The sequence below is a fragment of the Myodes glareolus genome, chromosome 16, assembly GCF_982192425.1.
Source record: "Myodes glareolus chromosome 16, mMyoGla1.1, whole genome shotgun sequence".
Taxonomy (NCBI): Eukaryota; Metazoa; Chordata; class Mammalia; order Rodentia; family Cricetidae; genus Myodes; species Myodes glareolus.
The window spans coordinates 69,438,644-69,510,732 of record NC_142041.1 but is presented as its reverse complement, the minus strand read 5'-3'; the positions used below and the strand labels follow the sequence as shown (position 1 = coordinate 69,510,732).

The window sequence follows — 72,089 nt, the reverse complement described above, 5'->3', positions numbered from 1 at the left end:
ACATCTAATAATTAAAAGAACATATATTTTTAATTTTTGTAAAGATTTTGTCCTAAATGCAACCATCTGTTTCTATTTGGAAAATAAAAGAGGAAAAATGAGTTCGCTTTTGAAATGGACAGTTTATTTTTTTCTTATAAGTAAAAAGATCAAGAGGTCTTTGTTGGGGTCCAGGTGTGGTGGAGACCTGTAGGCCCAACAGAGGAGGCAGGGGCAGGTAAACTACCACTTCCATGGCCTCCTGAGTGACTGACTTACAGGACCTTAGAAAGCTGTGGTTTCAATCTCCTCTGGACTTCATTTTCTTCATACACAGTGTGTCAAATAACAATAAAGTTCCTCTATAGTTACAGTGCAGAACTGTCTGAGACCCCAAAGCTCTCAGTAAGTCTTAGTAACACTTCCTTTCAGTCCATGACACTCTTTCCATGTGTCATGAGTTATGCTCTTTCCATTTAATTAATAAATCAAAAATTTTGAGACACAATATCTCCCTGTAGCCCAGGATACATCCTTCTATCTTGCCTCTCAAGTACTGGGATGTAGGCTTTACCACACACAGGAACACAGCTTGGCTAGGATGTAACATGAAAGGCCTTTAGCTTGAGTCCCAATAGAATTGTTGTTCTCCTTTGAATTGTGACCACAGCCTAGACTGTGCATGTCCACACTTCTATCGGTACTCTGGTCTTCTCCATGCCAATCAAAGCACCATTAAGCCCTGCTCATAGAATTCCAGAGGTTTTGTTGTTGTTTGCTTTGCCTATTGCTCTAAACTCTTAGCACCAAGTCAACAGCTACAACATATATGCAGAGGACCTGGCACAAACTACTAAACTCTTTGGAATTTGCAAACTGATTCCAAAGGCCTGCAGACATTTCCAGGTTCATCACAGCCATGAACATCTCACTGAGTTATTTTTGCACTTGCTTTGGTTGGGATTTGTCAGGATTATTACTGCTGTGATGAAACCCCATAGCCAAAAGCAAACTGCGGAAGGGTTTATTTGGCTAACCGTTCCAGATCACTGTTTATCAGCGGAGGAAGTCAGGACAAGAACACAACTAGGGAGGCGGGAGCTGATGCAGAGTCCATGGAGGAGTGCTGCTTTACTGGCTTGCTCCTCAGGACTTGCCAGGACTCAGGTGTCATCATCCACAATTATTAATTAAGAAAATGCCCTACAGATTTATGTACAGTCTGATATTATGGAGACATTTATGCATATTGAATATATTGGAAATAGATTCTTCTCTCATATAATACGTCCTGACCACAATTTCCCCTCCCTCCACTCCTCCCAGCTTTTCTCTGCTTTCCCTCTTTCCAGGATCCTCCCCCTTCATCTCCCATCAGAAAAGAGCAGGCTTCCGAGAGACAACTCCAAATACAATTACAAAATACAATTTTTAAATCAAGGCAAGGGCCGTCACACCAAAGCTGAACAAGACAACCCCCAGGAGGAAGAGTACCAAGAGCAGGCAAAAGAGTTAAAAACAAGCTTGCTCCCATTTTAGGACCTCCACAAAAGCACCACGTCAGCAGCTACAACATATATGCAGAGGACCCGGCACAGACTCACGCAGGCTCCGTGCTGGCTGCTCCAGTCTCTGTGAGGCCATATAAGCCCCGCTTAGCTGATTCAGTGGGTCATGTTCTCCTGGTGTCCTCCATCCCTCTGACTCCTAGAATCATTTCCTCCCCTCATCTGCGGGATTTCGCAGTCTCCAAGGGGAGGGACCCAATGGAAACCTCCCATTTAGACTCTCTCTTTGCATAGTGTCTGGCTATAGGTCTCTGGCTGTGTTCCCGTCTGCTTCCAGAGGACGTCTCTCTGATGACAATGTCATTAATCAATGAGTATATCACAATATCATTAGGAATAATTTTATTCATTTTTTTTATTTGGTTGTATTTGGTTCTACTCTAGGTTTCTCAGCTGCCCAGTCTCTCGTTCTTGGCCATTCAAGCAGTGTTAGGAGTGGGCTCCCTCTTGTGAAGTGGGCCTCAAGTTAAACAAGATATTGGTTGGAACACCCTTGTCCGACAAAATGAATGTAACCCGGTCCTGACACTGGAAGCCTTGCATGGTTACAAGAAACCGCCAGTCGATACTTTATACACCCCACTACTAGAAGCTCTCACTAGGGTCACACTCACAGATTCCAAGAATTATCATTTCACTAAACTTCTACATAATCCCCCAAATGCCCCCCCCAATTCGAGACTCCCCTCCCCCATAATTTCTCTCTCTCATCCCCATGTGATCCTGGCCCACCTACAGAATCTTTTCTCTTTCCCCTTTCCAGGGTGATCCGTATCTTCAATGCCTGAAATTCTTTCTTCATCTCTTGTATTCGGTTGGTGAATGTTGCCTCTTAGTTCTTGTTTGAATTCCTAAATTTTTCATTTCCGGAATTCATTTATTTATGTTTCCTTTATTGTTTCTATTTTCAGATCCTGAACAGTTTTATTTGTTTCCTTCAAATGTATGGGTTTTTTGTTGTTGTTTGGTTGGTTTTCTAATTCATTTTTTAAAACAATCTTTTCTCATTTTACATACAAATCTCCCTGTCCTCCTCCTGCTCCCTCTACCTTCCACCCACCCATCCATTCCTCACAGAGGGTAAGGCTTCCCATGGGGAGTCAAAAAAGTTTGGCACATCACTTTGAGGCAGGACCAAGGCGCTCTCTATATCTAAGCTGGGTAAGGTATTACTCCAAAAAGAATAGGCTCCAAAAAGGAAGTTCGTGCACTAGGGATAAATCCTGGTCCCTCTGCCAGTGACCCCACAGACTTCCCCCGTCACACAACTGTCACCCACATAGAGAGGGCCTAGTTTGGGCCTATGCAGGCTCCCCTACTGTCAATCCAGAGTCAGTGAGCTCCCACTAGCTCAGGTCAGCTGTTTCTGTGAGTATCCCCATCATGATCTTGACCTCTTTGCTCATCAAATGTCTGTTTTTATTGGCTTTCTTTAAGGGATTTATCCATTTCCTCCAATTGTCTGTGTTTTCCCGGATTTCTTTAAGGGGTTTATTCCTTTCCTCTCTAAGAATCTTTGTCATGTTCACATGGTTGGTTTTCAGGTCTTTATCTTGTGCTTCAGCTCTGTTGGAATGTTCAGGGTCTGCTGTGGCTCTAGTGCAGACACATTGTCCTGGTTGTTGATGTGTTCTTAGGCTGGTGTGGATGCATCTGGGTTGGGGATGGTTAAGTGACTAGGTGCTGGTTTCTGAGTTTGTCTTTGTTGGATGGATGTTTTGTTTCCTCTGAGGACTCCAGAGTGTGATGACGACTAGTGTGTTGCACTGGTGTGTTCCCAGAGGACGCCTGCTGATGTGAGAGACTGCGGTGCAGATACAGCAGGGAAAGGTTCGGAGCAGGTGGTCAGTGGGATCCACAGAGACCAAGGTGTGGGCTGGGGGTCGGGGTGACAGCTGAAGGTGGTGATCTGTTGTGGCACTAGTGAGAAGACGGAAGGATTGGTTCTAGGGGAGCAGAGAGTGGAGAAGGTCTGCAAGCAGGCGACCTGGCGAGGGCTACGGTTGTGCAGGTGTCTGCCTGAGTTGTTGGCTAGGCAGAGCCATGAGTGGCGGGAGGAGGCCAGGAGGGAATGGTTTGTGGAATCACCCCTCCCCCAGACATGGACAGAGAGGCAAGCGAGACTGCAGTGTGTGTTCTGCTGCCCTGTTGTGCGGGAGCCTGAGGAATTGCAGAGGCGGTTTCTTTATTGAGGTTCCTGCCTCTCAGAAGACTTTAGTTTGTGTGAAATTGTCAGAAAACTGCCCAACACAGCACCGATGATTATTTTTATCACTGAGACAGAATATCTGACAGAAATGACTTAAGGAAAGAAAGGTTTATTCTGCCCCATGGCTTAGGGGCTACATCCTGTCCTGGAGGAAAAGGCACGCCTGTGTGCATGGTTTGTGGTGCATAGCTCTGGCAGAGGGCGTGTGAAGTGGTAGGTTATGTTGGACTGACAGTAAGCAGAGGGCTTGGGCCAAGCCCTGAATCTATGGCTGTATGTCTGTCACAATGGTCTCCTCCACACACGAGCCCGTGCAGACACCACACTGACACGGTAACAGCTGCAGAGCGCCTGTGGCTACAAAGCCAGCTTGGTGCCAGTGTTACAGCTTGGTGGCAGAGCAGTTTCCTAGCATGTCTCCAGAACCTACAGAAAAAGGCACAGTTTTGCTTGGCCCGATGGTTCCCAATCTAATTTACTCAGAGAATCATATTTTAGAATAACATAAATACATTTTTGTTGGGCTATTGACAAATTTAATAAAATAAATAATGAGAGAGAAGGGCATCTCTGATATCAGCTCTCGGTTGCGACATCCAGGACTGTGATTCTGATTTGACATATTTTAAAAAGTAATTTTAAGTGGACTGAAAACTAAAACCAAAATGTGGTGGCCACTCCTACTTCCTGCTCCACCTCAGAGGACGCATCAGCCTTATCTACAATTTCTCAGAGAAGTGTGTGAATACTAAAGTGTCTAATGGTTAAGAACACACACGGCTGCAAATCAAAGCTACACAACATTACTACTTGAGATTCTGTCTCAAAAAAACCAAACCAAACCAGACCACATTAGATTAGGTGTGATGACACACACCTGCAATCCTAGCAGAGACTCCTTGGGAGAAAGAAACAAGGATCACTGGTTGATGGCCAGCCCGGGAGACATAGGAGCCCTTTACTCAATCCTAACAATTCAAAACTGGGCAAATCACGTGGAGTTTTTTTTTTTTCCCCAAATCATAGCAGTGAGCAGATTTTTGAAAATATGTTATGACAGAGTTGGGAATTGTTGGGAGAGAACAGGAAGTAAATTTTCAAGTTGGAATCCTTCTAGAAAGCCCAGAACAAGTTACCCTGTCTGCCTTGGGTTTGCTGTTTTGCTGCATACAAAGCAATGACTTGAAGTGACCTCAGGCATTTGCTGATATTTGCAAGGGCTGAAGCCTAGAAAAATAACATTTGGAAGAACAAAGTTTGGTGTCAAGTTTAGCTTTGCACATTTCTAGCTGTGTGGCTTTTTTGAAACTGAAAGACCTGGATAAATCCAGATCCCCCTAGCAGGAAAACAGAGCCAAAAATCTAGCAGGAAGAGAAGAATCAGAAATCTAGGATTAACCAATTTCAGGGTTTCAGGAACTAGCTGAAGATAAAGGTAGATTGTAATCTTGAGAGTAATCTTGAGAAACAGAGAGATTCCCCCGAGTAATTATCACCCCCTAGTAATTATTGGTATAGGAACTAGCTGATTACGACCTTGAGAATGATCTTGAGAGGCAGGGAGTTGCCCCCTTGTAATCATCACTGGAATTTTCAGAGTTTTCTGTGACACCCTCCCTGCCCCCCTTTCGGATTACTGGGCTATGTGGTTTCTTCCTATAAAAACTACTTCTCCCGGTCACTCGAGGTCGAACTCTTCCCCTGTGTGGGTTATGAGTCTCGGCCCCAGTGCACTGGTCCCCGTCTTGTCGTCTTGTCGTCTTGTCATTAAACCTCGTGTGATTGCAGCAAGGACGGTCTCTCGTGAGTTACTGGGGGGGTTCGCGTCATCCCGAGGCTCGAGTGAGAGTCTCCCCTAATCGGGGGTCTTTCAAAACTAAGTCTCTTCATTCCTCAAAAAATTAGATAGGCTCTCTGAAGACAGTTTGTAACAGGAAATTAAAGAGCATCTTTATACAGAGTATCTTTCTGAGACTAACTCTGGGCTGTGATTTGTTTTAAAATCAAGGGTTAAAAGAACCCATTTAATTTTCAGAACTCATTGAAATAAGTACCACCACAAGTACCAGTACTTGGAAGGTGGAGGGAGGAGGATCAGAAGTTCAAGCTTATACTTGGCTACATAGAGAGTTCAGAGAGTTCTTAGCCAGCCTGGGATACAGGAGAAACTGTCTCTAAACACCAGATCCCCCAAGTAAACACAAGCGGAAGTGAAAGCAGCCCTCTGAGTGAGCAGGAAGTCTAGACCTGCTTGTCCAGGAAGCCGAAGAGCTGCTCTGTTCCCCCAGCCTTGCTCTGCTGGGAGTCAGACAGAAGGCAACAGGGCTTTAGTCTTCTCTTTCACAGCAACGACGCGAAGGGAGTTTGTAGCCAAAGGCGCTCGGCAGCTGTTCCGGTGTCAGTGTGGTGTGCGCACAGGCTCACGTGTGAGGAGACCATTCTGACAGACATACAGCCACAGATTCAGGGTTTGCCCCAAAGCCTATGATTACTGACTGTCAGCCCAATGTAACCAGCCACTTCACAGGCCGTCTGCAGGAGCTAGGTACCACAAAGAATCGCCCAGTCACGTGCTTTCTCCAGAACATGGATGAGCCGCGACAGCTCCTCCTGTGGGTGCCAGCTCCTGTGCCTGCAGGCTTAAAGCTGGCCCTCCCTCCACCTCACTGCTCTGACTGCGTGAGACAGAGCCTCACTGTAAAAGACAAAGTTCCACTCAGAGCCTCTCGCGGTGAAATCAGGATTTTAAATAGCAGCACACTTTAGAATCTTGTCTCCTGTAAGTGCCAGCAGAGGGAAGGGGAAAGCTTAGCTTCCTCAGCCTCCTGTTTTTGTCAGCAGCTCTATCCAAACCTAGGCCTCTGCTCCTGCGAGCGCGGGTCCTTTCCCAGCTGTGAGCTCCTTCGCAGACAGAGCCCATTGCCTCGCATTTTCTCGGGAAATGAAGTAATTGCTCTACTTTAGGGCTCAAGAATTCAGAACAATTATGATTTGCCAAAGCCGAATGATGAGAACAGATTGGGACTGCCCGGGGGTGCGGGATGGGGTGGGGGTGGGGGGTGGGGAGAGCGGGGGATCTGTCAAATTCCTACTCCATTCACTCCATTCATGGTTTGCAGAGTTTGGAGAAAGATAATAAAGAATTCTTAGAAAAGACACAAAGCCCTAATGTGAGGTAGGGTGAGCAGCCCCTTGTGATGCGAAGTGTGGCCCTCTAGGCCCAGTGACACTCCAAAGGAACTTGCTTCCACTAGGTCATGGAGAGACCCTGGAGGCTTCAGCTGCAGAGAACAAGGGCTTGAATGTCACAGTGTCCTGCTGGGCACCCGGACCCCTTCCTCAGCTGGGTGCTCTTGTGGAAACTGCCCTAATCTGTGTCTGGGTTTCTGTGAGATAGAGCTAATCATTCTTTTGTTCCATTCTTGAGGTTAACAGAGATAATGACTTTGAAACCTGGGACAGGGCCTCCCGAGAAGCTCTGGAGGAACCAGGAAGAGAGGGGAAGTGGGAGGCAGGGATGGTTTGGACTTGGAAAACTGGCTGAAGAATACTGCCCCCACACAGATGTGTTTTCTTTGGCTGACAGAAGGACAACCCAGCTCTAGGATGAAAATAACTGAATGCCTCGGGTAGGATGTAAGGGCGGAGGTTCTCAGCTGTTTTCTTAGAATTTCTACGGTTGGGGCTATGCACCAGCGTCTTCTTGTGGATGTAGACATGGAGTGGGTCTTCCACAACCCTGTCTCCTAAACCTCAGTAAGGCACAAGAGAGACAGAGAACTGCCAAGGGACAGGGCAGCGGGGCACATTCAAACACTTTATTTAACTGTGCTAGCAGACTGTCGTTTCAGCCACATATAAACACAGCTGAGATGTGGTGAGCGATGATTTTGCTGGGAAAATAGCTCCCACAATTCTTTTTTCTCAAAATGACATGGCCGGGAACGAGGGTGGAGGGAGGAAACCTTGGACGAGAGTATCATTTTCCCATGTAGTGATGTCTGTGCTCGGCATCCCCACAGAGAACGGTTTGAACTCTGCGGGATTCCTTTTTGCTTTTCACGTATTGCTGGGTCATTTAGAGATGAGGGGCTTCCTTATGGGGGGGGGCTTTTGGAGTCCCCTCTCTTTTACCAGTCTAGGGAGCAGTAATAGTTGCATCCTGCGTGTCTAGAACTTCTAGCAACAAGGCAGCGGACACAATACAGTCTGTAGGAGGACAATCTGTAAGCAGGGAGGACTTCTCCGCCAGCTCAGAAAAGGGTTGTCAAGGGTCCTTCAACCCACACCCACGGGAGTTACAGAAATCAAGTTTCCTGGCTGCAGGAGAGAAGCTTCATGGGAGGCAAAATTCCATCCAATCATGGTCCCTTGGTCTCTGTTCAACCAGACACCACGTTATCTTGGCCAAGGAAGGGATGTCGGGCCTAGATCCATAAGGAAAACAAACTTCCTTGGTCAGGAAACCCTCTCCAGGGGCACAAAACATCAAATACACTAGCAAACTGCCTTTCTAGGGAAGAATTACTAAGTGTTCAAAGAGATATTTAATAAGGTTAAGTTTTTTCTAGTTTCAATTTTTTCAGTATTTTCCCCCCTATGGTTGACACGTGTATTGCAGTAGCAGAAATCTTTGCATTTCCAAAGAATCTAACCCGTGCTATTCCTGAGGCTTGCCTTTTAATTCCACTGACCATTAGCATAATAGAAACCAGATGTGGCAAGTAGACTCACTTAGGAAAAATGTTTTTACAATTCTGGGTGAAGGGCGTTTGTATCTGAAAAACACCCACTTTCCTTCTGTCTAATACTATATCAAATCACTCTATCATAGTATTATTGGTTATATAAATTGTATTGCTATATATAAAATAAAGTACGGTTTAAAATTAAAAAAGATCAGCTGGGTGGTGGTGGCGCACCCCCTTAATCCCAGCCCTTGGGAGGCAGAGGCAAATGGATCTCTGTGAGTTTGAGGCCAGCCTGGTCTACAAGAGCTAGTTCCAGGACAGGCTCCAAAGCAACACAGAGAAACCCTATCTCAAAAAACAAAAACAAAAAAAACCCACAAAAATTAAAAATATATCTTGAACTTGCAAAGGATAGTATTTATGGGTAAGAATCCAAAACAGAATGTTTAAACAAGATATAGTTGCTCACTTGCCTTCTAAAGTAGAAGAGTCTTCTCAAGTTAATAGGTGTTTTGTTGAGTGAATGTTGCAGGTTTGGGGTCAATAAAATTGTTAGGACAGCAGAAACATGTCCTCCTGCTACCCAGGCTCTGCCATTTGGGGTACTTTCTAATACCTGCATCAGTACCTTGGCCATGTGATCAAGGCCGTTGCTGACTTCATTCGGAGCAGGTTCATGGCACAGGTTAACTACATGGGGGAGAGAGAAGGCAGGCCCAACTCAGAATGGCACGTACATGTCCCGCGCTACCGTCTCGCCAGCAAGAACCACGCGGTACACATAGGATACTTCTGCAGTAAAGCTTTAATGCCCCTTGGGAGAGCGGGCATCAGCCAACATGGCGGAGACCCAGATAAGATGGAATCCAACCCTTATAAAGGAAACAGTCCTCGCTTCTGACGTGTCACTCTTGGATGGGTCCACTGCCCATTATCCCAGATGATGCCTCGGGAGTAGGCAGGGACGCAGCGGTAGAGAGTTACCAAGCACGTGCGCTGGGATTAAAGGCGTGTGCTACATTACCTTGAACTCACAGAGATCTGCTTGTCTCTGCCTCCCAGGCATTGGGACCAAAGGCGTATACTACCACGCCTTGAGGTCACAGAGGTCAATCTGCCTCTGCCGCCCAGGCATCAGGACTAAAGGCGTGTACCGCCACACCTTGGGGTCACAGAGGTCAATCTCTACCTTTGTTCCTAGAAGCAATGGAGAATGTGGTCCGGCCCTCCACACGTACACACTCACACACACACACCAGCAAACAAAAACTTGTGGGCGAGAGGTGTATCTTACAGTGGAGTTTCTCACCTTCCCAGAATGGCCAACAACACAGACCCCCAAGTTACCACAGGGTGACTTGACTCCAATCTCTCTGTGGTGTCTTAGGTATGTCCAAGACTCCCTCTGCTTGTGCTCCTCCCGGATTGTGAGGGAGCTTGGAGAGATGTGCCCTCCTGTAACTTTGTGGCTTAGGGTCCCCTCTTTCCCCCTTTCCTGGGGAACATTTCCCCTCCTTTCAGCACCCACGGCAGCATAAAAAGGGGCCTATCATAGAAGCCAGTTCTCTATTAGCCAAGGACAACGTTGGTGCAATTCTCTTGTCCATTCGGCCCAGAGGGAAGCTTGGGCAACCTCATCCTACTGTGCCAGTGGCTCCTGACCTAACTGGCTTCTCGGACTCCTCTTGCCAGTGTGCTGACCCCGGCCTCCACGAGTCTCCTGCCCAGGGAGGCCCAAGGCCATGAGTGCCAGGGTATATCCGTCCGTTCCAGTCTAATAAGGGCTTTAAGATCAAGTTGAAAAATACGACTGTCTTCTTATAATAAATGCTTCATTTTCTCTTTCTGCAGATTAAAAAAGAGACTTCCTAGCGAAAACAAAATGAAAAAATATAATCTTATTTTTTAAATTAACATACTTAACACAAAAGAGACCTTGTCTGTAAAACAAGGTGACAATGCCTGAAGAATAACACCCACGATCGTCCTATGGCCTCCAAGTACTGGTATATGTCTATTTCCATACAATTAAACACACTGTGCTGGCTAACCTTAGGTCACCTTGACACATGAACTAGAGTTATCTGAAAGGAGGGAACTCCAGTTAGTAAAATGCCTCCACTAAATCTGGCTGTAAGGCATTTTCTTAATTAGTGACTGATGGGGAGGGTCCAGATCATTGTGGGTGGTTCCATCCCTGAGCTGATGGTCCTAGGTTCTATAAGAAATCAGGCTGAACAAGTCATGGGGATCAAGTCAGCAAACAGCACCCCTCCGTGGCCTCTGCTTCAGTTTCTACCTCCAGTATCCTGTCCTGTTTGAGTTCCTGGCCTGCCTTCCTTCAGAGATGAGCAACAATGTGGATGCCAAATAAACCTTTCCCCCATCCCTGCTTGCTTTTTTTGTCATGGTACCTCAGCACAGCACTGGAAACCCTACTGAAACACACTTGTGAGCACACACAAAATACTGTTTAAAATCTGTCTTAAGGTCAAGAGTAACAGAATAGTCGTATGTTAACCATAGACTATGATGTTGTTTTAGTTAAATCAAGTTGATTCTAAAACATATTGACAGTGTCAGACGTGATGGCATACATGTGTAATCCAAGCCCTTTGGAGGCAGAGGCCCAAGGATTATGCATATGAAGTCAGACTGAGTGACATGGTGATTTTTGAGTGAGACACACACACACACACACACACACACACACACACACAGAAAGAGAGAGAGAGAGAGAGAGAGAGAGAGAGAGAGAGAGAGAGAGAGATGGGGGGGGCACTTTAGGATCTGCAGGTACATCCCAGCCCCTTCCATTGACATGCTGCTGGCCTTATGTGATCCCAATCATGATTATACTGAACATTACATGGGTCACGTGAAAATTATGCTAAATTCGCACAGAACCCTAAGCCAGAAATTGCTGATGAGGCGTTCTCGCCAACAACCTCACATTTCCAATGAGCAATGAAGTACGTGAAATGTAGCAGTTAGGGCCTTGCTCTCTCTTGTTCCCTATCTCAGGAAACAGCACCATCAGCATCTGAGTTTCCTGAGCTTCAATCTGGCTCATGTGTACAGCACATACCCTGGGTCCCACATCTGCAGATTCAATAAGTCATGAGTTAAAAACATTTGGGGGAAATGTGTTTCTAAATCAGGAATGGTGGTGGAGGCAGGAAGGCCAAGAGTTCAAGGCCGTCTTCAGCTATAAAGTGAGTTTGAGAGCAGCCTGGGCTATCTAATACTCTACCACAATAAGCCCCCCCCCCATCTACCCATTCCCTAAGATGGATATCTAAAAACAAGTGGGTATCTATCTAATTCATGTTTATTGGTCTTGTATATGCGCCAGGCAATACACAGGGCATTTAGGACACATCAGTGAACAACATGCAGTGGGAAGCTCTACTGTGCTTTGTGGAGTCTGAAGGAGGCACTAGAAGCCACCTTGTTCATTATTCCTCACTGCGTGACCCTGCTTCCCACAGTACTGTCTAACTCCTGCAACAAGCTGACAAGTGTCTTCCTGCTCATCCCCCTGTATCTGCACACAGTAGCCCCAGGAAAAGTGCTGCAGGCAGGCAAGTCTGACCAAAGCCAGTCTCGTCCTCAGCTCCCGTGCCTGAGGAGATCATGATCTCTCTAAAGCACACCATACACTGGTCATCTCCTCCTTCTGAAGACCTCGTACAACGCTGCCTTGCAGACTGAACTTCTTCAACTGCCTTAAAGGACCTGGCTCCCTCTCTCACACCCGGAGCTGTGATGGTCACTTTCCGACTGAAAGTGCTTGCCTCGTTCTCTGGGTGGCTATTGAAATGCCGTTTTCTCACGGAAGCCTTCCTTAAGCCCCAGAGATTGGCGGGAGCTGCTGTGCGGACCTTCCTTGGCATCACAAGCCACACTTGGTCTTGCCTTTGTCACACATTACTGTGATGGTGTGTTTCTTTGTCTGGGCTCCAAACTGGATTACAAAAGTGATGTCATGGGGCACTTGTTGCCTTATTTCTGCAGTGTTGAGGACGGAGCACAGTGCAGGGCATGGAGCGCCCTGTGAATGAAGGCATGCGAACATGAATACCTGGGTGAAATGGATGTTTGCAATGGCAGTACCCAGATGTCACAGTGCAAGTAGCAACTTTAAAGATGGTGAGAGGAAATACTCTTCTCCCTCCTTCTTACAAATTAATAATAACCGTGGAACCAAAAAAAAAAAATAAGGTTATTTAGTTGTATAATGCGTTTTTAACTATGCAGTTACTGGGACTGTCCATGATAAATTAGTTCTCTTTCCTTTTTTTTGGAAGAAATTTTCTTTAACTTAGAAACCTCCTTTCAATAGCATTTAAATATTTAAATTGCATTTATTTTCTTAGCCTGCATGTGGGTATGTTTGTCCATGTGTGTGTACACACATGCATGCAGAGAGGTCAGAGGGCAACTTGAAGGAGTAGCTTTTCCCCTTTCAGCACAAAAGTTCCTAGAATTGAGCTTTCGTCAGTCATGCTCCGTGGCATACGCCTTTATAGGCTGAGCCATCTTGCTAGGCCTCTTAGCAATGTTTTAACTTAACTTTCTGGTTCCCAAATATTTGTTATCTCCAAGAGAACAATTAGAGGTCATAGTGACTGTTATGAAGTGAATCATGCTTCCCCAACCCTCACAGGTTAAATTCCCATGCTCTGGGCCTCAGAGTATGACGACACTTGGAGACAGGGCCATTAAAGTTGTAAATATGCCCATTCCATGGGTCCTGATCCAGTGTGACAGCGTCATTATAAGTGGAGGAAGGACGCTAGGGAGAGGAGGGGAGGACACTACGGATGTACCACCTGATGAATCAAGGACTCAGTGAGAAAATGTTACGTGCAGGCCAAGGACATGAGTCTCTGGGAAAACCAAAATTGACTCTGGACGTCTGGCCTCCAGAACAGTGAGAAGGAAATGTCTTGCGGTGTTTAAGCTACCTGCTGTGTGTTTTAGAGCTTTAGCAAACTAATATGTAAAATCATAGCAGGTCAGTCTATGCCTTGTAATTCTCCAGACTTGGTATTCTCCACAATGAACTATGGTACGGAGTATCAGTGCGTTTTGTCATAGGTTTCTTTTGTGGGAAAGTACTGGTCCTACCAGTTCTAAGCATGTGTAGCAAAACTCCCTCTGATGCAGGTGAGTGCACAGATGACTGCATCTAGATCCTTCCATGCAGACAACTGCTAGAACTGCTATTTATTATGTTCATGCTGCAACATGGACCCCAAGACCCGAGCATCTCCCACAACGTTTTTCCCCCAGGCTTAACTCAGGATTAATTTTGACTCATCTTTTTCTTCTTTGCCACCTACATAGTAGACAAATTCCTGCAGATCCTTATTTCAAAATGCTGCTTTCACAAATATAGCTCATCAGTGCCCTTTGCACAGTCATCAGACATTGGGCTTCTCCAAAGCGTCAAGTAAACTGTTGTGAAACTCTACCCACCCCCGAGCGTCCATCTTTCCCTAACTCTGCCCAGCCCCCGAGCGTCCATCTTTCCCTAACTCTACCCACCCCCGAGCGTCCATCTTTCCCTAACTCTACCCACCCCCGAGCGTCCATCTTTCCCTAACTCTACCCACCCCCGAGCGTCCATCTTTCCCTAACTCTACCCACCCCCGAGCGTCCATCTTTCCCTAACTCTACCCAGCCCCCAAGCGTCCATCTTTCCCTAACTCTACCCAACCCCCGTGCCTCCACCTCTCCCCTCCATCTTGCGTCTTCCACAGAGTAGCGCTTCATACGGTTCCTCTGCTTGACTCAGGAACTCAATGTCTTCCCACTTCTAGGAATGAAAACACACCTCCTCACCTGCAGTGAGAAGATAGTGTATTGTCTTGTGGGAGTGGATAGCTGATACCCTAGCTCATCAGGATGACGGCTGGAGCCCACTGTCTCAACCCAGCAAGCTTTCCCAGGGCACCAGCTCCAGCTGGCCAGCGTCCTCGCTGTTTCCTAAACTCTCCTGCTCACTGCCAACTCCACACCAATTTCTTCACGCTCTTTCTCCACCTTCCCTCTCTTTGATACTCCCTCTCTTCCTGTGTTCTTCTCTCTAAGGCACTGAATTCTGCATGCTTGCCTCAGCCTAGCCTGACCCCTGTCCCACACAGCTTTTCAGACCATCACATTCATGTCTCTCTCAGATCAACTCTGTGGTTTATATAATTAGAAATGCTATTTTTTTTCTGTGTGTATGTGTTTCTAAGGTAGTGGGCTTTTCTTCATGAAAAGCCCATTTTCTTCATGAAATGAAGTTTTGATCACCCCACTGAGGATCATGGGTCACAGATGCATCTTATCTAGGTTGAATTTGGATAGAATCTTAAGATTTCAACATTACAGTCCCAAATTTCACCTTTGTTTTGTTCTCTCTCTGTTGAGCTTCTCATGCTTCTTCTACAACTCCCCAAAACTGAGCTTTAGGCTGTCGGTTGACTCCAAACCCAGTATTTGTTTATACATTCCAGCATCTTGCCCTCAGCACATTTCTAAAAGTTTTAATCCTTGAAATACTCTTGGCCAGTCATGATAAATAACATACACTTGGTGTAGATGGTTACTCAGAGAAAGCTAGGACAACTCTCCACAAAATCCAAGTTGCAAAGTGTACAACCTTTAAAAAAAAACAAAAAAGAGGCAATGCAGCTCCACACATCAAAAGCTGTGGGGCAGAGTCAGGTGAGAAAGCAGAGCAATCTTTCCCTGATCACTCTTGCCTTAGGTCCTCAGAGGTGATGTTCTCATGTCTTAGGTCCTCAGAGGTGCCATGAACATCACCCGAGCGTCCCAAACCTCAAGCGGACCAGATTCTCTGGAGTGGGACTTGGGATGAGTATTCATGGTCTCTACTGAGCCCAGGAGCCTCCTCTGCAGCCGTCAAGACAAATTCAGGGCATAGCCTGAATGGCTGCGTAGAAGAATCATTTGATCCTTTTACAGCACCTCTGTGGCCTATCCTGCAGAAAGGGAAGGCCACTTCATAACCACTAAGTCATCAGACCACAGAGGTCAGAAAACCAGCCGCTCTCAGGGAAGAGATCAGCAGACTACATTTGATGAAGTGTCTTGGGGAGAGTCACACTATTTCTAATACTGGCTGAGACTGATTGAACAACTGCTTAGTTTCCTGGAAATAGAGAGAAGGTCCTTGTGTTTGGTGCCTCCCTGGGATCTGCAGACTGAATGCCCCTCATCCTTTCTGTGTGTGTCTTACCTTTGTTGGGCTGGCTGAAGTTGGAGATGTTATGGATTTGTGTGGTTCTTACCCCTTTACTGTACAGTCGGTTGGAGGAGCGCATGCACTCTGACTTCACTCATATCCTGCCCGTGAGCGCGTGTGGAATTCAAATGTACTTGTTAAGTGGAAAAGAGGAGAAAGCAAGGAGCGAGGAAGGAGTAGAGCGCTGAACTAGCTCACATTGCGGCTCCTCTGTGGAAATATTCTGTCATGGCTCAGTCACAAGTGGGGCACCTGTGCCATACCTTCGGACGCGTCCGAAGAAGGGGTGGGAAGACTGTAAGACCTGACGTGAGGAAGGGCTGGAGGGAAACAGCGTTTTCTGGACGTGACAGGACGGCTGCCCTCAGGAGCTCAGAACAGCTGTGGCTGTCTCTGTAAGACCTGCACAAGATGCAGCCCATCCGCATTTCAGCATGAAGTAGAAAGGAGTTCACGAGCCCCCACCCCAACTGAAGAGCTGTCAACAGTCTGTGGCTCCTGAGTTTGCGGATGTGGTTCCTAGTAAGTGGACCGTGTGGCAGTGGATGGCCCCACACCCACACCAGAGTACCCGGGCAGCACATTTGGAGGTGATGGGCTATAAAAACAAGGACATTAGGTTGGGGAGGTGTGAAGGTCGGGCGGATCTGGGAGGAGTTAAGAAAAAAGTGAGGGGTATACATGATCAAGATAAATTGCATGAAATTCTCAAGAATGAATAAGAGTATTTTAAGAAATTTAGACTCATGAAAGGGCTACCTCCCTAAGGTTTCTAGAAATCTGCAGCAACACAAAAGGTTTGCGCGGTGTTGGCCAGGCCAGTGCAGTCCCATCAGAAGCTCGGTCAGTGGTTTCTAGAATATCTCTCTTATTCGCCCCATTCACTGTTGGAGTACTTCGGGCATCATCAGATAACGAGAACAAGATTAGGTTGCATCTCCAACACCCACCACAGTGCGGTGCTTAGGAGGGGACTGAACACGTACCTACTGAATGAATGCGGGGCACGTGGTAGAAGTGGAGCCCCAGCCTGAGAAGGGAGAGTGTGGGGAGGACCCACAGAAGGGCAGACGACAGAGTTAGGGAGGGAAGCGGGACACCTCTGAACCAGGGACAGTTCGCACAAATGGGAGCGCTACAGAAGCCGTAATAAACATGCGCCATTGCAAAGCCACTTCCGAAACAAACCCATCTTTTCTGCCCTCTGGCGACATCTGAACAATTGCTCTGCCAGTCTCAGTCAGTCCCAGCTGTATGAGCAGAGTCTGAAAACCAACTTAAGACTGTAGGTTATAACTGTAGCCCCTCCTCCTCCCTCCGCTTTAAAATCTTTTTAGAAATAGACTAGTATACAATCTTCCTGCCTTGGCCTCGTGTGCTAGGCTTGGAGGGATATGTCATCATGTTCAGTGTCTCGGTGTTTTTTTTTTAAATTTTAATCTTTTATTATTATTATTTTACTTATATAGATTTTATTTTACTGACCTTTTGGATTACCTTACAAAGTAATGGGTTTCATTACAGTATTTTCATATACACTCATCATCACATTTTATTTTCATGTTTTCTCTTTCTCACTGGTTTCTCCCACTCTGTAGCCCCTTCCCTTGAGTCCCCCAGATAGTCTCTCCTCTGCTTCCATATCCTAAGTATCCTATCACCCTTTCTCCGCCCTCCATCAGCTTTAAAGAATTAGTCATTCATTTCTTTAGCATGTGGATCTGCATGAATAAGTGTCTGTGTGAGTCAGTGTGTGCCACACGTATGCAGGAGTCCCTGGGGAGTGAACTGGAGTTACAGGCAGTTGTGAGCCACCATGTGGATGCTGGGAACCAAACCCTGGTCCTCTCGGCCACTGAACCATCGCTCCATTCTTCTGTTTTCATCCTTAAGTCTAACTTGTGTTATCTTTGAAACCCTGGGCATTTTTTTCCATGGTTATTACACCAAAAGAAGATGGATCCAAAATCTAGTAAAATTTGAGAACACGAGGATGCCCTTGTGGATCCGGATCTGCAGCTTCATTTCTCAGAGCGTTGTTTCATCTTTTCTTGTCTTCATTCCAGGATAATTGGTGGTTCTTGTTATAACAATGAGGTCACCATACTTGGGCATATTTCCAGTTACAAATAGACACTTGTTCCTCAATAGCTGATTCTGGGTCACCAGATGAAAGAGAATTGGACAATAGGAGGAGCTCTCACCATATGCTGCTGCTGCTTCTGGGAACCAAGGGATGGAGTGTGGGTCCAAGGGTAAGCCTGTGTTCTGAAGTGAGGCCCCTGGTTTATCTGGAAGCTTCCACAGTCCCATTTAGGTGAAGACTAGGTTCTTCAGTTGTACCATCAGGTCTTTCTTCAGTGTATTTGGTCATCTTTCTAACTTTTCTGCCTGTTATTTAGAGTTCTCTGTATCAAACAGACCAGTAGCGTGGTATGTGTGTAGAAGCCGGGAAGCTGAAGAGGATTTCATTCCCAAACTATGAATATAAAAGATTAAACTCTGCAGGGTAGGTCATCAAGCTGGAAACTCAAACAAAATAGAAACAAACAAGCAAACAAAACCCAAAATCAATACAAGACAAAAGATCCCAACAACAACAAATCAACAACAAATGTCTCTTGAGGTCAGAAGGTCATCTGTTGACCAGAATTTTTCCTTGTTGGGAGGCGGTGTGTCTGTGTGTGTGTGTGTCTGTAAGGGGGGTGCAGAGGGTATATTTATCCCCTTACTCCATCAGCTGATTAGATGAGGACCAGGAGAATGTATCTGACTTATGCAGAATCCACCCATTTCATTGTTAATGCCATCCAAGAACACTTCCATTTTTTCTAACAGTCACCCTGTGAAGGCGAGCACTTGACTCTGGTGTAGTTTAGTGAGGGGGAGTTTTCCTGGATGCATGCTCTAGAGAATCCCGTGGACCTTCTAGGAAAGTTCTCGTGCTCAGACTGCTTGCTGAGTCTGACTCAATAGCCATGGTGGGTAACAGTCACTCATGGCTTTGAAAAGCTCTTAGGTGATTCTTGCATGTTTGCTGCCAGGGCTAGAATTGTCTTCACAGAGAAAGAAACGAGACATCTCTGCCTCTCTGTACCGAGGTGTATCCCAGGTGCCGAGTGAGTGTGGATGACCCACAGATACATGAATGCATCAAATACTTCACTACTTTTTCCTGTATGTCTTCTTGGAAGGTTCATTTCCTTCACTAATCTCAGTTTCCCTATTAATAAAAAGGGGAAACAATAAACCTATCAGTGGGGGTAGAGTTTTGAATAATATATGAAATGGGAAATCAGTAGATACGCATAAAAGGAAAAGCCTGCTCTTCCCAATCCTTGTTTTCTCAGTCTCCCTCTGATGCTAGGGAGAATGTCAGGTGCACAAAGCTCTAGCATTTCTGAAAAGTGTGGCAAGTGAGTCTGGGGCTTGTGGGAAATGAATGAGTGGGCACCATAGTGAGTAAACACAGTGGGCAAAGCCCGACGAGGAGTCTACCAGCCCATTCTGGGCACAGATAAGACAGTAAATGTTAATTGCAGGATGTGTTGCAATCAGTTTTTTTTTTCTTTTAAAATATTTCTGCCAGAACCTGCTGGATTAAACAAGAACAGTAACCTCTCCTATTAAAACGAATTCATAGTAATTAAGAAGCCATAATGGATCAGATGAACTGGTTTGTTTTAAGCCTTGCTTGCAAGAGCATGTTTGATTTTCATTGACATCCAGGGACATTAAGGTCAGTGTGTAAGGCGGGGACTACATGGGAGGAGAGAGAAAGGTACACACAAAGAGTCCCTTCATATGAGTGGAACACCCATATTTGTCTAAGGAGTGTGTGTGACACTTTGGTAACATGCTCTGTCACACTTGTGGTGTTAAAGAAAACCTGATCCACATGCTCAGATTTTTAGCAAGTGAAAGGCTGCTTCTATTTCTAGATTATTGCTTTTGTTCAATTTTAGCTTTCTTCTGTCTTGCTAAGGAACATGGGAAACCCTGGGTGTAGTAGTCAGAAAAGAAACACCAAAGGAACAAGTGAACCCTTGCAATGAACGTTTATACATTTGTTTGAACAAGTAATAACCCCAGAGGGGAAACGCTGAACTCTGTGGTCTGGCTTCAAAAGAAACCTGGGTGTTCTGTGCCTCAAGGAGGGCATGTGGAGACAGGCGGCTGTCCATACTGGCGGAATTCATTCAATAGCTAAGAAATGGGAACATAAATCAATTATTCGAGGCTCTGTGGTTGTGGTTTTCTCAGAGGTGTCTACTTGAGTGAAAAATGATGTCAGGAAATCTATGGCAAAGCTGTTCCATGCTGGAGCAGCTGCCTCACGATGGGCATTGTCTAGACAGGCTCACGTGAGCCGCGAGCTGTCTGAGAACTGGTGAATGTGTGCTAGCATTGCCTTGCTGCACGTACTCCATAAATACTGTTCCCGTTCACTGAATAGCCTCTCCTACACCTGTGCTGGGCTCCCACAGGGGTCCCTTTAAGTCTCATCTCAAACGCAGTTTCAAACTGAGTTTATTCCAGGCCCAAATGATTTCTCAGAAAAACCTGATTTTACAGTTTTTTTTTTCATGCCTGAGAAGGGAAATTTAATGCATATGCCATGTGTTGTAGTAGTACCTGGGTTTAGTCTTATTTAAAATTTTAAAGTTGCATTTTATTTTAGAGACAGAGTCTTACTATATAGAGACAAGGTCGTTGCATAAGACACGCTGACCTATACCTGTTGTTCCCTCCCACCTCTGAGGACTACACCAACAGGCATGAAACATCTTGTAGTGAACCTGTTTCCTCAGAAAAAGTGTGAGGCTTGGATTTGTGTTTGCAGTGTGATGTGTTCAGAGATGTTCATATCTGAAATAACAGTTGGGGATGGAGACGTTGTCTTTCTCCTTTAGGCCACTATCTCTGGGTATCTCTCCTGACTCATTCTCCCTGCTGGCAGTGAGGGGACATCTTTGCTTCTTTCCCCTCCTAGAACCCTGGTGTATGTCCCCGAAATTGTCTGTATCCAAACCCTCCCTGCCCCACCTACTCCCACCCTCAAGGCTTTCCCTGCTCTAAGTGGACACCTCCTCCCCCCTCAACACACACACCTACAATGATCTCAGTTTGAAAGTTGCATTTGAGGCAATCAGGATGAAAAGGAACTAAATGTGCCCAGAGCAAAGACGTTGGAACTAGAGCCACATCTGCACAATGCCATAGCCCCTCTCCTTAGAAAGCCTCTATTTGCGGTGGGTCAGTCTCAGCCCCCAGAGCGTTAAGAGAGTTCTGAAACTTGCCAGTGCTGAACCACAGTGCTCGTTTTCCAACAGTTCTCTCTGAGTCGTTAGCAGGCGAGCAGTTCAGCTTTCCCTTCATGGTTTCTGGCAGCTGAGCTGATGTCTCTCCATCAGCAGCCCACCTGAAAGCGAGCTCATCTTTCCACAGGGAAAGCAACTCCCACCGATACCTGTCCTCCCTAGATACAGGCATGGTAATCTTCTATTGCACCCCACAAAGCAATTAAGACACGTGCCATATAGCTTAGCATTAACTGTTCCGTTGCTCAATGTAATTTCAAAGCTTTTCTTACAGTCGTCCTTGGGGATAGCGCCGGAGCCTGCTCCAACAAAGTCAGCAGGGGTACCTGGAGGTGGGGCACCAAAGCTGAGGAAATGTCGGATGAAAGAAACTGAGACAGAAAACACAGGATAGATTCGGGAGGTCTGTTGTTCAATCCAAACAGCCCAGAGTTTATCTCAGACCTTGCTTCTATACAGATTAAAGGCAGAAGGCAGAACAAAGAGCAGTACTTTCAGCTCAGCGCCTCCTGCACTGTCCTTGGGAGGAAGCGCAAGCAGGCGCACGTCGCTCCCGTGACTTCTGCTGCAGCCAGCAGTTTCTCGTTCTATCCGTTCTATCTCCTGTGACTTAATAGATGATGTGTTCTCTTGTGGGCAAAATGCTCTTTCCCACGGGTTTAATCAGAACTTTGTCACAGCCCTCAAGGAGTCTGAAACAAGCAACCTTGAACTCGAATGACTTCTAAGTCAAAATGGACTCCAGATGAAGCTGAGTCACTTGTGAGCCACCACAGCACAGGATCCTTTTCTGAACCTTTTTGCTTCCAAAATCTGTACAGTAAATGATCAAAGTTCAATGAGCTTAATTGATTTCACTTTAAATATGAAATAATTAATATATTTATTGTTAGGAATTTTTTCTAACACAAGCTCTCTGCTAAAGCAAAAATCCCAGTAAAGCCGAATCACAACAGGTCAAATTAAAAATATCAGGTTTAATGAGATTCCTGTGCTCTCAGGTGGCCCCGAGGGGGAACTGGGAGGCAGCAAATGCGACCACCAGGAGGAAAGAAAAGAGATCATGTGATCCTCTTTTGGAGTTCAATTAAATACCCTGTGAGAGTGGTCCTGACCCCCCAGGGACAGGTCAAGACCTGGCATGCTGGGATTTGGAGTCCAGATCAATACAACTTTCAGGCCTGGGGGCTGGGAGCTACACTCCCAATTTAACATTCTAGACTCTTTGGATATAAGGATGATAGGAAATTGAAGTGACAATTGTGACCAACAATTTGGGCTCTCTAGGAAAAAAGGACATTGACTCAAGTCTGGCTACTTCCTGCGGGTATAAGGCTACATGGGGAAGCAGAGAGTTAGGTGTTGTTGGGTCCACGCTCAGTGAGAGGTGTGTCTGGAGAGGCATCCCATGTACTGTCATCCCAGAGATGTCAGGCATCTGTTCCTTGAGGGAGGAGAGAAGGCAGGAGTCTAGGAAGGAAATATTGTTATTACCAAAGATGAGTGTTCCAGGATGATTGTAGGACCTTCACTGTGGCATCCTGGAAAACCGGTGGGTGGAAGGTCCTGTCTGCTGGACAGACCAAGTGTCCTGAGTAGGTGCCTGCTTGAGCCTGGAGAGATGGTACCAGCATGGGTGTCCCAAGAGCTTGGCAGTCGACGGGGTGGTGAGGATTACTGTGTGAGGTCCTGTCCGTTGAGGTTTGAGAGACCTAGGAGTTAACTGTTTGAGGAGTACACTGTCCCCTGGGGAGAGTAGGGCAGGTTTAGGGTCCACTGGTAGACACTGGTAGCAGGGAGACAACTATCAGTGTGTGAATGGAGAAGGGACCTTAAAAGGGAGAGGTAGGGTAGGTACTCCGCCAGTGGAGGAGTTTGGACTAGGAGGTGATGGTTAAGGAGAAAGGGCCTGCCATAAAGCAGCTCAAAAAGCCTCAGGCCCATAGGGGAACTTGGGGTGGCTCTGAGACAAGGAAGGGCAATGGGGAGAAGGGAGGGCTGAGATAACCTGAGTTCAATGGAGAGTTTGGTTAGTTGTTGTTTCTTGAGTCCATCGGCCCTCTCCACCTTTCCCGAGGACTGTGGATGGTAGGGGGTGTGGAATTTCCAGACGATGTTGAGAGCTTCTGACACAAACTCCTTGACCCTGGAAGAGAAGGCTGGCCCATTGTCCATCTGGATGGTTCGTGAGACACCAAACCGAGGAATGAGGTGGTCCAGGAGTACCTGAGCTACCACATCTGCTGTTTCCCTGGAGACCAGAAACACTTCTATCCATCCAGTAAAAGTGCCCACAAGTGTTAAGAGATAACAGAGCTTTTTATGAATAGGCATAAGAGTGAAATCAACCTGACAATCTTTGCCCGGTTGGTGTCTGCGAAGCTGGTGTAGAGACTGACGTATGTGGAGAGCCCCTTGTGGGTTGGCCTGGGCACATGTTTGGTAGGAGGAGTGAACTTATAGAATCTCAAAGATGGGTGGGGTCAAAAAGGGGATCCAAGAAGCAGAACAAAGCTTTGGGGAAATGGCTAAAGATTTCTCCACCCAGTAAAGGTGCTGAGCAAGCAGGTATCACTAAGAAAGAATGAGAGAAAAATTGTCCTGCAAGAATGCAGGGCAGGAACAAAGTTTCAAGTGGGGAGGAATGGGTCCCATCTACCGCCATAACCGAAATTGGCGAGGGGAACATAAGGCCTGAGTGAGAAGTCAGAACAGAATAGGTAGCTCCCGTGTCCAATAGAAAAGTAATGAACCTATCTGCTACCTGTAGCATTACCCTAGACTCGGATAGGGTTACAGGATAAACCAAGTCTGGGCAACGTCAATCCTCTGCAAGGCTAAGACATTCTAATGCTGGCACAGTTTCACTTGCTGATGTTGGTGAAGCTGGACTTCCATGGCATGGCATAGAAGACAAGTCCGCATGGGGGCATTGTGATTTCCAGTGTCCAGGTTGCTGGCAGATAGGGCATAACCTCAGAGTAGGCATAGTGCAATATTGTGCCATGTGACCATTTAGGCCACACTTGAAACAGCTTGTCTGTGAGGTTGACTTAGGCTGGGCTCTGTCAGGGTAGAGCCCTGTGGTTGGCTACCCTTGTCCCCCTTTCTGCCACCACCTTAGGGTGGCTGCTAAGGTGTGGACCTCTATGTTAGCTGCCTGTTGTAGCCATGTAAAGGCCAGTTTTACTAATTTCCATATAGGGGTTTGGGGATCCCCCTCAACCTTTCTTAACTTTAAGCAGAAGGATTAGTAGAAAAGGAACCCAGCCACTTTTCTATCTGAGAGAGATCTGGAAGAGAAAAGGGAACATGAACTTTTATAATGCTATAGGCTCCTGCCACCTCCCATAGAGGACAGAGAAGGGCGGAGCTATGGTGGGATCTGGTATGGGAGGAGACTGAGAAGGATTGGGAGGGGCTAGCCCAGTGCAAAGAGAGGGCCAAGCTGAGGAGATGAGGTAGGAGGGAGAGGGGAAGGTGGGTAAGGTGGAAGTTGACCTTGAACCTCCAGATTGGACGTGTGGGGGGGGGGGGGGGGAGTAGGTGGGGAAGGAAAGGAATGTGGAGATGTGGAGAATGTTGCTCCACAGGAGGGGATGGGTAGTGTGGGCTTGAGGGAGTGGGGGAGGGGCCACGGCCTCTGGCTACTAAGGGAGGGGCGAGAGTGTAAAGCCAAAAAAAAAAAAAAAAAAACAAAAAAATAAAAAACCAAAAAAACAAACAATGGACTCAATAAGCTCTGTCCATTTGTCTTTATGGTGGCAACAATTTTCTAGGTCCCGGAGGGTGGTTGAGGCCAAATCTTAGTGCATAGGGGAATTAGTCATTTGGGACAGATTGGATGGGACAGGCTCAATTTATAAAGATTTTTGTAAGAGGCATCCCAGGGGAGACAGTGGATCTGGCTTTGAACTGCACGTGCCCATTTTAAAGTCTGTGCCCAACCAAGTGGCCTAAGTCTATTACAGCGCATCTGCTAAAATAGCTCTCAGTCCCAATGGGGTTGTGGAAATTGAATGCTTGGTGTCCCAAAGCAAACAAATCCCACCTCAGCCAAGCTCGGTACAAATGGGTCCCCCCAAAACCCTATAGCATAGACAAGAAAAAGGGACTCACCAAGACACAGCCACTGTAGCCCAGGAGCCAGTTATAGCACGGTATAGAGAGCTCAGAGTGTAGACTAGGGGGCTTTTGATGAGTGGTCTAGGGCCTGGAGGCTACAGGTTGGGACCTCCAGATGTTAGTGATTTTTCCTAACGTGAGCTCTCTGCCGACAAAAAAATGTCAATCAAGTCAATCACAAGAAGCCAGAATAAAAATACCCAGGTTTAATGAAATTCCTGCTCTCTAGGGTGGCCCTGAGGGGGAACTGGGAGGCCAAGAATGCGACCACCAGGAGGAAGGAAAAGGGACCACGTGATCCTCTTTTGGGAGTTCACTTAAATACCCTGTGGGAGTGATCCTGATCCCTCCCTGGGTCCTGGCCTGCTGGGATTTGGAGTCCAGACCAACACAACTCTCAGACCTGGGTGTTGGGGGCCACACTCCCAACTTAACATTTATTTCTTATGATAGTCGCTCACATAATTTTTCAAAGTGCAGCAGTAACCAAACAAGTTTTTCCACTGTGGGGACTGAATCATGCTTATATGTTTCCCACACCCGGTTCAGGACTGGTACGCGATATGTTCAAAGATACCCAGTAAATTTCCTCAGACTAAGTACGGTGTGGTCCTAAATGTATGTGAACTGTCTTCAGACATTTCAAAGGGCTGGGCACGGTGGCTTATACTGCAGTCTGCATACTGGCAAGTGGAACAGGAAGACTGCAGGTTTGTGGTTAACCTGGACTAACCTAGTGCTTTCCAGGCTAGCTCTAGCTACATAGAAAACCCTGACCCTTTCACCTCAAAGGTAAATGAAAGGAACATCAAGTAAAATGATTGATTAGACTTTTAATTTTGCATTTTATAATACTGCAGACAAAAGCTAAAGAGGAGAAATTTCAGGAAGATAAATATGGATTTTTATAAGATTTATTCAGATATCATTACTTGACCAGAGTGCATATGGCTGTGGAAACTGAGAAGTCAAAACTAGATTTTGATGACATATGAAAAATTTGTTCAATATTTTATTTTTAGGTGGGGTCTTCCCTAAGAAGCCCAAGCTGTCTTAGAATTTCTTATATAGCCCAGGATGGGCTAGAATTTCCTATGTAGTCCAGGCTAGCCTAGAACTCATGATTTTTCTGCTTTAGTTTCTTGAACAGTGTGACTGAAGGTGTGTGTCACTATGCCTTGGTGACAAATGTTTTGTGAGCATCTTGATTTCTGTAATGCTCCAAAAAAGTCACTTATTTCATAGAGTCTATGCGCTTGTACAGTACAGGGAGGTGTCAGCAAACTTACAAAAAAGTCATTGTGTGTCAAGAGCATGAAATCATGTGATGCTTTAGAGAGTTAACTAGTGGAAGGTGTAGGGACAATTTACATGTAGCTTGTGAGCTGTTACCTAACATACTGAGGGGAAAGAGTTCTAGGTAGGCTGGCTGGCACTTCCAACCTCCTTGAAACTTCACACAGGAAGTTGTAGTAAAGACAAGGCAGAAAATCAGTGCAGACCTTCCCAGCAAGACTATGAAACTTCCAAATGGTTTTCTTGAGATGTTTTAAGTTCTCTGCAATATTAGTTGAATATGCCTGCAAGGTTAAATAGCATATTTTAAGCTCATATCATAATAATCAACATTCCAATAACATCAGGGTAGAAGTTAAATTAATACTGCATTTGATGTAATAATTTTACAAGTAAACAAATCATTTTTAAGAGAACCAATTTTGTTTACTTTCCATCTTGGCTACTTTTTCGCTGACAATTTCATAAAAACACATATAATGCATTTTGCTCATAACACCCCATGACCTTCTCTTTTTTATTGTTTTTTATTGAGCTATATATTCGTTTCCTCTCTCCTCCCTTTCAACTCTCCTATGGTCCCCATGCTCCCAATTTACTCAGGAGATCTTGTCTATTTCTATTTCCCATGTAGTTTAGATCCATGCCTGTCTCTCTTAGGGTTCTCACTGTTGTCTAGGCTCTTTGGTTTTGGAGTTGTAAACTGGTCTTTGTGTGTGTCTGAAAGCCACGTATGAGTGAGTACATATGATATTTGTCTTTCTGGGTCTGGGTTACCTTACTCATTATGATGTTTTCTAGATCCATCTATTTACATGCAAATTTTAAGATATCATTATTTTTCTCTGCTGGGTAGTACTCCACTGTGTAAATGTAACACATTTTCTTTATCCACTTTTCGGTCGATGGGCATTTAGGTTGTTTCCAGATTCTGGCTATGACAAACAATCCTGCTATGAACATAGTTGAGTACATGTCCTTGTGGTACAACTGAGCATTCTTTGGGTATATACCCAAAAGTGGTATTACTGGGTCTTGAGGAAGATTGTTTCCTAATTTTCTGAGAAATCACCACACTGACATCCAAACGGGTTGTACCAGCTTGCATTCCCACCAGCAATGCAGAAGTGTTCCCTTTTCCCCACAACCTCTCCAGCATAAGTTGTCAACAGTGTTTTTGATCTTTGTCATTCTTACAGGTATAAGATGGAATCACAGAGTTGTTTTGATTTGCATTTCTCTGGTAACTAAAGATGTTGAACATTTCCTTAAGTGTCTTTCAGCCATTTTAGATTCCTCTGTTGAGAGTTCTCTGTTTAGGTCTGTACTCCATTTTTAAAATCTAATTATTTGTTCTTTTTAATGCCCAATTTTTTGAGTTCTTTGTGTATTTTGGAGATCAGTCCTCTGTCCGATGTGGGGTTGGTGAAGATCTTTTCCCATTCTGTAGGCTGCCATTTTGTCTTGTTGGAAATGTCCTTTGCTTTACAGAAGCCTTTCAGTTTCAGGAGGTCCCATTTATTAATTGTTTCTCTCAGTGTCTGTGATACTGGGGTTATACTTAGGAAGTAGTCTCCTGTGCCAATGCGTTCAAGTGTACTTCCCACTTTTTCTTCTATGAGGTTCAGTGTGGTTGACTATATGTTGAGGTCCATTTGGACTTGAGTTTTATACATGGTAATAGATATGGGTCTATTTTCATTCTTCTACGTTTTGACAACACCACTTGCTAAATATGCTTTCTTTTTTCCATTTTATACTTTTTGCTTTTTGTCAAAAATCAGGTGTTTTCAGGTGCATGGATTGATATCTAGGTCTTCTATTTGGTTCCATTGGTCCTCCTATCTATTCTTATGCCAATACCAGGCTGTTTTCCGTACTGTTGCTCTGTAGTAGAGTTTGAAGTCTGGGATTGTGATGCCTCCAGAAGTTCCTTTATTGTACAGGATTGTTTTGGGTATCCTGGGTTTTTTGCTTTTCCATATGAGGTTGAGTATTGTTCTTTTGAGGTCTGTGAAGAATTTTGCTGGGATTTGATGGGCATTGCACAGAATCTGTAGATTGTTTTTGTTGAGTTTTCCATTTTTACTATGTTAATTCTATTTATCTAAGAACATGGAAAATATTTCCATTTTCTGGTATCTTCTTCAATTTGTTTCTTCTTATGTTCTTATCATATAGCTCTTCCAGTTTTTGGTGAGAGTTTCTCCAAGATATGTTATGCTATTTGTGGCTATTATGAAGTATGATGTTTCTCTGATTTCTTTCTCAGCAGTCTATTTATCATCTGTGTACAGGAGGGCTACTGACTTTTTGAGTTAATCTTGTATCCTGCTACATTACTGAAGGTGTTTATGAGTTGTAGAAGTTTTTGGTAGAATTTTTAGGGTTGCTTATATAAATTATCATATCACCAGCAAATAGTGAGAGTTTGATTTTTTTATTCTCTGATTTGTATCCCTTTGATCTTCTTTTGTAGTCTTATTGCTCTAGCAGAACCTCAAGAACTATATTGAATAGGTATGCAAAGGGTAGACAACCTTGTCTTATTTCTGATTTCAAAAGGATCATTTTGAGTTTCTGTAGGAGCTGAAATATACAGGCCCATATTTCTATACTGTCTGGCTGTCAGAGAATGTTGAGTGACCTACAAGGTACAATTTGCACCTGCCACACAGAAGTTGGTCACTTAGCCTTTTCATAATGAAACAACCTGACACCATCCTAAACAAATGGTCAGGATATGCTAATGTTGTTCTGCTTTATTTATTTATTAATTTATTATGTATACAGTATTCTGCCTGCGTGTATTCCTACAGGCCAGAAGAGGACACCAAATATCACTGCATATGGTTGTGAGCTACCATGTGGTTGCTGGGAATTGAACTCATGACCTTTGGAAGAGCAGACAAAGCTCTTATCCACTGAGCCATCTCTCTAGCCCCTTGCTCCTTCTATTGTAATTTAGGAGGTCACCAGTGGAAGAGGTGTTTTTTAGTCTACCAGACAAAATAGGCACAGATAGGCGAGAAGTGGCCTAAGTCATTCCCCTGCTACCTAGGAAACAGAATGTTAATGAATTCCCCCCTCAGTTTACATTTTAATATAAAAGCTATTCGGAAAATAAATGCAGGTTATTTTTCAGGATATGAATTCAGGATATTATGAAGGATCCCTGAAATTCCCTCCTGATGCTGTCATATGAACAGTGCTTCATTTATTCCCACACCTCCACTCTGGTATGAGAAGTAATTTATGTCAGGGCTAGTCGCTGACAAGTTTCTCTCCATTTAGTTTTATGTTGGCTGATGGCTTGCTGTATATTGCCTTTATTTTGTTTAGGTATGTTCTTTGGTTCCCTGCTCTCTCCAAGACCTTTACCATGAAGGGATGTTGTATTTTGTTGAAGGCTTTTTCAGCATCTAATGATATGATCACGTGGGTTTTTTTTTTCAGTTTGTTTATATGTCAGATTACATTGACAGATATTTTTATGTTGAAACATCCTTGCATCTGGGATGAAGCCAACTTGATCATAGTGAATGATTTTTCTGATGTATTCTTGGATTCAGTTTGCCAGTATTTTATTAAGTATTTCTGCATCAATGTTCATGAGTGAGATTGGTCTCTAATTGTTTTTGTTAGCAATATCTTTGTGTGGTTTGGGTATCAGGGTAATTGTAGCCTCATAAAAAGGCATTGTTCCTTCTGTTTCTATTGTGTGGAATAATTTGAGGAGTATTGGTATTAGTTCTTCTTTGAAAATCTTGTAGAATTCTGAACTGAAACCATCTGGTCCTGGGCTTTGTTTAGTTGGGAGACTTTTGATGACTATTTTTATTTCTTTAGCAGTTATGGGTCTGTTTAATTTGATTATTTGGTCTTGATTTAATTTTGGTACATGATATTTATCCAGAAAGTTTTCCATTTCCTTTAAGTTTTCCAATTTTGTGGAGTACAGGTTTTTGAAATATGGCCTAATAATTCTCTGGATCCTCCATGTCTGTTTTTATATCCTCCTTTTTGTTTCTGATTTTGTTAGTTTGGATTTTCTCTTTGCCTTTTGGTTAGTTGGGTAAAGGTTTGTCTATTTTGTTGATTTTCTCAAAGAACCAGCTCTTTGTCTCATTGATTCTTTGTCTTGTTTACTTTGTTTCTATTTTGTTGATTTCAGCTCTCAATTTGATTATTTTCTGCTGTCTAGTCCTCCTGAATGAGTTTGTTTCTTTTTGTTCGGAGTTTCCAAATGTTCTTTTAACTCACTAGTGTGGGATTTTTTAGCTTCTTTATGTAGATATTTAGTGCTATGAACTTTTCTCTTAACAATGTTTCATTGTGTCCCATAAATTTGGGTATGTTGTGTGGTCATTTTCATTGAATTTTAGGAAGTCTTTAATTTCTTCTTTGACCCATTGATGATTCAGGTGAGCATTGTTCAATTTCATGTGTTTGTGGGCTTTCTGGATTTAGTGCTGCTGTTGAATTCTAATTTTGAATCATATGATCTGACAAGATATAGTAGATTATTTCAATCATTGTGTATGTGTTGAGGTTTGCTTTGTTACTGAGAATGTGGTCAGTTTTAGAGAAGTTTCCCCGAGTTGCTGAGAAGAAGGTATATTCTTTTGTGTTTGGTGAAATGTTCTGTAGATGTCTGCTAAGTCCCTTTGAGTCATAATATCTGTTAGTTCCCTTATTTCTCTGTTAACGTCCTGTCTGGCTGACCTCTCCATTTTGGAGAGCAGAGTGTTGAAGTCTCCTACTATTACTGTGTGTAGTTTGATGTGCAATTTAAGCTGTAGCAATGTTTCTCTTACATATGAGGGTGCCCTTGTATTTGGGGCCTAGATGTTCAGTATTGAGATTTCCTCTTGATGGATTTTTCCTGTGACGAATATGAAATGTCCTTCTTTGTGTCTTTGGATTGATTTTAGTTTGAAACCTATTTTTTTTTTTAGATGTTAGGATAATTACACCAACCTGTTTCTTAGGTCCATTTGATCAGGAAATTTTTTCCCAACCCTTTACTCTGAGGTGATATCTGTCTTTGAGGGTGAAGTGTGCTTCTTGTGTTCACCAGAAGGATGGATTCTGAATTTGTATCCAATTTGTAAGTCCGTGTCTTTTTATAGGTGAATTAAGTCCATTTATATTAAAAGATATTAATGACTAGAAATTGCTAGCTCCTGTTATTTTTGTTTTCGTTATTGGTGTTGTTGTTGTGTGTGTTTTTCCCTTCTTTGGGATTTGCTGCTGTGAGATCATCTATTATCTGTATTTTTGAGGTTGTAGCCAACTTCCTTGGGTTGGAGTTTTCCTTCTAGTACTTTGTGTAGGGCTGGGTTTGTGGCTAGGTATTGATTAAGTCTGGTGCTGTTATGGAACATCTTGTTTTGTCCTTCTATGATGATTGAAAGTTTTGCTGGGTATAGTAGTTTTGGCTGGCACTCGTGGTCTCTTAATATTTGTATAATGCTTGACCAGGACCTTCTGGCTTTCATTGTTTCTATTGAGAAGTCAGGTGTGATTCTGATAGGTCTGCCTTTATATGTAACTTGGCCTTTTTTCCTTTGCAGCTCTTAATAGTCTTTCTTTATTCTGTGTGTTTAGTGTTTTGATTATTATGTGGTTTGGGGACCTATTTTTTTTTATCAAGTCTATTTGGTGTTCTGTAAGCTTTCTGTATCTTCATAGGCCTATCATTTTTTAGGTTGGAAAAGTTTACTTTTATGATTTTGTTGAATATATGTTCTGGGCTTTTGAGTTAGACTTCTTCTCTTTCTTCTATCCCTATTATTCTTAGGTATTATTCTTAGGTTTGGCCTTTTAATGGTATCCCCTATTTCCTGAATATTTTGTGTTAATCTTTTGTTAGATTTAATATTTTCTTTGACTGATGAGTCTATTTCCTCTATTGTATCTTAAGTGCTTGAGATTCTCTCTTCCATTTCTTGTATTCTGCTGTTTTATGCTTGCTGTGGTTCCTGATGATTTTTTTATAATTTTAGTTTCTATAATTTCCTCGGTTTGTATTTTCTTTATTTTCTTTATTTCTGTTTTCAAGTCTTGAATAGTTTCTTTAATCTGTTTGGTTGCTTTTTCTTGGTTTTCTTTAAGAATTTGTTTTTATTTCTTCCAGTTTTTTGTTTGTCGTTTTCTCCATTTCTTTGAGGGAATTTTTCATTTCCTCTTTAAGGGTCTCAAACATTCTTTTAAAGTTACCTTTTAGGTTGTTTTCTCCTTTTTCATCTATATTTAGTTGTTCAAGTCTTGCTGTTTTAGAGACACTATTTTTTGTTGGTGTCCTGTTGCTTTTTGTGGTGTTGAGTATGTTCTTACCATGTCTACTCATCTCTTTCTCTGATTGGTGTAGCTTGGGCTGTGTTTCTGGTGATAAATCTCCTGGTGCCAGTGGATCCAAGACTCAGATGGTTTCTCTTCCTGGTGCCATCAGGACCACAGTTCCAGTCATCCCAGAGGTCACTCGGGGTCATTTGGGCTTGCTTCTATGGAGGTTGCTTGCTTGGGGGCTGCTCATGCTGAGGTTGCTGCCTTGAGCCTACTCCAGCAGAGGTCGCTGGTTCAGGCCTGTTCCCCTAGATGTGCCTGGCTTGGGCCTGCTCCCGTGGAGGTACCTGGCTTGGGCCCAGTCCTGCAGAGGTCTCTGGCTCAGGCTTGTTCCCTCAGTGGTGGCTCCCCTGTGCCTGCTCCTGTGGAGGTTGCTGCCTCAGGCCTGCTCTGACCAACTCATAAAGAAATACCCTACACCTGGAATGGGGATTTGGGCTTTATAACCCATGGCTTCCGGGCACAACCATCACCAACCAGTGCAGTGTTCAATACCTCAGTTCAATCTCCTTTATAAAAATAAAAATTAACTTGCAAAATACTGAGTTTACCCATGCTTTTATGTACATCATTAGTTTTGGGTTTTTTTACCCCCACATCTAGAGCCCCCATTTTCCTCTAAGTCCCCCATCCCTACTCAAACCCCTCCTTCGTTTTTACCTTACCACCCCCTATCCTCATCCAGAGGCTCCCAAACTCCTCTAATCCTTGTATTCCCGCCCAGACACCCTCGCCCCCACCTAACCTTCCCGCTCTCTGTATTTCCCCTTCTGCTTCCACACCACATGTGTTCTAACATCCACTCATCTCCTCTTAAGGCTTCTCATTTCCATACCATGAGCTTTTTTTTAGCCTCCTAGTCTCTCTGAGACACTCCAAATTAAACACACAAATGTAAAAGTTTGATGTTAGGATCCACCATGAGATAGAACATATGTTTGGCTTTCGGTGCCTGGATGACTTCACTTAGAATATTTTTTAGTTTCATCCGTTTTCCTGCAAATTTCAATTTTTTGCTTGGTTTTTCTAGACAAGGTTCTTTTTAGTTTTGCAGTCTGTCCTGGAACTAGCTCTTAAAAACCAGGCTGGCCTCAAATTCCCAAAGATCTGCCTGCCTCTGCTCCTGAGTGCTGGGATTAAAGGCATGTGCCACCACTACCTGGCTGCAAATTTCAAATTTTTATAGCTAATAAAATTTCAACAGATTCAACATAATGCCCATCAAAATCCCAGCAAAATTCTTCAAAGACCTCGAAAGAATGGTACTCAACTTCATGTGGAAAAGTAAAAAACCCAGGATACCCAAAACAATCCCGTGCAATAAAAGAACTTCTGGAGGCATCACAATCCCTGATTTCAAACTCTACTACAGAGTTACAGTACTGAAAACAGCATAAGAACAGACAGGAGGTCCAATGGAACTGAATAGAAGACCCAGATATCAATTCACACATCTTCAAACACCTGATTTTTGACAAAGAAGCAAAAAAAATATCAAATGGAAAAAAGAAAGCATATTTAACAAGTGGTGCTGGCGTAACTGGATATCAACATGTAGAAGAATGAAAATAGACTCATATCTATCACCATGCACAAAACTCAAGTCCAAATGGATCAAAAACCTCAACATAAAGCCAGTCACACTGAATCTTAAAGAAGAGAAAGTGGGAAGTACACTTGAATGCATTGGCACAGGAGACCACTTCCTAAATATAACCCTAGCAGCACAGACACTGAGAGAAACGGAAAAGCTTCTGTAAAGCAAAGGATACAGCAAGACAAAACAACAGCCTATATAATGGGAAAAGATCTTCACTAGCCCCACATCAGACAGAGGTCTGATCTCTAAAATATACAAGGAACTCAAGAAAATGGTCACCAAAAGAACAAATAATCCAATAAAAAAATATAGCGTACAGACCTAAACAGAGAACTCTCAACAGAGGACTCTAAAATGGCTGAAAGACACTTAAGGAAATGTTCAACATCCTTAGTCATCAGAGAAATGCAAATCAAAACAACTCTGAGATTCCATCTTATACCTGTAAGAATGGCCAAGATCAAAAAACACTGATGACAGCTTATGCTGGAGAGGTTGTGGTGTAAAGGGAACACTTCTGCACTGCTGGTGGGAATGCAAGCTAGTACAACCCCTTTGGATATCAGCATGGCAATTTCTCAGAAAATAATGAAACAACCTTCATCAAGATCCAGTAATACCACTTTTGGGTATATATCCAAAGGATGCTCAATCATGCCACAAAGACATGTGCTCAACTATGTTCATAGCAGCTTTGTTGTCATAGCCAGAAACCGGAAACAACCTAAATGCCCTTCTACCAAAGAATGGTTAAGAAAAATGTGGTACATTTGCACAATGAAATACTATGCAGCAGAAAAAAATAACGACATCTTGAATTTTGCAGGAAAATGAATGGAGAAAACATTATTTTGAGTGAGGTAACCCAGACACAGGAAGACAATTATCACATGTACTCACTCATAGGTGGTTTTTAAACACAAAGCAAAGAAAGTCAGCCTACAAACCACAATCCCAGAGATCTTAGATAACAATGAGGACCCTAAGAGAGACTTACATAGATCTAATCTACATGGGAAGTAGAAAGTAGAAAAACACAAGATTTCCTGAGTAAATTGGGAGCATGGGGATCTTGGGGGAGGGTTAAAGTGGGGAGGGGAGAGGCAGGGAGGAGAGCAGAGAAAAATGTAGAGCTCAATAAAAAATGTTAAAAAAAACTTACATGCATAAAACATGGAAGTGAGTTCCCTTATAGAACAGAATAAATAAAAGTCTAAATAATGTATATGTATAGCCAAAATAAAAAAATCCATTATGTATATGAACCACGTTTTCATTATCCATTAGTTGATGGGTATCTCTACTGATTGTGTTCCATCATTACTGTGAATAAATCTGGATGTACAGATATCTTTGTAGTAGGGTATAGAATATTTTGCGTATATTCCCTTACATTGTACAGCTGGGTCTTATAGCAATTCTATTTTAATAAAAGCATTGGATTTGGTTATTATGTGAGAACATTACACAGTGTACATTTATCATATTCTTTCCCTTCCTCCCAGGTCTCCCTTACCTCTTTTTCACTCAACTTCATGTTCTTTCTTTCTTAAAAAAAGGCATTAAAAATCATGGAGTCTGCTTTGTGTTAGGTCTGCCCTAGAGTGTAGTTGACATACTCAGTGTCACATTGTTGAAGATAACTGATGTTATCTTCAATGATAACTGATATCTCCTATCAGGTATCATTTGTGATTAGTTCCCTGTCGAAGGGTTGTATGTCAGCTAATTTTATCGTGACTGACAAACTTGATCACGTGTAAGCGTCTCCGCCATGGTGCTGGTTTTGAAGCCATGAAGGGATCACGGAGAGCAGCAGCCAGGTATCTCCTCAGTATCAGCAGAAGGCCCAGGACTCCTGCAGAGAAGTTGAGGCGTGACACCATGAAGAGAGCCCAGGAAAGGCCATTGGTGACAACACAGCCCACTTGCAACAGAGCACTCTGGCCGCTGGGGACACCAGGACCATGGGATGACCAGTAAGGACAGCAGCGGCCATGATGTGGGGCCAGCTGAGTTTAGAATGCAAACTTCGTGCACTATGGGTGGTCATCTAAGCTCTTTTCAGGAGCCCAGGAGATCATTAGTGGATCCCAGACATTGAGCACTGAGTGATTTACAGAGTTTGGTTTTGATTTGTTCATACTGTGACTGTATCCCAGTTCTTCTTTCTTGAAGTAAGAAGGTATTAATTTTTTATTTTACAGGACCCTACAGTTGAGAGACTTTGAACTTTTAAGGGATTTAGGAGTTTTAGGAGACTTTGATTTTTAGAGACTAAATATTTTAAAAAGAGCAAATATCCAATGTGTTTGTATTCGTAAAGACCGTGGGACATTTTAGTTTTAATGTATTTCATATTGTGATGTTGATATTAATGTGAGATCTTGAGGAATGAATAAGGAAGGGAAGTTTGTGGTTTAAGAGTGATGTGTGTCTGTGTCAAGTTGACAAAAAGTCAGTTGTGATGGCTAGATTTATGTCAACTTGACACAAGCTAAAGTCATCCAAGAGAAGGGAGGCTCAGTTGACAAAATGTCTTCATGAAATGAATTGTAGGCAAACATGTAGGACATTTTCTTAATTAGTGACTGATGTTGAAGGGCCCAGGCCATTGTGGGTGGGGTCCTAAGTTCTCTAAGAAAGCAGGCTGAACAGGCCAATAAGTAGTACTCCTCCATTGCTTCTGAATTAGTTCCTGCCTCCAGGTTCCTGCCCTGCTTGAGTTCCCATTGTAATTTCCTTCAGTGGTGAGCAGTGATGTGGAAGGCAAATAAACCCTCTCCTCCGCAGGCTGCCCTTGGTCATGATGTCTCATCACAGCAATGATAACCACACTAAGGCAGAGCAGGACTTTGTCCAACCTCCTTTCTTTGTCCTGGGATTTTGTCTGGCTGACTTTGTGCATGCTGTAACAGGTTCTACTTGCTCTTGCTTGCATCTGCCCTGTTGTCTCTGGAAAATGATAAATGTAAGAGCTACTTTTGGCTCTTACATTCTCTCTACCTCTTCTTCTGCACAGATCCCTGAGATGAACACTTCAAAGTTTCTAACTATCTGCACATTGTTCAGCTGTGGAAGTCTGTGTATATTGCTATCTACTATAAAAGAGGTTTCTCTGATGAGGGTTGAGTGATCCACTGCTCTATGAGTACAGCAATATTTTATTAGGAGTCATTCTATCAACAATCATTCACTATAATATTAGCAGTAGCTTTTCCCTGAGGGATCATTACCTATCTAGTCTCATGTTCTTCACTGTATTAACAGTATCAGGTCCAGATTTAATCTTAAGAGTGGACCTTAAATTAAAAAAAAATGGATTGGTTATTTCCATAACATTTGGGCCACTATTGTACCAGTGGGCATGCCTTTGAGCAGGTCATTGTTATACCTAGTAGGATGCATAGCTGGGTGAGATTTATCATTGCTGTTTTCCTCCAATAGCGTGTACATCCCCTTCTATCACCACGGAGGCAGTCAGTAGAGATGTAGAGTAAAGTATTACTTTTAAAAGGTCAGACTTGATGGCACAACACTGTAATCCTAGCATTCAGAGCTGAAACGTCAGAACCTAGAGTTGAGGCCAGCCTGTCCTATATGGCACAACCTTGTTGCAAATCAAACAAGACAAGACAGCAAACAACAACAAAAAAACTCATGAGCTGGCTATTGTGCTTGACTGTTATCTCAGCATAATGGTCATGAAGATTGAGGCAGAAAGATCAGAATCTCAAGGTCATCCTCAGCTAAATAGAGAGTTCATCTCTAGCTCATCTGGCTCCATACACCTTCCTCTCTGGACTCCAGCAGCGTGGGGGTTCCTTTCTATCCATCCAGCTATGCTGGAAAAGAGAGTGCCAAGAACATCCAGAAAAAGGTGCAGTACACAGAGTTCAATAGGTCTTCTTCCACTTAAACATCACAGTGGACTTCCCATGGCCTGATGCAGACAATGGGGCCCTGTCTGTTCCTGACAGTCCTCACAAGTTCCTGACTACCTTGTCCCCAAAATGGGATGGATGGATACACCCCCACACCCCACCAAATATGTGTCTATGGGAATGCTGTTATTTGGAATAAAGGTTCTTTGCAGATAGAGTTAAGAATCTTGATATGATATGCTCTTGTATTTTCCAGATGGGCCCCAAATACAATGACAAATTTTCTTTCTTTTTTTTTTTTTTTTTGTAAATTTTCTTTTAAAAGTTGTTTAATTATGTGTGTCTGTCTGTCTGTCTGTCTGTCTGTCTGTCTGTATGTGTCTGTGCACACATTGTCAGAGGACAGCTTATGAAAGACCTGGAGAGGACTCAGTTATTAGGTTAACTGCAGATACTTTTATCCACTGAGCCACCTTGCTTCCTTCTTAAGTTTTCTTATAAAAAGAAGGCACCCACAAAGAAAAGGCCATGTGAAGGTGGGAAGATCTGGGAGGGAAATAGCACCAGTCAGGGCAGACCAGAATCTGAAAGAGAAACGAAGGCATTTTAGTGTTCTCTTGTTGTGAAGACACACCAAGACCACAGCAACTCTTATAGAGGAAAACATTAAATTAGGGCTTGCTTACAGTTTCTGAGCATTCAGGTAGAAATGGTGCTGGAGAGGTAGCTGAGAGTTCTACATCTGAACCCAAAGGCAGCAAAAAAAGAGAGAGCCACTGGGCCTGGCTTGGGGCTGTTGAAACCTCAAGCCCCCACTCCCACTTCCTCCAACAAGGCCACATCTACTCTACCAAAGCCACACCTCCTAATCCCCGCCCCCCTCCCTCCCATTCCCCACCCCACCCCACCCCACGTAGCCCTACTCCCTGGTGACCAAGCATTCAAGCATATGAGTCTCTGGGAGCCATTCTTATTGAAACCATCCCAGAAGGAATCTCTCCTAAGGCCTCAGAAATGTCCCTGCTGACACCTGTTTCAGATGCCTAGACTTCAAAACTGTGAGGCTATCTGATGTGAGCAGCCACTGTGCTTGTGTGGACTTGTCACGCCAGCCCCAGGAAGTTCAAAGAAATTCCAACTCGGGTGTCCTTTCTAGGCGTTCTGCCTCACTGTGTGCTGATAGGTTTTCCAGAGGTCTGCACCTGTTTCTTTTTTACAATGAGTCTTGTTTATTTTTATTCATGAACCATTTTTTAAGAATTACAAACTATTACATTATTTCCACCCCTCCTTTCCCCATCTCATTCCATGTTCCCCTTTCCCTGCTACCCCACCTCAGATTCATGATTCATGTCCTCTTCTATGCTGTATATCACAGTAACACACACACACACACACATGTATATGTCTATGGGTTCGGTAATGACCCATTCTTGCTTCATGCCCTACCCCTATACTAGTCTCATTTATTCCAGATCACTATATCTTTCTTTTCTTTTCTTAAACCTGGATATTTGTTTCTTATATTCCAGATTTATTTTTTCAGTTTTTACTAGATACTTATTGTGTGTAGCTCAGGCTGGCCATGAACTCCTGACCGCTTCCCTGCCCCCTGGGGTTGCAAACATATGCCACCACACTTTGTTTCTACTATACACTTTAAGTTAAGTCTCCCTCATCTATTCAAACTGTAGTCAAGTTTCCTTTTGTTTTGCAATCCTTTTTCAAAGGATTTTCAGTACTTGGGGTTGTATCCAAGGCCTCATTCATGTTGGGTAAGCACTCTACCATGAACCATACACTCAACTTTAAATTACTTTCCCATGTTCTATTTTCCTGGGAAGGCACTTAACAACAACTTCTGTCTCAAACTCTCACTTCCTATCAGGCCTATCCAAACCTTGTTGAATATACTTTATTTCAAAGACAGAATTTATTTTTGTAACTACAAAGTACTTTCAGACACACTGAAATAATTAAAAAGTAGAAAGAAAGGAAGAAAGGAAGGAACAGAAAAGAAAGAAAGAGAACGACTTACCCCAAGCCCCATCATCTAAAACAATTCCCATCAACAATTTAATGTACTCTCCCCACAACTATTACATATAATTATAATCAGAGTGTGCATAATTTTACATATTCATAAGTAAATAATGAGGACTAGGTGTAAAGTTCAGTGGTAGAAACTTTTCTCTCGTAGGTGTGAGGCCCTGGGTTTGATTTCTCACACTACACATAAAAACACAAAGATGAATGAATGAGCCCATCCTTTTTCTTGTCAAGGTTGTTAATATTTAGTCTGAGTCATCCTCCAAAGACAACTCTTGATCAATCACTTGCAACCTCCTAAATTAATTTCAAAACAGTAACTCATCGCCTTCAATCTGATCTGAACTGCAGCCAAGAGTAAACCAGTTTCAGCCTTGCGACTTGCCAGAGGAAGGACCTCCAACAATAGCGTGTGAGACTACGTATTCTGACAGCACTCCGCATGGCCCAAACCTGCCAAATAAGTATCATAGCCAATTGTTCCTGGAATGTCATCATCCATTTCAGATTTCTTACTTGATGGCGATATGGGAGGGGCACGGTTTTTCCAGTGTCTTGCCTGAAGCTTATTTGTCTCATAAAGTCACTGATGTTCACAAAGCTAGGCAGAAATGCCCCCCTTCTGATGACAGCATCTTCTAATGCTGGGTACTTCATCCCAGTTTCGACTTTGTAAAGTGGTGAAACTATTAACTCACTGTCTGAAGTGTGAGACAAGGCCCAAGTATCCACAAGCCTATGAATACAGTTAAAGGTTTTCCCACTAAACCGGGTAATAGAGTCAATCCTATACATCATTGCCCTTCTAGCAGCCAAGGTCGGCTTCTTATTGGACCCCAAGTTTGACTGCTTTTTCTTTTCTTTTCTTTTTAATTCTTTTAGATTTATGTATTTTACTTTACATTAATGAGTGTTATGTCTGTATGTATGTTTATATCATGTGTGTGCACATTGACTGAGAAGGTCAGAAGAGGAGGTTGGATTCACCTGGAACTGGAGTTACAGTTGTGAGCCATCACTTGAGTGCTGGGAACTGAACCTGGGTTCTCTGAAAGAGCAGCAAATGCTCTTAACTGCTGAAGCAAATCTTCAGCCCTTCTTTGTTGGGAGAGGTTGCTAGTTCATTACCTGATTGCACTGACTTGAAATAATCACACAGAAATCTGTATTTATTGCAATACTGTTTGGCCAATAGCTTAAGTGTATTTCTGGCTAACTCTTACATCTTAAATTAACCCATTTCTATTAATCTGTGTATCACCACGTGGTTGTGGCTTACCTAGTAAAGTTCCATCCTGCATCTGTCTCCAGCGGGGCTACATGGCTTCTCTCTGATGCTGCCTACTCTTTCTCTATTTATCTCTTCCAGACTGGCTATACTCTGTTAAGCCATTGGCTGAAAGCAGCTTCTTTATTAGCCAATATCAATATAACATTCATAGCATACAGACGGAAATCCCACATCACCTCTACTTTTCTGTCTAAATAAAAAGAAAAGGTTTTAACTTTAACAAAGTAAAATTACATAAACAAAACAGTTATCAAGCACAAATTATAGTTACAATATTTATATCTACTTTATCTTTTATCATAACTAAGGAAAACTATGACTATCTATTCTTCAACTCCATCAAAGACCCCCCAAAAGATATATTACCTAAGTAAACAGGAAGTGCATTGTAAGCAACTTTCAAAACTCTAGAGTTGACAGACATCTTGCTACCTAGACAGACACCCAAAATTCTTCTGTACCATTGAAGCATCCAATTTTTATCCTACAGGCCCATAGTATCTGGCAGACTTTTCCATGAAGCAGGAAATTTCAAAGACAGCTCCTCCTATATTGGCAGTTTTTCAGTCATTTTCTTCTGTGTCCTGCAGAATGCTTGGTAGACTCTTTGATGAAGCAGGAACCCCAAAGGACAGTCTCACCTCCTTTAGGCAACTTCAGCAGTCATTTTTTTGTGGGTCCTGCTTGTCCAGTTTATACAGCATACCATTAAGCAGTCCAGGCAAGAGCAGTTTCTTGTCCAAATGGTTAACAAACTCCATAAAGATACTCTTTGATGCCTATCATCCTCTTAAAGTAGATTGGTGCTGCTGGGAACAAATGTGTCTCATTATCATACAAAGTCCTAAGTTATTAAAACATTTAAATGCCATATTTCATAGGTCTTTGAAAGGTTTGAAGACTATCTAACTGAAATACATCTCTATTTAGAAAACTTAACTAACATGACTACAAACTTGACTATTATAGACAACTATCTGTTAACTTGTATTTCTTAATTATACATTACATTTTAAAATGAGCTGCATAAACACAGTATCTTAATAAAGAGCAGATATATATATATATATATATATATACACACACACATAACAAATTGACCTAAAAATTGTAACAATAGACCAAGATTCATACCAATGCAAAATATTTATATCTATAGCATATCCCTCTTTAATTGTAAACAAACATTTATAGACAATCATTTAGGGAATTTGGGCGTTGTTGTCTAAACTACTTCCTGTGGATTGGAGACTCTATTAATCAGGTTTGTCATGGGGTATTCTTTGTGGTAGGCCCATCTCAGTCAGAAGTTCTGAAGTCATCATGGATGTTGGATCATTGTTCCAGGGGGTCTTATTTGTTCAAACCACATTAGTCTGGGTGGAATCCACAGGTTCTCATCCTCTGTGGAAACAAAAGTAGAACTTCTTTTCCAAAGTAACATATCCTTAGACTCAAATTTTGAAGTTAAGATAGCTTTAAAATATATATATGTTGGGTTATCTTAGCAGTCCATATTTCATTCCAATGAAATGTCTCTCTGTAATTAACTCATTCACAGTCAAAAAATTCAAAGAAAATATAGTAATATAAATAATCCAGACTCTCTGTGTACATTCCATCTTTATGAGGCTTATTTTTCTTACTCTATTACATTTTCTACAAGCTTAATATCTCATTATCTTTCTGAAGCCTACATACATTTATCTAACACTGTTACCCATTTAAAGGTCTTTTTCACCTGTATCTGTCTTTAATTCTTTTCTAACCAGGACCACTTCTTAAAATGCTAAGCTGTATGGCTAGGGCTAAGGCTGCTTTGTCTTTTGCCTCCACCCAGTCCAACATGGTGGAGGTTCATTCATTGCTTCTTTAAACCATGCTTACAGTCCCATATTGGGTCTATGTTGTCATTAAACAAGTTGTATCACTCTGCTCACAAACCCCATTTAAATGCTCTTTAGTTGGACCTCCCAATAGAGTCAGAGTCATTTGTGCTAGTAAACCAGGAAGCTGTTAGTTTTTTTTTAAGAAGCCACGCAGCTTTTACTGCGTCTCTCTCAAAGGAGTTGCACAACCCTGCTTCCTGTGAGCCCAACTGGGAAAAAAAAAATTGTGCCTACCAAGAAACTGTGATAAATTCTGTGGGTTTTTGTGTGTGTGTGTGTGTGTGTGTGTGTGTGTGTGTGTCTAGAATTCCTTTTCAAGCTCTCTCAGGTTTATGTGGGCTTATCTGTCACTCATTGGCATGCCAATCTGTTGTTGGAGGCTGCTCATTCATTCCCAGCTGGGATTCTCCTCTGCATGCTCTGAATGTTTTATTGTCATTGGCTAATAAAGAAGATGCTTTCAGTCAATGGCTTAACAGCATATATCCAGGCTAGAAGACATTTGTATATAGAGAGTAGATGGCATCAAAGAGAAGCCATGTAGCCCTGCTGGAGACAGATGCCACATGCCAAATGGAACATGACCCAGTAAGTCACAGCCACATGACAATACACAGATTAATAGAAATGGGTTAATTTAAGATCTAAGAGTTAGTCAGAAATATACTTAAGCTATTGGTCATACAGTATTGAAATAAATACAGATTTTTGTGTGATTGTTTCGAGTTAGGGTGATTAGAAAATGAACTATCAGCCTCTCCTAACACTTTTTTTTTGCCTTTTCCTCTTTCTTCTTGTTTTCTCTCTTGTTCTTTCTTTTTCTTCCTTCCCTCTTCCTTTCTTCCCTGTAACATGAGGGCCTGCTTGTTGGGGTTTCTGTCCTGCCCAGTTCCCATAGCCATTTGTCCCCAAAAAATTACACAGAGGTCTATATTAGTTATAAACTGATTAGCCCATTAGCTCAGGCTTCTTATTAACTCTTATAACTTACGGTAGCCCATTATTCTTATCTGTGTTAGCCATATGGCTCAGTATCTTTTTCGATGGGGCAGGTCACATCTTCCTTCTTCGGTGTCTGGACAGGATTGTGGAGGAATGGACTTCCTCCTTCCCAGAATTCTCCTGTTCTCATTGTAACGCCTCTACTTCTTGTCTGGTTGTGCCGCCTATACTTCCTGCCTGGCTACTGGCCAATAAGTGTTTATTTAAAATATAATTGACAGAATATAGACCACTTCCCTTCCTTTCTTTATCTCTTCTTTTCTTCCTTCCTTCTTTCATTCTTGGGTCTACTTAGCCAGGCTTGGTATTGAACTCTTAATTCTCCTGCTTTAGCCTCTCAAGTGCTAGGATTGAAGGCTTGGGCCACCAACCAGCTTGGTGTTTTGTTTTTGTTGTCATTTGTTTTGTATTTTTGTTTTGTTTTCCATACTTTGAGCAACTAATGCTGTGAAAGTTGTTTATTTCCTATGTATGCTGTGGGGAAAAAAATCCTTAGTTCACCCAGCAACAAGATTAGAGCTTTTTGAAGGAGAAGACTAAAGGAAATAGGATACATCCTGGTTAGAAACAGGTATACTGGAGATATACGTCAAGCTGGCTAGAATGTAGAGAGTCCACTGCAACCTGAACAACTCATCATTCCGGAGACTTCTGGGCAGGAGTATTGTAGGTACACAGGTCCGTGTCGTGTGCCGCGCCCCCCCCCCCCCTCCGCTTCATGGCGATTCGCAGGGCCATTTGACCTCTGGCTCCCTGGAGATTCTGCACTAGCACTGGCTTGAGGGTATAGCTTAGGAAGAATTTGGCTCTCTTTTGTTATGGTGATTCCACCTGTAATCAAGGTTCTAGCAGTGGGCCCCATATGCCTGCCTCCCCCAGCTGATTCTGCCTGAGGCGCCGGGCACCTGTAATCTCCTTCTACTGCTCCTGATGGGAGGAGGCCATGCCTTTTTGAACCCCCTTGCCCACTGGTATAAATACCCGACTTGAGTTTAATAAAATGGCCATTTACTCTTTGGTAAGTGAGCAGGTCTCTTTTATATGTGTCTGTTTAAACCCTCAGGACACTCGTCCATTCTCATGGACTCGAGTTCAGAAAAGCGCGTGCCTAAATCAGGCCTGGGTATCCACAGAAAAGTGCGAAGGCTTACAGAGTATTTAATAGGTAGGCTGGTGTCTTGGCTACTTTTCTGTTGCTGTGATAAAGGCACCACATTGATGCAACAGTTTCAGAGAGTTGGGTCCTTGATTATCATGACAGCGAGCTTGGCAGCAGGCAGGTGGACACAGTTCTGGAGCAGTAACTAAAAGATTACATCTTGATGCACGAGAAAGAGGCAGAGAGAGCTAATTGAGAATGGTGTGAGCTTTTGAAACTTCAAAGCCCACTCCTAGTGACACACCTCTTCCAACCAAGCCACACTCCCTAAACCTTTCCAAACAGTTTCAACCAACTGTGGACCAAACATTCAAATATGTGAACCTGTTGGGGTGGGGGGGTCATTCTCTCTCTGCAACCATCACAGTTGGCTATTTATAAAGCGAAGTCTGTGGCAGAGAGCAGCAGCAGTGTCTGAAGCACAGAGTCACGGATCACAGGCAAGGCAGGATTTTGGCCTTTTGTGTTGTTTTGTTTTTGCATGGTGACATGCTGTAAATGTGAAATGTTTCCCCAAGGCTTATGTGTTTGAAAACTTGGTCCCTAACTGGTGGTGGTGCTTGGAAGGCTGTCTAACCTTTAGTGGCTGTAGACTTGCTGTAGGAAGGGGGCCACTGGAAGAAGATCTTGAGGTTTATCAGCTTGACCCTGCTTCCTGGCTCCTCTGTGTCTCCTGACAGCTGAGGCCATGTGACCAGCTGACTCATGCTCCTCCAGTCATGGCTTCCTCACCATGATGGATTGTATCCGCCCTTACGCTGGGAGCCAAAGAAACCCTTCCTTCCTTAAATTGCTCCTTGTCAATTATTTGATCACAGAACAAGGAAAGTGACATACAGGCTTTTCTTTGCTGGGCAAGCACCGCCTCTTGTGATGGGGGCTGACAGTGTAGTTTCGGGGGGCCTTGAACCCTGCGGCCCTGTGCTCTGCCTTGTGTGCCTCCCAAATTCCAGGGTTTGAGGTAAGAAAATGCCTTGTAAACACGGGATACAATTTGAGCTCCATTAGAGGGGATACTGGGCAAGGATGAAAGCCAAGCGAGGGTGGAACTGTGGCGATCACAGGGAGTTTGCAACCTGAGCATGGCAGCTGAGAGGCAAGCAGGTGCTTGGGTGCAGACAGGCTGAGTGGGGCTGAATTCCAGGTTGATGGTAAAGAGCAGACTGCCTACAGTCTATCACACATGGCTCACACGGGCAGCAGACTGCCTACAGTCTATCACACATGGTTCACACGGGCAGCAGACTGCCTACAGTCTATCACACATGGCTCACACGGGCAGCAGACTGCCTACAGTCTATCATCACACATGGTTCACACGGGCAGCAGACTGCCTACAGTCTATCACACATGGTTCACACGGGCAGCAGACTGCCTACAGTCTATCACACATGGTTCACACGGGCAGCAGACTGCCTACAGTCTATCATCACACATGGCTGACACGGGCAGCAGACTGCCTACAGTCTATCACACATGGTTCACACGGGCAGCAGACTGCCTACAGTCTATCATCACACATGGCTGACACGGGCAGCAGACTGCCTACAGTCTATCACACATGGTTCACACGGGCAGCAGACTGCCTACATTCTATCATTACACATGGTTCACACGGGCCGCAGACTGCCTATATTCTATCACACAGAGCTCACATGGGCAGCAGACTACCTACAGTCTATCATACATGGCTCACATGGGCGTCATATTCTTAGTAAACCAGGGGTTAGTTCTGTTGTGTCAAAGGCTTGTGAGTGACACCAGAGTTGCTGGTCTATCAACCACGCTCTCATTTTGTTTTTAATTTTTGCTGCTTTGCTCTTCTAACTTTTAAATATTGGAATTATTTTAGATTTACAGAGAACTTGCTAATACAATATAAAGAGTTCCTGAATAACCTTCTGGTGGTCTCCCATTGTGCTAACATCTCACATTTTAGGGTGCATTTGCCTTACCAAGGCATGAACACAGCAGTACTTACACAAGTAACTATAAGTTTGTTTTTGATTCATATATATTTCTATCCTATTTCTATTTCCCAGTCAAGACCTACTGTTGACAGGAGGCAGTAAAACCAAGGGAAAACCCAAATGCACCCTCCAGCTTCTGCCTTTATCATATTTATAGACCATGTAATTAAGCCTTCCACCAACTTTGCTGACGTTCTGCTCACAGCGTTAGCAGGTGCCTCTGCCTTTGGTTTTCTGTGTTTCTGAGGAAGTTGCAGGGAGCTCAAAAAGATGAAAGTCATTGACCCTTCACTTGAACCTGTGTCTGATAGATGGCCTTTTGATGTAAGAAGCCTAAAATCTCCATCCTCAGAGAACGTTAATGCTACTATCTTCTGAACATTCGTCTGAGGAAGACAAATTGCACAGTTGCCTAATACTCCCTACCCCCAACCCTCTCAAGTCTCACCTTGAGTCTTTACCCCCTCAGAAACCTCACAACCTCAGCCTGAGGAGGTGGACTTGAGGCTTACAGGTCCCAGCCACATTTTTGTCCCCTTGGAAACACTTTCCCAAACCCTCCCTTTCCATGAGTGGAGAGTACTTCGGCCTCATTTGGTAACATCCTTTTGGCTTCCTTCATCCTGGGACCATTTCTCAGGTTTTTTTTTTGTTTGTTTGTTTGTTTCGGTCTTGGCACATTGCAGAGGATCATGTGGCAATTCCCCCCTTTTGTCTTTCCAGTTAGGTATTACAATACGACTCAGTTTGAGTTCTGGGTATTCAGCGAGAAAGCAACAGAGGCCAAGTGCTTCTCGTGGCCCCCGTGTGTCAGATCAAGTGGTGCCATACGGGGTCACGTGGTAAGGTTATGTCTGCGTGGTCCTAAAGTTACTAGCTTTCTCTCTCCTGACTGGTCTTTGTAAATGAGTCTAAGTATAGTGGACCCGGTCTCAACTTTCAGCATAAGTCAGCATTACCCAAGAACTGGTTAAAAGTACCAGTTTGTGGGCCTCTTTCCCGGCAGTTTCTGATTGAGCAGGCTGAAGGGAGGGTGACGGATTTGTGCGCTGTGGACCTAAGGACCACGGTCCTCCCGCTGCAGTAGAGCAGCCGACAACAGCAGCGTGAGAAGAGAGGCTTCATCAGCTCACAGTTCTGACCACAGTTTATCACCAGAGCAAGGCGCAGTGGCAGGGGCTGGAGGAAGCTGCTCACATCACATCTGTAGTTGAGAAACAGAGAGCTACAGATGCCTGCTTGCTGGTGTACAGTTGCTCTCTCCGCTCTAAACATCCCGAGATCCCCTGCCCAGGGAATGGTCGCCCCCACCATGAAGATGGAGTTTCCCACACCAGTGAACACAATCAAGATAATCCCTGCTAGGCACACCCAGAGACCTGCCTCCCAGGTGATCCTGGAGCCTAGAGAGTTGATAATTAACAGCAGTCACCAGAGTCACACCCTGAGAGCCCCTGGTCTAGAGCAGGTTTAATTGCTGGGCCTTAGGCTTCAGTCAGGATCATCTGGGAGAAACTCTAGGAATAAGATATATATTCCCAGGCCTAACCCTACATTCTGATTAAGGTGGCTTAGGGTGGTTTATGGGAGCCAGTGTTTTCATTAACGCAAGGAGCCCCGAGGGTCACTGTTCTTCCCCGGACACAGTTGAATGAAGGGTCACCTGGTGATGGCCTGTGGATACTGCTCCGGCTGCAGCTGCCTTCTAACAGTCCCGCCCCAGGAAGCCAGAACTGTGAAGCCTGGGAACCCAGTAGGCCTGAATCACAGGCCTCAGGCCACCTGGCTCAGACCTCTCTGCTTTTCTTCTTCCCACCAGGAAGCCTCCACCTCGGTGCAATTGGTGTGAATCACATGACTTCTCAGAAGCACAAAGCACCAGCTGGCCTATTCCAGACTCAGCAGGAATTCGCTGAAATCCTGTGACAGAAGGAATCATGGCTCAATAAGTGGATCTTTGGACTTATTTTCTTGTCTAAATACTGAATCTTTCAATACACACCCACTGAAGTTGTAGGATACAGATTTGTAGAAGCAAACAAACTGGTTGGCTGTGGTGGCAGAAGGAAGGATAACAATCTAGAGGTGTAGTCATGGTTTCTGTCTTATTGCTTTATGGTGCAGTGATAAAGCACTATGACCCAAGCAACAGGAGGAGGACGCCGTGTATTTGATTTACACTTCCACATCCCAGGCTTAGTGTCTACACTAAGGTAAGTCAGGGCAGAAAATCGGGCAGAAATCTGGCAGAAGCAAGGGCTGAACCAGAGACCATGGGAAAATGCTGCTTACTGGCTTGCTCCTCACCTTGTTTCCTTATAGAACTTAGGACACCTTCCCAGAAGTAGAACCCTCAAGAGTAGGGTGGGACCTGCCATATCAATCAATAACCCAGCAGAGGCCCACAGGCTTGCCTACTGGTTCTTCCCAGGTGACTCTAGTTTATGTCATGCTACCAAAAAACTAACCAGCATGATTTTATTGTATGAATGTCAAAAATTGTAACTTTAATATGTAATTATTATTTATATGTAATTATTATCCAATTATATTCTATCTCTATATCGGCGAATCAATCCCACACCAGTTATGTTTTAAGGGGTTATTTATTTTGGGGGGTAAAACTTACATACACCATAAACCGTCAGGAAGGGAGCCTAGTCGCAGGAGCCAGGAGCAGGAGCCAGGAGCAAGCACCGGAACCAAGAGCCGGAACCAAGAGGGCCTGATCCGGATATGTTTCTCTTTTTAAAAGAGAAATATACCACGCCCCAGTGGGCTGGTATTTCAGCAGCTATTGGCTGACGGAGCGGAAGTCGCTCCCCGCTGCACTGTGGGCTCGTATTTCAGCGACTATTGGTTGAGGCAGCGGAAGTTACTCCCACAACACCTCCCCCTTTTGTTTAAGTAAGAGAGTTCTAAGCCTACTACGAAATTATATACAGTAAGTACAAACCTACACAATTATATACAATAAATACAAATATCCTATTCTAACTAGTTTAAGTCTTGTATAAGAAATAACTTGGCCACATCATGAAAAGAAAGTAACTACGTTTATATAATCTTCAATCCCATCAAAGATCTGAGAAGGGAAATAATGTTACCTGAGTAATTAGGAAGTGCAATCAAACTTCCAGAACATGTAACAAATCACAGAGACAACTGGTTACCTGGGCAAACACCCAAAATCACGTTTGCAGCGTTGAAGCAACCAACTTTGGCTAAGGCCGAACGTAACTGACATACCATTTTCAAAGGCAAGGAACTTTTCAAAACTATCTTATCCTGTCTTGGCAGGATATGACAGTCCTGTTTTATCCATTTACGGATACTCTGTAACTCTGTCAGTAGTTGAGGTATGGGTATTTCTTTACCCAAAGGCCAGTTCTGCCAAGAAGAAAGGCTCCAGGTGGAGTGTCTTTGGTGCTCAACATTCTCTCGGGAATAGATCAGTGTTGCCAGGAGCGATTGTGTCTCCCTACCACAGAACTCTGAGTTAGATTAAAGGCCATTTTTTACAGCTCTTTGAAGAGGTTGAAGATTATCTATCTATACTGAATATAATGTCTATGTATCTAAAGAACCTGATTAGTCTAATTATAAATGACAAACTTAGATGACTATTGATCTATATTATTCTCAATATCTATCTAACTTAAAGACTGAAATAGTAAACAACTGTGCAATAAATGGGGACAATATGACCTCCAAATATAAACAATGTGCAAGTATACATTGCAATATGGTAAATATATATATCAATACATAAACAATATATAAGTATCTTAATCAGAGGTAGAAGTGTACAATGCAATATGGTAAAATATACATATATCAATACAATATATATATGTCAATACATAAAAATGTTTTAAACAGAGGTAGAAGCATGCATGTCTAAAATAGTCAACATAATTTAAGTTTGTATCAATATATAAGAATCAATACCAATATATTTGCCTAAAAACAATAACTCACAAGTACAAAGCTATTATTCCATAATCCAATTATCCCTCTTTTTTTTATGATTCCTGCGCTTATAAAATTCTTCCCCCAACCCTCAACCCTATACTAATTATAACCAACCCCTAAATGATGTCCCTAAACCCAAGGACAAACTTTACTGGGAGAGGGGACGTCGTTCTCTAGAATTACTTCCAGCTGTCATGGGGGCAAAAGTTACTTCTATCTTTGGTAAAATCATGACCACCATTGTGTCTTTTAACTCACCAAAAATAGTCCAGAGCAAAAAAGATAATTTCAAATAATTTTAAATGGTATTTAATACAGTGAATTAGATACCTTATTTTAACACAAAAGACAGATAAAACTTTTAAAAGCTAGCTTATCTACATATTATTTTCTTAGGGAGATCCTAGCAAGTTGCTACAAATTTGGTAACTTCAAACAACAGATGGGACCAGGCATGCTGTTAGTGTTAAAATATGTGCTTGGCGTGCGGAAGGGTCTGTGTGCCATGCCCAGGCCTGTGTGTGTGTGTGTGTGTGTGTGTGTATGCATGTGTGTGTATGTTCCCATGTGTGTGTTCTCAGGGTGGTGGGGGTAGGACACTGACGGAGGCCAGAAGGACACCATCCAACAGCTTCCTTAGGCCCTAGAACAGAGTCCACTGCTGGATTCTGGTTCTCGCTAGCTCATGACTTCCTGTCACTCTTCATGCCCTCCTGTCCCCTGTCTCAAATTCATCTCTCATCTTTTACAAGGACATACCTGATGTGTTTGACTTGTGCCTGAATCCCAAAGTCTTCATGTTGAGCTAGTTACTTCTGGGAAGATTCCCTTCCTTAACAAGGTCACACTTATAAGAACCAGGGTTAGAGTTTAAACATGGATATCTTTGTGAGGGACGCAGTCCAACCTACTGGGGCCCCCCACCCCCACTAAAAGTATTGCACAGCTATATGGAGTGTATGGGTGCCAAGCAGTGCCTCCTGATGCCTGACTGGTGCCTATGAACAGGCCCCTGCCAGCCATTCTGTTCAGCTCCCAGTCTGCCCACACAAGGTTGCTCCTTTGGCAGGGTCAATGCTGTCCCCGGTGAGCAAATGCTGAGGGACAGCCAAGCAGGCCTACACTTGTCCCAAGGTCCCTCAACACCCTTCCTACAAAGGCAGCGGTGTAACAGACCCTGCAGCTAGTTAGGATGTTATTATCATTTTTATTTTTGTGCTAACAAAATTTTGTATTAGAGTTCTTTTACTTTTCGTAAGTTTTACGAAGTCATTCTGAAGGTTTTCCTTTAACAGCATGGTTTTGATCTAAGGACATTAGAACTGTGTGATCAACTTGGAAGGTTTGGCACCATTAAAGCGACTAAGGCAGGAGGATTATGTAAATCCCAGGGCTACTTCTGGAAGGAGCTTTCTAGATTAACGTTAGCCCCAGAAAAAAACAGACAGCAGGTGTTTTTGCCCTATTTATGTCCTGGTCAATTATTTTTAAATTCTTGTATCTTTCTGCCTCCAAAACCAAAACTATTTTAAGAAAATCCCATTCATATGTGTCGTATGTGACTGATAACTATCTCCATGTAACTTTTATAGAATGCCAGACTTTAGATTTTATGTCGTATCTGTTGTCCTTCCCCATGGCATAACTGTAAAAATGCCTTCTTTCTCTCTCTCTCTCTCTCTCTCTCTCTCTCTCTCTCTCTCTCTCTCTCTCTCCTTTTGTTTTTGAGACAGGGTCTCTCTATGTAACCCTGGCTGTTCTGGGACTATGTAGACCAAGCTTACCTGAATCTCTCAGAGACGCACCTGCCTCTGCCTGCCAAGCACTGGGGTTAAAGGTGCATGTCAGCATGCATGGCAGGAGTGTCTTGATGAGAAACCTGTGGATGGAATGTGTGAGCTATGATTCTTCTATTCTAAGTGTGGGAAGCTTGCAAGGTCTCCTTATGCAGTTCAGGCTGGGCTCAGATTCATGGCGATCAATCTTCCTGTCTCAGTCCCTCATTGTGTTTGTCACCACACCTGGCTGAAAATGTTTTCTTCCCCTACGGAGCCAGATGGTGAATCAGTTAGCTCTCAGAGTCAGTACTGCTGCTGCAACTACTCCGCTGTGTTATTTTAACATGAGGATATCTCCATGTCTGTGTCTGATAAAGCCAATTACATGTGTTGGCTAGCTTTCATACAAGGTTCAGTTTACCAGCGTCTTGTTAGAAATACCTACTTAATCTGGGCTGACAAAGCTCCTCACATGAGCCATAGATCATCTAACAAAGACCCTAGCTCCACACCTGAGAAACCTCCCTCTCCCCCTTTTGAGTTGTTTGATAGGGCTGTCCAAAGACTCCCCAAACATTACAAGTTGTTGCTGTTTTCCTTGACTTCCCCCAGATTTTCTGAAGACACCATGTACATCAGACCCAGTGCTCAGAGGCCCCTGAGCTGGAACTGAACTGAAAAGTTTCCTCCCTGAGGACCAGAGTCCATAGTTCCAGATAGCCATTCATGTTAAGAGGAAGACAACAATGTTTTTCTCTAATGCTTTCTCTTTTTTCCTGATAGTTTTGATGTTATTTATTATGTCTAAAAATGTATATGGTCTGGGAGTCTTGCATCCTCTGGAATATAACAAACTGATATTCTGCTCCAAATTCCTTCTCAAAAATGCTTAAAAGAAAGAATCTAAATCAGACTTTTTCTTGAATAAATTCTTGTTTCAAATATAGTTTAATCATGTTATACATTAGTAAGATTGTTTGATATTATGAATGTGGCAAACGGATAATTCAATAAAAATTGAGCAGTAAAATTCCTACCCTCTAGCTTCCTGTTACACTGTGAGGCAATCATATGAAAGGATGGGGGAGACTCAGCACAGTTTCAAATTCTTTCATAGTGCTGGGAGCCCTGCGTGTGTCTCCATCAAGTAGCCCCGTGTAAGGAAAGACACTGTGAGGGTCTTCATTCAATAGGCTCTGAAGGGCTTTTGTGTGCCTTGTCCAGCTCTAAGTACTTTACACTGCTTCGTTGAAATAACCCAGATTCAGTATGCCAAACACAAGCACATCCTTACTACATAGTCACCGATAGTGTTTGGTCATTTGTCTCTATCCCAACCAGAGCTAGGAACTCTAATGTGGTGAGGCTTTCATCTCCTTTGTAGTCAAGTTTTAATATCTATTGCAGATAAGTGTCATCTCTGTATCTTTCTATGGAAAGGGTGTGTGTGTGTGTGTGTGTGTGTGTGTGTGTGTGTAGATCGGATGAGTATTTTCCTGTAACATGTTGGGCCTGCTTGTTTGTGTTTTCTGTCCCCGCCTGGTACCCCACAACCGGCAGGCCCCAGAGAAAAATCAACCACACAAGAGATCTCTATAAGTTATAAAGCTGATTGGCCCATTAGGTCAGGCTTCTTACTGGCTAACTCTCACATATTGATTAACCCATTTTTCTGATCTATTTTAGCCATGTGGCTCAGTACCTTTTTCAGTGGGGCAGCTCACATCCTGCTGCTTAGGTGATCTGGGCAGGAGTGGGAGGAATCAACTTCCTCCTCCTCAGAATTCTCCTGCTCTCCTTGCATCATTTCCACTTCCTGTCTGGTTTTCCCGCCTACACCTCCTGCCTGGCCAATCAGCGTTTTATTTAAAACATGATTGACAGAATACAGACAATTCTCCTGCACCATTTTCCACAAGTCCAGATGCTACATCATTTATGAGGCGATTAGGAATGCACCAATGGAAGGAACCACAGAGTCACTAAGTTTCAATTGCTCTTCTAGGGTTTCCAAGGAGTCTGGCTCTTTGGTATCAAAGGAGATGAAGAGAATCTGAAGGAAAGTGGGCCAGCTGGCAGCACTTTACTGCCAGGCCAAGAATATAACTAATTTAACAAGGGGCACATCCCTGTGTCTTCCCCAACCTCACCCCTCTCCTGCTCTGGCTATTAAATGGATCAAATAATGCTGTATTTGGGGACTGGCAGTGTGGCTTGATGGTAGCATGTCTGTCTGTTATATTTACGGCTCCAAGTCCAAGCTTGATTTCCAGAAGAACCAAAAAGAAAACTGTATTTAGATGGCGATGGGGGCAAGTGGCAAATATCCGTGCTACTCCGCAGGTGCTGAAGAGCCTGGGAAGAAGTGTGCAGCGTGCGCCTTGTTTAATCCACTTTGCTGCCTTGCTATGTAAACCACACACATCTGGAGGATGAACATAGGCTGTGCAAATTCAAATTACACCTATGACATGGCTGGCTCTGCTTGATGTGTTTCTCCCTAGCACAAAATAGCCCAAGAAAGCACATCCTTACTACATAGTTACCAATAGCGGTTGGTCATTCGTCTCTAACTCAACCAGAAAAGATTTCCATGAAGCAGACAGTGCATGTGTGCACCTCAGTCCCAGGGCTGTATTAACCTCTGCTCTCTGTGGCCATACAGCCAGGAATGAACTATGTGGACAACTGATATGCAGTACCCTATGGGTCAGAAGGGATGCGCAAAGAGAGACTGGTCAGCTGGAGGCATTGGCAAGGCTTGTGCAGTTCGATAATGGAGCTAACATTGGTGATGAGCTGGGTGTGTGGTACAGCCCCTTAGATCCCAGCACTGTGGGAGCAAAGGGATTTCTGTGCACTAGAGACCAGTCTGCTCTGCATAGATATTTTCAGGACATCTGGGGAGGAATAGTGAGACTTTGTATCAAACAAAAACAAAAGCAAACCCTCAACAAAGGAAAACATAATCCTGAGGCTTGAGAGATGGCTCAGTGGGTAAGAGCATATACTTCTCATTTAGAGGATCTAATTAGGTCCCTAACACCCATGTCAAGTGGCTCACAACTTCCTCTAACTCCTGCTCCAGATGGATCCAAGGCCTCTAGAGGGAACCAGCTCTCATGTACACGGAGCCACACATGATACACACATATAATTAAAATATCAAATATACCTCAAAATTATCACAGATCTTTCTACTCCTGTGGAATTGAAGGGTCCTGCTTAGTCAAGGCCAGTTATAGTCATCTCTGCAAAATACAAATTTCTGTGTTTCGCCTCTCCTACTAACATTTCTGTAGAAACCCTTGGTTTATGGTGGTGATGTAATCAGGGATGTGCCCCAGACTATGTTGCTGATAAAAAATAGTCTTTTAGCTTTGAGTGGAGCAGCATGCTTAAAGGAGATCTGTAGACACTTAGGGATACAGTATCAGCTTGAGCCATATGATTGACAAGTTCCTGGAGCACAGTGGCAGGAAAGACCCAGTTTGGCCCAATGTGTGATGGGGAGCATTACAACACGGAATTCTGTTCTTACTGAGCAATGCCATGCATCATCAACAGAAACATACGTGTGTTCTGATAAAGTCCCGTGTTATGTAGTCAAGTAGTGATGGAATTCTGAGCTAGGGAACTCCACAGGGAACAGAGCTGAACTCTAAAGATGCACAGTTATTATCTCACACAGGCCCAGTACCAGTCTACCATCTGCAAGACTGAAAGCATGCTTAGAAAGTCCAAAAGTCACAAGGTAACCTCATGAACAAGCAGCTCTGACTCCCATGTCACATATCACAATACCAGAAGCTCCCACAGCTTCAGATGGTACCTAGAATTATAGGAGAAGGGGTATAGCCAATTAAATGAGGAAGGGAAATACTGAGCGCATGCTCTATGTGTTAACCAGCTCAACGTTGGGAGCAGGTTGCAATGATCAATATTTTATTACTTTGGGAGTGGGAGGGGGCTTGAGAAGTAGTGTGGGAGAATTGTTCCCGTGGACAGAGCGGTGTATCTGTCATCTAGTTCTTGTGGAGGGAGCAGTGGCCTGGGACAGAAATGCAGATGTGGTAGCAGGTAGACTACGTAGCCTGGTTGGGAATCTGGGAGGATGGGCTGGAGAATGGCAGACAGGCATGGCGGGTGCAGATTGTAGTGCAGATGTTTGACTCATATTAATGAACATCAGAAAGCATCCATCGCTTGCATAACCAAGCAGACAAAACAACCTTAGGAAGGTTAGCTAGTGCTTGAACTGGAGATGCTGCCTCATGAAGAGAGAGCCAGAAGTCATCTCTGAAGTTACGTCATGGTCCAGCCACTGGCACCTGGGAAAGCCTAGGTTATCAGCCATGGAGCAGCATCATTCCAGTGCAACATCTTGTTCAAGGAGATTCAGCCACCCGTGTCCCTATGATGGGGGACAGCAGCGTGGGTGGTAGGTGTTCAACAGGAATTCCAGAGCCTTCTGTTTTGAGGACCGCCATGCCATGTCTTGCCTACTACTCATCGCTACTACATACATAAACTTACAATATTTACACATTATGCAAATAAATCATGATGTCAAGTTGCCTAAATCAGGAAAGAACCAATCAAAATGTTATTGTCTCCTTAGCACTATAGCTGGGATATTTAGCCAATAGTGTATTCAAAGTCTCTAAGTCTTCTTAGGCGTGTAACACTAGTCACTCTGTTTAGATCTGTTTGACAACTTTTAGGAAAAGAGCTGGCCTGGTTAAGAATGGTCACAGTTACTGTGGGTTTTGGAAACTGAACATTTTAATGGGAATTATAAAAGTTGTACCACCTTTCCTGCTTTAAGGTTATACCACCCTCATTTCTTAATGGTCACATGTCAACATACAGACACCAAGCACTGCTTAGAGCCCACCAGGGCGTTGTCAGGGGATGGTGGATTTAAGGATGACTTTATCCTTCACATTGCCATTTGCCATCCTGTTCTCTTGCCATCCTGTTTACCGTCCTACTTCTGGTCACGTGTTTTGAGCTAGCGCAGATACCCCTAAATGCTAGGGTGGTACAGTCAAGGTTGAAAAGAAGAGAACCACTCTAAACTCAGGAGTTTGCTAAGAGTATTAGATGCTACAGAGCAAGGTAAGGCTCGGCTAACGAGTACTGGACCAGGCCCCGGAAAGCATAGTCTCTTTCCTGTTAGTTTTGTTATAGTCTTTTGCTCAGTGGCATCTAATGGTGGTTCTAACCCCGACTAAACATTTTCTTTCAAATGTCAGGTGTTATATATGCATACTTTCTGACTGTTAGCTCCAGTTATCAAGAATATAAGAGAAAATAGAATCACTGGACAGACAAGATAGTGGCTTTTTACAAACCATCTGTGGGCAGATGCAGACCTTGCACAGTAGTCTTGTGGCATAAGAGGACTCAGATCATTTGTGAGGGTGACCAGTGCTGGAGAAGGTAAGTAGCCTCCTGTAAGTGCTGGTTTAGCCATGTCTAACCCGGCCAAAGGCTACCATATGTCTGGTTCCACCCCAACTTCTTGATGCTAGAGAGAGAGCTTTAGATTTAGATGGAGCGAGGGAGAATCACAAAGGGTATAGCTCTTGAATTTTCCTCCTAGTTTTCTATATTCAGAATTGTGTTGAAAACAGGTTCCCAACCCATTTCAGGGAACACCAATGTACACATCCGTAGAAGCAATTTTCACTGAGACACGATGGTGGACCAGCTTCAAGGAGCATGGAAATCTGTTTCTTGAGAAAATTTCGAAAACTGTATGAAGGAGCTATAAAGCCACATTTATGTGCACATCATATCCGGTATGAAAGACACTTTGATGCTGTGTGACTTTCTGTGTATGAAGTAAGAGCAATCTTTCACACAGGAAACAATGTTGATTCTCCACCAAGGTGCAGTTCCTACAAACTAGATGGAGATTGGTAGTATCTCCATGGGTCCCCAGAAACACATGCACATACATCATATACTGAACAGAAAACTATGTTAGACAATAATTTATGACAGAAATGTACCATTAAAAAGCAACTTTTTAAAAACATTTGTTTTAATCTTTATGGAATTTCGTCTTCTTGCTTCTGGTGGCTGCTGCCACTCCTTGGAGCGTGGGCCCAGCACTACTTCTGTAGCCATTTTCACCTTTTTTTTCTTAACTTCTTCTATAGTCTAATAATCTTTCCTTTAAAAATTACTATTAATTGAGTACTACTGTGTATGCACATGACGCAGGTGTGTGGCATGCTATAGTGGTCAGAGGACGTCTTTGCGCAGTTTTGGTCCTTTCCTTCTTCCTTGTGTGAGCGCTGATATTAAGTTTAGGTCATAAGTTTTTACTTTTCCCTCTGAGCCATCTCAGCACCTGCCTGCTGTCTCTCCTAACCACACAGATCACACTGAGGGCTCCCACACCCTGCCTGCTCTCTCTCATAACCACACTGATCACACTGAGAGCACCCCCCCACCTGCTGTCTCTCCTTGCTACGGACCAGCTCAAGGGAGCCACTCAGACCGTAAGGGAATCAGGGCGAAGGCACAGGAGAAATCAGGATACGGCGAGGAAAAGTGACACACAGACACTCTCAATGTTTTTGAGACATGCTGGTGCGATTTACTTACTTCAGTGCAGGATTATATATTATTACAAAACAAAGGACTTGGCAAAGGCATACATCATCAGATCATAAAATAGAAAAGAACGGCATAAAACAGTTTTTCAAAGAGAATCTTTAAAGATGCTTTGGCATGAGTACAAGGACTTTTGCTTTCTTACATTTGTAAAGTTACCCCTTCTTTTTTCTTGTTATTAGAGAGACCATTGTTCTTGAGTTAGCCCAACTTTATCAGCTTGTACCAGGTGGCTGACTTGGGCTCAGCTAAGTGACCTTGTGTGTCTGGGTGAGAAAGAAGAAGGCTACTATCTTCCTGGAAAACTTTCTGAGACTCATTTTGTACCATTAATCTCAACTCCTTTCCCTTCCCAACTCTCAGGGTCAGATGCTATAATTAGCCTAGGTTTTCTGGCCATAAGGAAGGTTGCATAGGCCTCCTGTTAAGTTGTACATAAATGCCTAATGCTGTTTCCCTGTAGAAGGCGTCTAAGGTTTTTTCTGCTAAGATTAACTCCTTTTATTCTACATCATCAAGGAATCGTCCTAATGATGATTTTGGCAATTCCCAGAACTGGCTACTTTTTTAAGGCTTTAATTAATAGTGGAGCAGAATCCAAAAATGTCCTCAGCAGTCTTGTTTATATCCACAACTGCCTGGAATAGTCTGATCTGTTAGCAATATGTAAGGATCACAAAGAACACACAGACAAGGGAAAAGACACACATATGGCTCCAAGGACAGCCAGGTCGAGTCAGTACTAATGGCGACTCAGGTAGCATTACACCACAACTGGTTGCCAAGGGACCGCCTGGAACACACAGCTCCTTGAAGCACCAATCCCAATCCTGCCGGCAATATTTGCCCATCCAGTCAGCATTTCTGCTACACTGGCGAGACAGCCGTGGATGTAGCATCTCCTAACCACACAGATCACACTGAGAGCTCCCCCCCCACCTGCTGTCTCTCCTAACCACACTGGGATCACACTGAGAGCTCCCACACCCTGCCTGCTCTCTCTCCTAACCACACTGGGATCACACTGAGAGCTCCCACACCCTGCCTGCTCTCTCTCCTAACCACACTGGGATCACACTGAGAGCTCCCACACCCTGCCTGCTCTCCCTTATAACCACACAGATCACACTGAGGGCTCCCCCCCAACCTGCTGTCTCTCCTAACCACACTGGGATCACACTGAGAGTGCCCCCCCACCACAGCCTGCAGTCTCTCATAATCACACTGGGATCACACTGAGGGCTCCCACCCTTATAGTACTCGGGTGCACATGTCCTCTGTCCCCTCAGCATATAAGGTAATATCCACAGGCTCTGGGGAATTAGGATATGAGTCATTTGGAAGCGATTGTCCAATCTGAGATATGCTGTGATTATATACCGACAGAAAATATGGGAACCACATTACAATATCTCCCCAAGTCACCTGCTAACGATATGGTCGCCCATGGACTTCTATTTCTATTGAAAGTGTTTCTACATGGATTGCCCAAAACTGCATGCGCAAGGCTGTAAACTGAAGCATTACTTGTAACAACAAAGCATCTCATAGATAAAAATGCACATATATATATGCATTGACATTAAAATCTAAGACATAAATATAAAAGAAAGGAAAGGTGAATAACAATGTGTTTAACTCACTAACAATATATTTAAGATCCTCTCTATACATAATTGGTTATATAACATCAAGATGCATATAATGTCATTGATTGCACTTTAATGGTAATTTGTGTTATGTATATTTTGCTACAATAACATATGTAACACTGAGTGGTATAAAACTCTGGTTCTGGTAAAATTTGGTGTGTAATGTTTTTATTTATTTACAAAACTTTTAATAATAAAATGTATACCATTAAAAAGTGTAATCGAGACCAAACAGCCCATCCACACATACACATACACCACATATAAATACGTAAATGCAATTAAAATAATATTTGAATTCATACAGCATGAAGTCTGCCTGTTGCAAAAACTTCCTCCTTAGGAAAGAATAAAATAAGTCCTTGAAGTCAAAAGCAGATGTAACTGTTTATCCATTATCTTCCGTCTAGGAGTAGGAAGAGCCAGCAGAAAGCTGAGCTGTTTGATAAAACCCACTGTGACCATCAGCTCAGAGGGAGATGTGATCACCATCAAAACCAAAAGCATCCTTAAAAACAGTGAGACTCCTTCAGGCTGGGGGAGGAGTTTGAGAAAATCACACCCAGGGGATGCAAAACCCAGGTGGGACCTTAGACCTTCAGAGAACCTGCATTTAATTAGAAATCTTGAATTGGGTGCAAGAGCCAGCATACACTTCAGGGATTCTTAGACAATTTTTTGCCTAAACACTGAATGTGAAGATGTTGAAAGCCTACATTAAGATCTCTTCAGATCGGACACATTTTATTACCTGTTCTAGTTTTACTTCTGTGGATGAGACAAACACCTGACAAAAGAAAGAAAGGGTTTATTTGGCTCCAATTCCAGGCCGTGGTCCCTCATTTCAGGGATGTCAAGGGAGGAACAGCTACTCACATCTCATCCACAGCCAAGAGCAGAGAAGAAACAAACTCTTCCTTGCTTTCTCACTTGCTCTCAGCTAGTTCTTTCTCATATTGTTCATGCCCCCCTTCTCCAGCCTAAGGAATGGTACCGAACATGGGGTTGGGTCTTCCTACATCAATTAGCCATGAGAACGATCCTCCACAGATATATCACAGGCCAACCTGATCAAGGTAATTCCTCACTAGGCCTCTTCCCAGGTTGCCCTAGGTCCTGTGAAGTTGACCACTATGTTTCCCCCTGGATGGGGGGATGAAACCTTTGGTGAACTCCTGCAAATGCACATTAGACAGTGGTTCTGATGAGATGCTCAGTGGGCCACATTTGGAGAGTGGTCTACTGAAATAGTGCTTAGCCCTCTCAAAAACAAAAGTTCTCCCTTTCATTTTGTGAGCTCCACATGTGGAATTTTACAGTGCACACAACTTGTATGAGCTGATACAGATAAGGCTGTAGCCCTATAACAAACGAGTTTGAGGGTCTCAGTGCCTGAAAACAATGGAGAAGTATTTCTAACTCAAAATACATATGAAGTGTTGAGATAGAGATGAGGAGGGATGTGTGTGTGTGTGTGTGTGTGTATGTGTGTGTGTGTGTGTGTAAGGGCTTTTGTAGCTTTCTATCTCTCAGAGACCCAAGCCAAATGAGGCTCACATACCCATTCCTTGACATCGTACCGTTATGTGGGTGGCTCGGTCCAAAGGGAGAGAAGGAAAGTCCACACTGTTCATTTTCACAGCCTCAAAGAGACACACATAGCTTTTACTTGCATCTCATGCCTTCAACTGAAATATAGCATTTATTTATAATATATATTTTACCTATAGTTTGTTTATTGCATGTTATCAGTTCCCCCATACTAGAGAGTACCATCTCAACAACGATATTTTTCATCTTTTTCACAGAGCCCACTGGTTGGTGTTGTTATGCTTTTGGCAAAGAAACCAGCTATGCCAGAAGGTTCCCTGCACACAGCCTTCTCAGGTTCCCCCCACAAAGACGATGCCCATGAATCAGTCGGAAGCAGTCTTCAGAATTTGTCGCCCCAATTCCGTCAAACTGTGGTGTCTAATCTGCTTTTTATTATAAAAAGGATCCAGGAATGTTATTCTTTTGGCAGTTTAAGGGGCAAGCCATGCCCACTCCTGGCGACCCCTGACCTCTCCCTGCCATCTTGGATTACACACTCTTACTGTTCTCCTCTTGGGGTTACGCGCATCTCCCTGTTTCCCTCTCTCTCTCTCTCTCTTTCTCTTTCTCTTTTCTCTCTCTCTTTGCCCCCTTCTCCTTTCTCCTCCATAACCCCCTGAATAAATATTTCACATGCTGAGTCTGTCCGTGTCTCCTGTTTCCTGTCTGCCTGCCCTGTGTCTCGGGACACGTGGATCGCAAGCCACTCTCCTAGGATGCGCATCTATCCATGTCTCAGCCAGTCTCTTTTTGTCTGGGACTGGCTGCTCCCAGAGCCCGCTGCCTGCTATCACATGGCCCGCCAGGGCCGCTTGCCTGCCTCCATCCACTCCCTCTCCTAAGACACAGGAACCGCCCGGGGATCTTGGGCAGGCTGCTTGGGAACCGCCCGGGATTTTTTAATTATAAAATTGGTGCCGGACTCAAGGAATTCGACCTCCCCAGATCTCTGCCCATGGGGCTGGGTTTTGCAGCTCCAGGCCCCGGGACCCACAGCTCCAACTTCTGGGGACAGAACTGGAAGCGAGGAACTCCTCAATAATGACCCACATGTTCCATCTGCCTGGGTGCAGCCCCTCCAAACAACACCAGCTTCCAATCGTGAGTTTCCCCATTTTCACCAGCTTAACCATCTCTTTTAACCCAGGAATTGACTGTTGAGCTCTCAGACCCCCCCACCCCCCGTGTTTCTAGGGTCGGGGGGACTATCCCCAACTTCGGGTCTTCAAGGCCCCGGTTCTTCCGTTTGTTGGCATTCAATTCTGGCTTGCATCGTCTGTTAAGCCCGTGCCTGGGACGGCACAGCCTTGGACAGCCTCCCAGCCCACCTGCACCTGAAGGCCCGGGTTCTTCAGTTCTTCCTCTTTTCCCCTTTCATGTCTGTCCTTTTTTCTTTTCGTCGTGACTGCCACTACGGTGAGGCCGGGCCTCTGGTTTCTGAGTAACCTGCCCAGATCCAGCTAGGCCCACAGCACCTCACACGTGGATCAGGGACACCTGCCCACATGCCCTGGGTGTTCGCGCCATCTGCAACTCGCCTAAACGGGGAGCCATTCTCATTGTAGGCTTGAGATGCCACAGTTTTTGCGGGTTTTTTTCACGGCCTTGACCATGGGAAGCAAGCCCCTCCCTGCTGGGACGCCTTTGGATGCCCTGCAGCCTCGCGCTTTAATGCCTTCCTTACAAACCTCCACACTTATCTGTCTTTCTTCAAAAAAAAATGGCCTCAATATAACTTAGAGGGAAATCGTCTGTTTTGTGGGTTTTCACAATTTTGGCTCTGGATAGCAATTGGCTCCCTGGCTTTTAAAATTCCAGCTGGCTTTTCCATTCCAGCAGTGACATGGTGCAGTTTTTTCGGTTCCAGTCTTTTACTCCCCTCTGCGACTTGTGGTATGGCATGGCGGCTCAGCAACAGGGCAGATCACGCCTTTAGGTTCCTCTCATTAAGCTTAAAATCCTTACAGCTCAAAAGTTGTAACTTTTCCCTACAACACGTGGCCGCCGCCATGTTCACTGGGGTCAGGTGACTTTTTCGTCATCTTGGCTGAGAGCCAGGTCACATGACCAAGTTCTACCAGTTTTACTTATGTATACCCTGCCTTTTCCCCTGGTTTTCACCAAAATCCTCTCGTTAACTCTGTTACAGGTGTTTTGCACACTGACGTGCTTTTGATAGGGCCCATCAAGAGCATGAACATTGCCCAATTCCTGTTCACTCTTTCTATGTATAATAATTGTTCATTACATCTCATTTCAGACTACAAAATTAAAGTCTCATATTTTAAACTGGTATATACTTTTAACTCTCTTACAAAAATGCCTTATATTTAATATTAAGCTGTTACAAACAGGTTTTTTCTTCCTTCTGCCTTTTTTATGAATGTATATCTTACCTGTTAAGAGCCAGTACAGTCAAGCTCAGACCCAACCTTCCAGACAGATTCTATACTGTATACCTAATATAAACAGCCCTCAACTGCTCAGAGATCTAGGGAATGTGATATTTAAATATTTAATTACTAAGAAACTTTTCATAATGAAAAGAGACAGGTTGGCTCCTAGCAGCAGCACTCTGTTTCCTCCAAGAAGACAGAAGACAAATGGACACAGAACAGCATCCATCTGCAGTTGTAGAGCAGCATCCATCTGCAGTTTGCTTCGACTGCCGGGCGCTGACCATTGGACAAAACTGCCTTTCACCTAAACTGAAGACCTCCAGACGTGGACAGAATCACTGGAATCGACAGCCTAGCTGCTCAGATCAAGATAGGCCTGTCTTCCTACAGATTTCTTAGCCTACAGGGTCTTCTGGAGCCTGTCAGGTCCTGCACTAAACAACAAAGGTCAAATGCAACCTTCAGCCACCATGGAGGACCCAAAAGAGTAGCTCTGGGTGCCAACCAAGTAAGTTCTCTGTCATTTTTTAATCAGTAACTCAAGTAAAACCTTATCCTTCTCAAAGATCTCTGACAGTTTGATAACTGAGAGGTTTTACCAGGTTACCTTACCAAATAAAAAATACTTTTCATTGTACAAAAATATGTCACAATCATTATACAATGTACGTGTCTAAAACTTCTGTTTTTACAAACCCAAGGAGTTCTTGTGAGTTCCAGGGAGCTGAATTAAAGAACCCACCTTAAACAGGATAAGAGACACCAGACATTTTCATGTCACAGACACCAGTCAGAAGCAGAGACCAGCTATGCCAGGATGTGGGCAGCACACAGTCTTCTCAGGTTTTCCCCACCCACAAAGACGACACCCACAAATCAGCCGAAAGCAGCCTTGAGAATTCGCCACCCCAATTCTGTCAAACTGTGATGTCTAATCTCCTGCTTTTTATTATAAAAAGGATCTGGGAATGTTATTCTTTTGGCCCTTTAAGGGGCAAGTCACGCCCACTCCCGGCGACCCCTGACCTCTCCCCGCCATCTTGGATCACACACTCGTACCGTTCTCCTCTTGGGCTTGTGCAATCTCCCCGTTTTCCTCTCTCTCTCTTTCTCTGTCTTTCTCTGTCTCCCTCTGTCTCTGTCTCTCTCTCTCTCTCCCTCTCTCCCCCTGTCCTCCCTTTCCCCTTCCCCTTTATAACCCTCTGAATAAATATTTCAATCTCACTCTACATGTGGTGTCTATCCAATCTCTGTCTCCTGCCCGCCTGCTCTGTGAGCTCGCCACCTGCTCACATGGTCCCCACAGTCGTCTCTGCCTTGGGACTAGAGTCCGCTGCCTGCCTACAGCTGCTGCCTGGGACATGCCAGCATTTTTTTAAAGTGTAAAAGGTGTATAGTAGTTGACCAATAAATCTTTTGTTTGAGGGAAAGAGCTCAGCAGAGGACTGTTAATCTCTACTAAGGTCAGTATTCTGATGAAAAGACTTATTATACCCTTTTTCCATAGAGATACTAAATAAACATGAGACTTTGAATTTCAGTACATGTAAATTGAAAGACTTTTGGCCTTAAATAATTAATAAAGGCCTCTGAGATATCTGTGATGTAATCTTTAAAAGAAACTAGGAAAACAAGTCCTTAAAACCATGGATAAGAACAGGAGAGGGGACTTTTCTCCTTAGCTGCATTGGGACTTTGGGAATTGCTCTCATGTTGAAGCGGATACTTATTTCTGATTGATAAAAATAATATTGTCTCTAGACTGCAAAAGGTAAAGTTTCACATCCTTAAATTGTCACTTTGGCTTTGTAAATCTTTCCCCTCCCCAGAAGAATCAAGTGCTGATGGGAAGGCTTTAAAACAAAAACTTTAATATCATCTTAAGGCCAAAGTGCCACAACAGATGAGAAGACTTTAGCTCCTTTTAAAACATCAGTGCTCAGAAGTGCCAAGTCAAATGCGGTTCTGTTTTACAGAGTACAGTAACCTTAGATAACAACTCCTTGGTGCATGTTCAGGACTGGGATGGCAAAGAGGCCATGGTCTGCAGACGGCTGGTCGATGGGAAAATGGTGGTGGTGAGCAGTGTCTCGCTTTTTTCCTTGACTCCTATAACATACCTACCAGAAAAGCACCCCAGTAGCCTGCCGTAAAGCAAGAAAATGAGTCTGGCTTCTCTTACAGGTGTTGAGAGAAAACAGCTAGTTGCAGGCAATTCTATCTTTATCAGAGTTTGAAATGCATAGGGATTGAAAAGTTGAAACTCTAAAAAGAATTAAAAAATAATGTGTCCCTGGTTCTCCCCCTGACACATAAACCAAAGCAAGCATAGACTTGTGCGTTAATAAAGCCTTCAACAGTGAAGGAATGTTGTTGTGTTGCTCTGCCTTGTAGCGGGATTGATTTGTCACTGCTTAGAAGAAAAGAGGGTTTAAGTAGGTGTGAAGCTGAAGTGCTGAGGTGGTTGTCAGTGTGTGGGCAAGTAAACACAAATAGGGACAAGTGTGTGTCTCTACAACACCCCCATGTTATTCTTGACTTAATCCTCACTCGAATCCTGTGAGCTAAGATGCACTAGCCCATAGAACAGAAAATGGATTCATTCATACAATGGCCTGCCTACACACAGAAAGCTAGAGTGGGAGGTGTTGGGATTAGAACTCAGCTGGCTGAATGCTTTTTTTTGAGCCCTTCTGCTTCCCTCAGCAAGGCTTCCCAGGTACCGTTCCACATCTGAAGATGGGAGGGAACCCAATGATTCTTATCCCAAGTTCTACCAGCATCAAAATTAAATAAAAAGAAAGCCATCTCTGGCATGATGTAACAGAGCTGAAGGAAAGATATACACAGTCTGCACTGAGGAGGACAAAAAGCCTGCCTTACCCTTAACGCAGGATGCTTTTCTTGCTGAAAGAAAGGTTGAGTTTTAGTCTTTGTTACATTAAAAGGAGAGGATTAAGAATGAATTTATTGCTGGATGGTGATGGCACACGCCTCTTTAATCCCAGCTCCTGGGAGGCAGAGGAAGGCAGATCTCTGTGAGTTCAAGGCCAGTCTGGTCACAGAGTGAGTTTCAGAACATCCAGGGCTACACAGAGAAACCTTGTTATCCCGGCCTGCAGGATGCAAACGGTGGTCCCTGATAAACATAGGGGAGAGGAATGGAAGAGCAAGAGACACGAGAAATGATGGCAAGACAGTATTTCTGATCAAGCAGTCACGTTTATTATTTCTCAGAGGCTGTTATATAACAAACACATAAGTGGGGGAGGGGTGGGCTGTCAGGTCTGCTGGAATTCAGGCCTGGAGCCATCCCTAGCTGATAGGTAAGTACTGAGGATCTGTGATTGTTGACTAACAAAGGAAATGTTAAAGTTTCCTAAAAACCTGGTGCCTGTAAGTCTCACTAGGCTAATGTCCTAGGTCCAGAACTTGCCTGCAAAGGTGAATATCTTACTTGTGAACTTAAGGTGTCTGTAAACAAAATGCAGTTTCTGGCACCTTGTCTTGAAAAAAGAATGAGTTTACTGCTTTCTATAATGATATTAGCCGGTAGGCTAACAATGGTTCAATAATAACAACCAATTTCACTAGGAAGAATGCTAGACTTGGAATCTAAGGTTTTATCTCTGTCAATCAGAGCTTTGGAAAAGTCGTTGAATCTTCCCATGACTCAGAATTCTTTAAGTATTAGGCAGTGCCATTAGAAGCCTTTCTGGGACAAGTGAACACATATTTGTGTGTTCTCTGAAAGTCATGCAATGCTGCATCCATGTAAGTTAGTATACTTATTTAAAAAATGGGACAGCACATTTTATAGCCACAATGCTTTGATGTAGATGAAATGTTCAACACAAGTGAGAAAAGGACCCAATGTAGAAGGAGCAGTGGGCTGAGTTCCCGCCCAGATCCTGGCTAGTTTACACCCAAAATAATTATACGGAAATTGTATTCTTTTAAACACTGCCTGGCCCATTAGTTCTAGCCTCTTATTGGCTAACTCTCACATCTTGACTCAACCCATTTCTAATAATCTGTGTAGCACCACAAGGTTGTGGCTTACCGGGAAAGATTCAGCATGTCTGACCTGGCAGCTTCATGGCAGGCGGCTCTCTGCCTCTGCTTTCTTCCTCCCAGAATTCAGTTCTGTCTACTCCGCCTATCTAAGCTGCTGTCCTAATAAATAAATAATAAATAATAAATAATAAATAAAGAAAACCAAGGCAGTTTCTTTATTAATCAATGAAAGTAACACATAGATAGATGATCTTCCTACATCATTTCCCCTTTTTCTGTTTAAACAAAAAGGAAAGGCTTTCACTTTAACATAGTAAAATTACATATAACAAAGCAGTTATCAAGCAAGATTTATAGTTGTAATATTTATATCTACTTTATCTTTTATCATAACAATGGAAAACTGTAACTATAACTAACCATTCTTCAACTCCATCAAAGACTTCAGAAGGATATAATATTACCTAAGTAAACAAGAAATAAGCAACTTCCAAACTCTAGAAATGACAGAGACATCTCGCTGCCTGGACAGTCACCCAAAGTTCCTCTGTATTGTTGGGGCATCCATCTTCACCCTACAGGCCCATAGTATCCAAAGACATTTCCATGAAGCAGGAGATTTCAAAGACAGTTCAGTCACTTTCTTTTGTATCCTGCAGAATGTTTTGCAGACTCTTTCATGAGCTTTACACTCTAAATAATTATACGGAAACTGTATTCATTTAAACACTGCCTGGCCCATTAGTTCTAGCCACTTTTTGGCTAATTCTCACATCTTGATTAACCCATTTCTAATAATCTGTGTAGCACCACAAGGTGGTGGCTTACCAGGAAAGATTCAGCATGTCTGACCCAGTGGCTGGATCCATGGCGTCTGCCTGTCTCTGCTTTCTTTCTCCCACAATTCTGTTCTGTCTTCCCTGCCTACCTATGTTCTGATCCATCAGGCCAAGCAGTTTTCTTTATTAATTAACCAATGAAAGCAACAGATAGATAGATAATCTTTCTACAGCAACACGAGACACAAACAAATCCACTTAGGAGTTTATTAAAGAAGAGAGGTGTGCTCACGGGCCCAAGGAAACAGTGTGCAGGGGCAGTGGGGGGAGAGCACAAAGATGGCGCATTCAGCCTTTAGAGGCTTCCTAGAATATGTGCAGGGGGGAAGATGTGCCTACACCAGATGCTGATGACATGCAACCCATGCCTTGCACATGAGCACAGGGTTTTGCGTGAGTGTGTCAGACGCTGATGACGCAGATGGTGGGCGACCCACACATGCGCACACAGGGGTTAGTTGAGTCGCTGGTGGACGTAACCACGCATGTGTGCACGTGGGTCATGCGGGCCTTTTGTTCCCAAGGGTCCGCCCACATGTGCCTGCCTTAGGACCCAGAAGTGCAGCCTTATGGGTGGCTGAATAATTACATTTCACCCTTTTGTTTATTATAAAAATTTGGAAGATTTGAGGATCTTAATGGGTGGAAATGGGGTGCAGCAAGGTCTCTCATGACTGCTTCATGCTGACTTTGTGGGCGTCGAGGAGTTTGGGATGTTTGACCACATCCTGGGGTGGCTGATTATGGCTGTATTTTCCAGGTTCTGAGGAACTGGGTCGTCTGGCAGCTTGGACCTCGCAAAATGCTGGAAAGACAAAAATGTTTGGGAGAAAAAAATTTAGATCCTAATGATTAATAGAGGAGAGGTTTAAGATGAAAGATGGGGGAGGTTAGGGGTTCCTAAGACTAGGAATGACAAGGAAAGAATTAAATGATACTTATTCTGGGCGAGTCTGGTCCATTTAAGTAGGTAAAACTGGCTCCCAGGAGTTTATAAAAAATGTTTGAAAAGAAATAAATTTTAGACATATCAACAGCTTATGATTATAACAATAGAAAGGAAAATGGTGGGGGGGGGGAAGAAGGAGGAAATTATTAAAAAGAATAGTCATTAGACTCTTTAATGTTTTACCTGAAGTAAATTTTTGCATTGAGACATTACCTCGACATTCAGGAGACACTGCTGCCGTCAGTGATAAGCCTGTTACGTTAAAGTTTGCTTTGTGAGATTTTTTTGGAGTTTGGGGCTATGAATTTATTATTGTTTCTTACCACCTGGGCTTTTGACAGTCCTTGTACCTCCAGCTCTATGTTTAATGATGGTTCCTGTGATAACAGCTGGGTGGTGATTTGGGAATTTAAACATGACATTGGAGGTATATGGAGAAGTCGTATATAGGAAAAAGAGGAAAAGGGAGAGTGTATTGGCACAAGAGAGTTGAATAAGGATGGGACTTTTATTTTTTTTGGCACTGGAGTAAGAGAGGCTGATCTTGGAGTCCTCTGGAACCTAAGGGAACAGGGTTCTGTCTGAGTTACTGTGTATGAGGGGTCCTCTTGAGCT

At 43.6% G+C, this 72,089-nt stretch overlaps 3 long non-coding RNA genes and 1 pseudogene across 5 annotated transcripts; 2 read left to right on the top strand and 2 right to left on the bottom strand.

Annotated features, from left to right (window-relative positions):
* Window positions 1–21,420: 21,420 nt before the first annotated feature.
* Window positions 21,421–23,912, bottom strand: LOC146891505 (uncharacterized). Of its 3 annotated transcripts, none has more exons than XR_014997412.2 (3): window positions 23,794–23,912; window positions 22,524–23,175; window positions 21,421–21,842 (listed from the first exon to the last, which is right to left on the bottom strand). It is a non-coding gene; the product is annotated as an uncharacterized LOC146891505 (long non-coding RNA). The 3 variants fall into 3 exon arrangements; XR_014997410.2 differs by lacking the exon at window positions 23,794–23,912 and adding an exon at window positions 23,256–23,766; XR_014997411.2 differs by lacking the exon at window positions 23,794–23,912 and adding an exon at window positions 23,379–23,766.
* Window positions 23,913–49,094: 25,182 nt separating this feature from the next.
* Window positions 49,095–50,370, bottom strand: LOC148119609 (uncharacterized). The gene is made up of 2 exons (XR_015735160.1): window positions 50,272–50,370; window positions 49,095–49,562 (listed from the first exon to the last, which is right to left on the bottom strand). It is a non-coding gene; the product is annotated as an uncharacterized LOC148119609 (long non-coding RNA).
* Window positions 49,551–55,588, top strand: LOC148119608 (uncharacterized). The gene is made up of 2 exons (XR_015735159.1): window positions 49,551–49,855; window positions 55,401–55,588. It is a non-coding gene; the product is annotated as an uncharacterized LOC148119608 (long non-coding RNA).
* Window positions 55,589–59,099: 3,511 nt separating this feature from the next.
* On the top strand, window positions 59,100–67,822 carry LOC148119607 (fatty acid-binding protein 12-like; annotated as a pseudogene).
* Window positions 67,823–72,089: the final 4,267 nt, after the last annotated feature.